Genomic DNA, 64,219 nt, shown 5'->3' with positions numbered 1-64,219 from the left:
CTTTTGAAACGTGTAAGGGCCGCACTCATTGGTATAGCCCTAGAACAAGAAGATGAAAGAAGAAGTAAAAGTTTTGGGAAGAGTTTCAGATGAAGGTGAAAAGAAAGTGATATAGGAAAGTAAAAAGGGAAGGTAGGTTCGTGGGATCCAACGGGCGCCCGCATTGCATTTATTAAAAGACAAAACATTTACAAATACAAAAGAATACAAAATAAATACATCGATTACTAAGCTACAGTGGATGAGGTAAGATACAATGCGTGAATATATACAGTACAAAATTAATTTAGACATAGCAATAATACAATGAATTACAAAACATGAATAAAACAAAATGGTGAGATTACAGTCAAAAATTTTTAGGATTACAAAAATAAAATTTTTAAGAATACAAAATTAAAATATAGGAATACAGACCCAAATAATTATTATTGATAATATGATACAATGCATCAGAGAATAAATGATACAGTACATTACAAGAGAAAGGGACATACAATCGGAAAACCTTTGTAGATAACGACGGCTGTAGGCTGAGCCCGACACAACACTGGAGAACCCTAGTCCAACACCTTGATGGTTAAGGCGAAGTTACAGAAGGCTTTGTATAACTTTTTATTTTTTACAAAGGTCTTTAGGTGGCACGGCCAAAGTTCGTTGGCTTCGCGTACAGAGTCAATTAACTTTTTTCTTTGTGGAGCGAAGTTCGGGCAGCGAAAAATCACATGTTCGGGGTCCTCAGCTTCGTTTGGGTTGCATGTACATTTCCCGTCCGATTTTTGAAGAAACCGGTTGAGATAGCTTCTAAAGTTTCCATGCCCGGTCAGAAGTTGGGTCGTCTGGAATGTTGGAGTCAAGAAGCTGTTAGCACTGCGAAGCTGTACGTCGGGAAAGAAGTGGTAGGTGAGTCTACCCGTGGTACTTTTATCCCACCTCTCCTGCCAAAATCTCCAGGTGTATGACCTAATTTCCTTTTTGAGCCAGGTGAGCGGGGTGTTCTCGAAAGAGCAGTTCGAGGCTCTAGCACAAGCAGTCTGGGCTAGCTGGTCGGCCTTCTCGTTCCCCATTATGTTTGAGTGGCCTTTCACCCAAATAAATCTGAAGAAAATGTTGTCTTTATGGGTCATGATAAGACTTGTGCTGTCGAGTATGATTCTGAGCTTGATGTTTAAATTTTTTAGTTGAAGTAGGGCCACCCTACTGTCACTATAAATGTTTACCTTGGTGATGCTGTGAACTTCTTTATTGTCAACCACCCATTTGATGGCTCTAAAGATGGCGTAGGATTCAGCTTGGTTGACAGTACAGTGGTTAGCCAACCTGTATTGGGCCTGGTAAATTGTTCTATCGTGGTTGTAAACTACCAGAGCGCAGCCCACCCCCTGTTCAGACTTGGAGCCATCAGTAAAAATAGTAAGGCCCGTATTAGCACCAGTCCCATCCAAGGAGAACAGTTCGTCTATGGAGAAGCTTGGGTGAAAGACATAGTGCTGAGGGTTGTGGTCGAGATTATGGTCTGTTAAGTGGTTCGAAATTTGGCTGGCAGGACTTTGAACCTCCAGCTGCTTGATGATGTCAGTAAACTTTTGGTTGGAAATTTTCCGGTGAGATAGTTTAATTTGGTAATATTGCCACACATTTTCTTTAACAATGAGATCTATTGGTATCAGGTTTGCTATAGTAAGGATGGCATCTGTGGAAACAGTCTTGTAAGCTCTGCAGATGTTTATTGCTGAAAGTCTTTGGGCTGAGAGGAGTTTCCTCTTAATGTGCACTTTGGTTATCGCCGTACCCCAGATCTCTGATCCATATGTCAGGATCGGGCTTATAACAGTAGTATATAGGAGCCGGCGAGTCTTGCTATTGTATCCCCAGTTGTTTTTGGCTATAGAGGTGAGAGCGTGCAGAGTTTTGACGGCTTTTCCGTAGGCATAGAAGACGTGACTTTTCCAGGTTAGCCTATTATCTAAAATCACCCCGAGATATTTAATTTCACTGTGGTTTTTAATCCTTTTTCCATCCAGCCTAACGGTTGGCCCTTTTTGTAGAGGAGTAGTTTTTGGGAATACTATACACATACATTTTTCGTGGTTGATGTTTAATTTCATTCTTTTACTCCAACGGGAGATATTTAGGAGGATGTCATTCATTCTTTTTTGGAGCACCTCTTGGTTTTTGTGAGTAATGGCGACGATAGTATCGTCTGCGTACCCCTGTATTAAACAATTATAATCGTCCGGAATAGAAGCGTTGATTTCTAAAAGGCTGTTGTAAATCACATTCCAGAGGAAGGGCCCTGCCCTCGAGCCCTGTGGGCAACCTCTGTTTATGGCTCTATTGAGGTAGGTATTATTGTTGCTTTTGACTGTGATTGTCCTGCTGCTTAAGTAGCTTTTAAGCAGATTGAACAGATTTGAGGGACAACCTGTGTCGTTAATGGCCGTGAGGATGGCGGGCCACCATGCGTGGTCAAAGGCTCCCCTGAAGTCGATGGTGACCACCATGGTGTGTTCTCCCCTACTTTTTGCCTCGCGGATGTGCGTCACTATTTTGTCGAGTGCCGTAATAGTGCTTCTACCCTTCCGGAAACCGTATTGGTTATTGTTGATCCTCTGATTGGCCTCGCAGTGAAATTGGAGTCTGTTAGCCATCAGGCCGTCCAAAATTTTCCCAATCACGGGGAGAAGCGAGATGGGTCTGTAGTCCGTAGGGTTGTTAGGGATGCGGCACTTAGGGATGAGTTTTATAGAGGCTACTTTCCACATGCTGGGAAAGAACCCCAGGTGGAGGCACCTATTCATGATGATGTGGAAAGTGGTAGGAATTGCTTCGTAGGCGAGCTTGGCCATTTTCGGGGTGATGCAATCTGGTCCGGGGGCTTTTCTGAGTTTCAGGCTGGTGAATTCTTTATGGATCTCCTGAGTGGTGAAGGGGACGTCCTCTGTTGTGTTTTGGCTGTTAGTGCAGTTCTGCCTGATGGCAGAATGTGTGTGGTCGTCCGTGTTAGGGTCGTCCATTGGAAAAAGTACGCTGATAATCCTGTTATAGGTATCATGGATCGAAGTATCAATGTTGACGTTGTTTTGGTTATTATTAGGGATACGGGTGTTCTTTATTTTACCCCTGGCTATATAATACGGGGTGGTCCATGGCTTATTACCGATTTCCGTACAAAATTTTCGCCAGGACTCAGTGCGGGCTTTGTTGATTTGACTTTTATAGTCCCTGAAGAGGACCAAGTAGCTCTGACGCAGATTTTCCCTTCTCCCTGGGTCCTGCGCGTTCCGGAACTTTCTCCTAGCTTTCCTGAGTGTTTTCCTTTGACGGGAGATTTCCCTCGTCCACCAGGGAGCCGACTGCCTCTCAGCCCTGACCGTAGTTGCCGATTGATAGGCTGCATGGATAATATTATGTAGTTTGTTTATTGTCTGGTCTAGATCGGTGGTATTATTCATTTCCATGAGGGGCCCGCTGTTCCAATGAGCCTTTATATAGTTTTGGTAGAGAGTCCAGTTTGTTTTATGTCTGATATGAATATCTTTGTTCGCACTGTGATTGTTTAATACAATCTTAATGTAGCTGTGGTCACTTGCGGAATGTTCGTCAAGTGTGCTACAAAAGACGTTGTTCTTTAAGAGGGTCTTGTTCGCAATGGTTATGTCTATCCAGCTTTCACCGGTAGAAGAAGAGTAGGTAGGAAGGGTGCTGGAATTTAACGATTGAAGGCTTAAGCTGTTAAGGAGTTCAACCACCTTGTAGCCCCTTGGGTCTTGTGTGGGGCTATGCCACAGTTGCGATTTTGCGTTGAAGTCCCCGGCGATGATGATCGGATAACTGTTTAGCAGGTTTATGGTGTGATGGAGGTCTTCTAGGGGGGAGGAAATGTCCTCTGAAGGAGAACAATAAAAAGAAATAATGATAATCGTTGTGTCTTGATGCTTGATAAGAATGGTCGTATAATAGCTATTTGAGTGCTGTCCTAACATCTGTGCGTCCAACTTTTTGTTAATAATGACGAACCCAGTATGTGGAATTTCCAGTGGGTCAGTATAATAAAGTGTGTTAAGATTACCAAAGAGGGCGATTTTTCTGTTGAAACAATATGGCTCCTGGATTATAAGAATGTCTGCCTGGTGGTTGTTGGCGACTTGCATGGCTTCTGTTGTGGCTGCTTTTGCACGCTGAAGGTTGATTTGTATCAGTGTCAATTTATCAGTAGGAGGACTAGAACCCATAATTCGTTTGCTTTATGGTTTGTTCCTTTACTTTCATAGTGTTGGGACACTGCTGGTCGAATGCATTATGATTAGTTGGATGCTTGCTGTCAGGAGGAAGATCTTTATTATAACTCTTGCAATTTATACAGCAGGCTGGTTGTTCTCTTCTAGTGCAATCAGTAAATTTGTGACCTTTTGAACAATGGCTACATCTCTGTCTAGAGGTGCAGTTATTTGCAATATGATTGTAGCCGCAACATTTATAGCACCTGGTAATGTGCACATAGTCGTCAATTTGTATGTTTGCCCAAGAGATGCTAATGTATTTTTCTTTTATTAATTGGTTTCTGATCAGCGGGGAGGTAGACAGCACTATGTGCCGACAGTTTTCGCGTAGGTTACCTCTTGTAATCACTGTGCTAAGTCTGGTCTGAGCCATGAATTCCTCTTCACTTATGCCCTTTAATTGCTCATTTTGAGCGTATATTGTGGTAATGACATTGTCATCCTTTACTGATTTCGGCACATTTTTGAGTATTATTCTTGGCCTCCGGCCTTCCGAAATTTTTGTTTTGATTTCCTCCTTTAGTTCGGAAAGCTCAGTTACAGCTTTTTCCAGTGTTATAGCATCTTTACTGTTAGCGGTGCGAAAGCAGATGCCGTCGCCTTTAACTTGTTTAATTGAAGTCACTTTAATTTTTAACTGGTCGGGTTTTACATTATTTGTAATCTTCTTGTAGATTTTCTCCATGTTTATTGTTTTCTTCTCAGGACCTTCGGCTTCCTTCGGGTAAACTATTAAAGCGTAACTACTCGAGCTCCCTTCGTGCTTTATTTTGTTGTTGAGCGATCTATTTATCGCTTTGGTAGTGGAGCTTTGTATTATATTCGATTTAACTATGTCCGAGTAGGTGGGTGGCTTTAATATTTCAGGTTCGTTGTAGGAAAGAGTAGTGGCCGGGGCCGCCTGTGACTCCCGGAGTTGCGTTAGCATGCCGTACATTTGATTTATTGCAGCAAACATACGGGCTGCTCTTTCTTTTATTTCTTTTTTGTCTCTGACAGTGGTTCCAGATCTGTAATGGGCCGGGAGAAGATCCAAAATTCTCCTTAGATGACGGCCCGCTGATTGGAGCAAAGCTCCTTCCGCCGTTGCAGTCGAGGGTCCGTCCGTACAGCTCGCCGCAGGAGTGCTAGGGGTGCTAGAGGTAGGAGAACTTGGTGCGGTTGCTTGTGGGGCCTCTTCATCCAGTGGCCCGATGACCACGCGTAAATTAGGTTGTGTGGCGTTGTCCATAGTGCTTATTAACAAGGACACAAGGTAATTGACAAAGGTTGAGTCTCTTAAAATGATAGTAGCGAGAGTTGATCTTCACAGAAGCCGTTCGGCTCTAAGCCGCCGTACGGCTAAAGACGTATAAAAGTACGCTGGGTGAAGAAAAAGTCTTGATAGTGCACAGAGCGCTTGTACTACAGAGTGCCAAAGACCGTACAAATGATATAAAGTCGCGAGACAGCTATAATCCGGGACGAACTCCGATGCGCCGAACGGCTACAATGGCGCCGATCGGTTACCGAACCGGCCGAAAAACCGCTCGCCCGAAACGAAGATAAAAACCGTAGACAGAAAGTGGGAGCTATAATAATGCTGCCCCGAAAACCAGGTGCCAGCAGCGCGAATAATGAGAGCACCAGAAGAACGACGCCGAACGGCGAACCCCGCGCCAGCCGGCTAAAGCGACCGTTAGACAAAGGAGAGCCGAACGTTGGGCCAGGTCAATGACCTAATACCTCTTTGTTACGAGCGAAAAAGAAAATCGCCCGTAAAAAAGAAAACTAAGAGAGACAACAGGAGAAAAATCCGGACACAGGAAGACAATACCACGCTCTACGTGGAGCCCAAAGACAAACCGTCGCGGTGGCCCGATAGGCCCGCAAAACGGCCCGATGTGCGAAAAGTTACGGTCGAAATAACATGAAAACGGATAGGCGCAGTAAAGCGTGAAATATACCGATCGATAGAGAGTACAATCCCGGATAAAAGCGTAAAAAATAAGCCTCTTACCGGTAAAAAACACCTAGTAGCAACCGCCAAAAGTCCGGAATGTTCCGAAGCTCGTAACTTTTTTTGGAATAATCCGATTACGATAAAAAAGACTCCATTCGAGAGCTCACGATGAGACGATTCCGATGATATATAATGATCCACGGATTGACGGAAAAGCACAACGATGCTGCGATGAAAAGCAAAAGCCCACACACATACAACATATAGCTTTTTACACACCGACCTCCCTGGTATGATAGTGTTTCGTACAGGAAGACACTACTAATCTCAAGTAAAGAACATATTTTAAGCTAAATAAATTCAAAATATGATTAAAAATGGAGATACTATAGATTACCAGCATGGAATTTCGGAAGTTTAAGTATATATCTGAACTGAAGAGACCAAGTCGAGTTCAACGATACCGTACTTTTGGACCGGAGACGAAAAATAAAAAAGTTATCCTACTTTTCGCGGCGATCGTGCGATGATCAGGAGAAACGTCGCTCTCTCCGCTAAGCCTATCGCGTGTTTAAGAGGCAGTCTGGCAAGTCAGCCATATATATTTTCAACAGGGGCAGATGTCGATCCATGAGCACACCGATCGTTTGCAGTTAGAGTTAAATCTTTTTCGCACACCCTCGCGCTCCTCAACCTCGGGGCCGAAAGCACCTCAGCCGCCGACACGCTCGCTATCGCTCTAGGTCGCCTAGTACTACGCGCTGCTATCGCGGCTTGTCCAACAAAATTAGTTCGAGGTCATGGCTTCCAGACTTTACTGCAAGATGACGGTACTAGCAACTACGGTGCCGTCTGTATGATAGCATTAAAAAAGTATCACTTAAAAACCTTCATGACTTTTTATTTCTTGTCTCTGTCCAAAAGTACTGTACCGATGAACTTGTCTCGGTCCCCCTGATTTCAAATATATACTTAAAGTCTCGAAATTCCATAAGCGGTAATCTACAGTACAGCCTTAAAAATTGCAACTCTGAGTGTGATGATGCCACAATATAATAATTACTCGTATTTACTCTTTAATTTAATAAGTTACTGCAATTGTTAATCTGTGTAAAAATGAACAACCGGTGTTACGTTTGTGTTGCAGATGTGTGTTACTACTGCTTGACTTCTGTTATAAAACTGGAGTAGTAGCTCACAACGTGTGAATGCGCCAAGTTCACAAACAATACTATAATACAGAATCAAGTGTAAAAATGACATTTAATCGGGATGAAATTTTTTATAAATTTCAAGTTTTTAAAAATTCTGATCTTAGGTAAGGTGTAAAATTTTATACCATTAAATCCAAAATCAAAATTGGTGAAAAGCATTTCGACTGCTCTGTGTAAGGTAAATTGACACACTAAACGCTTTTAATTATAATTTTAAAGAATTTATTACTGAAATTTAATATACTACACTCGGCACATTGACTTTAATCGGTCTGTAGGAAAAGGAACTATGCCATATACCAAAGATGGGAGACGACAGTGAGAATTCACAGTAATAGAATTTACATAAAAAAGAAATAAATTATTCATGAGAAATGGTGCGTAAAAGCATTTTAACAAGGTAAAAAACATGAAAGCTAAAAGAGATTAGAAATACATGTCAACGTTTACAGACTGTCTTCCATTTCTTTTATCTAACATAGACCCTTTCAGGCTGATTACGTCTATCTTTTTCCTGCGCGGACTATCATATTGATAATAATCTGGAATACAAGAAACACTGTAATATGAACGTTTGTTTTGCAATTCATGAATTTTATATTTTCTGAAACAATATATTTTTTTTATCGTTTCTCGATAGTCATTCTTATACCGAACTTCGGGCGAAGAATGACGTCACCGGATTCGAAAATTTTATCTCTATGGTCCAAAGACTTCACTCGAAATTGTCGAATAACATTGGCTAAGACTGTCTTCATCTTCGCCATGGCGAATCTTTGACCTGAAAAAAGGTAAATATGTCACAAACACAGAAAGGCCTTTGTCTCGAGTTGCGATTACTCACCTATGCAATTGCGTGGACCGGCAGAAAACGGTAGAAAGGCAAAGGGGTGACGTTTCTGGCAGTTTTCAGGTAAAAATCGATCCGGATCGAACATTTCAGGATTTTCGAACACTGTTGGATTATGATGAATCCCATAAATGTTGATTACAAGGGATGATTTTGCCGGCAAGACATAATCACCTGAAAGAAATGTAATTGTTTTTAATAAAATTTACGCCGTTGCTGTAAAGTGTATTTAATCTCAAAATGCGGTACATACCCACTTTCAAATCGGATGGATTCTTTCTTAATATGACGAAAACCGGAGGATAGATCCTGAGTGTCTCCTGAAATGAATCCAATATTTCAAAATGATTGTCAAATATTTTAGATATTAATTAAATTTCCCCTTCTAGGCTTGCATGCCAGAAACGAAAATCCTGATAGTTAAAGGGCAACATAACCTTCTTCAACACACTGGATTGGCCCATGCTTCGGATAATCAAATCATTTGAGTCAATCGGCTGATTGCTGAGTCATTCTTGACGTCGATCTGCACTCAACCTTTTGTATTTTTAAACAGAATTCACAAAATATAAAAATATGTTTGATGTTCTTATATACTTTTTGTTAAGGTACAAGAAGTTCGTATTAATAGAAAAAAAAATAAATTTTATTCATATATAGGTATGTGGAGATAAACTTATACAATATTTTGATACATTTTTGTTTTAGTCCTGTACCGAATATATTGGGGGGTTAAACAAACAAACAAAAAACATTAACTTCTGCTTTGTAGCGCTGGTGTTAAGTACAGTTGAATGTAAAAGTCTGTAAAATTAGCCTAAGTGTACAGTACGTGATGAAATCGAAAACATATAGTATATATACTGCATATTGTTACGACTGACTAAGCTGAGGGGGTAACGCCTATATATAGCCTATCGAATGTAAAGGTTTTATTTGTTTACACTTAAAAGTCAGTGTTGAATAGTTGCCATTCTTCACATGCAAAAAGAGTTTAATGGGGAAAAATTTTAAGAAATTGTTGACTTCCAATCAGTAAACAGCCGAAAAAAACTGAAATTATCGGTCATCTGTTGATTGCAGAGAAGTATCCGAATTGCAAATCGACCCGGTGCAACATATAGATTTAACTACATAAGTATTTTTGTCTAGAAATGCATGGAAACACTTGCTACAGAATAAACTCATTCGCTGTCTTCATCAAGTTGAATTATCGTGCCTCATAATAATGATTTTTCTAGTAATACTCTCATTGTCACCTCTTCAATGTTCTATATTATTTATAAATATTATACAATTTGCTTGCACTCCAGTATTTCATGTTCGCTATTAGTGCTAATTTACTTTTATATGTATTAACTTTAATGTTCATTATTATTGTAAATACACTTCCTGATTCTAATCTTATTGAACTGTATCAATTTACTTTGTTTTCTGAATACTTAATAACAACAATCTACAATAATACCTCGAACTTTAAACGTTTTCGAGTTAAAACGCTGGAATTGAAAGATATCAGATCTATAGATCGAACTAGCTTCTACTTTCGAACTGCAGGAGCAGTGAAAATACGCGCTTGCAGCTGCAACGCCCACTGCTCAGTGCCCGAGTTCGTATTTCTCTCGGTATAAAAAGTACATATTATGTAACGTTCGTGTGTTTTCGGTGCTTCTATTATCTTTAGTGTATTTGGTTATACCACAATATTTATATAACTATTACCTATTGAACCATGGCATAAAATAAAAGTTAGAAAACCTTAATGTCTTAAACAAAACTTGTAATATCGATCATTTAAGTGAAAAAGGAACTTATCGAGAAGCATGAAAGTTATACACATGCCACAGATCAATGGCAATATTGAAGATGTCGACGTCTACAGCGTACGTCTTTCTCAAGAGGAAGGAAGCAATAAAAGCAACAAACGCGATCAATGTTCTGGCAACATTCAACTCCAGGAGATCACATATTATGAAAGAGATAGAAAAATTTCTCCTGGTGTAAATAAATAATAAGCAATTGGCTGGAGATATTATGTCTAGGATGAATATTTGTAAGCCAAGCAGCTGTCTAACGACCTAAAGAAACGAGACGTAACTACGTTTCACTAAGGCAAAGAAAATTCAATTTTCATTTTATTATACAAAACTTACTTATTCTATATATGAATCCCGTGTTTGAAATTATGATTTCAAACATTTAATTCTGTTCCTTTTACTTTATAATTTGTGCATTTTCATTTTATTTTTACAGAAAAATGTATCTAAGTGGACTGACTTACTGGTAAACAGTGGACTTACCAGACGAAAAAGGAAGAGAACAATGACATTATGTAAAGAGAAAAAAAAAGAAAGAAAAGAAGAAATCTCTTTTACTGATATGTATGTTGTGAGTCACGCAGTTTCGATACCTCCGTTAGGTACTGTACCCCCTCGTTTTATAGATAGAAGTAGGCCAATTTCCTGATTCGGATTTATACTTTTGTTCAGAACTTTCTTTCTGTTCACAAATTCGGTATTCGTTCGCATAAGAGGCTCATTCTTGGACTTCGGAGTGCTCTTACCCTCCTCGCTCCTTAACTATTTGTTTTTTGGGGGTCTGAATCGAAGGTGTGTCCGACAAAACACACCTGGTGGCAGGCCCTATCCTAAACTTGATTAACTTAATTTTTACGGCCCCTGCTCCCACATTACCTTGATAATACATTCCAGATACTTCATTCTTTTAAGCTCTTCGGACGAAATAGATTTATTCATGTCTTCACAAAAAATTTCCTGCAGCTCCTGGTACACTTTCTCTTGTATATCGGGATGCAATCCGAGCAGATAAAGAGACCAACTAATTCCCATAGCAGTTGTGTCGTGTCCCTAAAAATAAAATTCTTTAAACAAACTTTTTTATTTCTGAATTCGTAGATGAAATTCATTTTACTTCGAACAAAAAAGTGTCAACTTCTTCTCTGATATCCTCTTCGTCGAGACTTCCATCCGTTAAATGATGATAAAGTAGTAAATCCAGAAATGCTCTTCTCTTCTTCACCACTACGACTTTTTTCTCTTCTTGAAAGTTGTCGATTGTTCGATTGTCTTCCAGTTCTTCGATCAGTTTCTGTTTCTTTTCTCTAATTACCTAAATTGTTTTCATTCTTTAATTACTTTAATGGTTTAACAACAAAAGCAAATAAACTTGCCTTTCTGTCGAATTCGTGAACAGTTTCGATGTCTTTGTGAAATTTTTTTCCTAGTGGACTCAAGTTGAAAATAGGACTGAACCAATACCACGGCTTTGTGAACCATTGAATAACTGCCGATGTTATTCTGAATTATAAAACACAATGTGGTATATTATAAATACTCCAAGTAACTGAATTATTTTTCATATTTTTAAAATATTTTAAAATTTTAGCTTTAATCAAAACTTTTTTTTAAACTTCGTAAAACATTTTTGTCATTAGACTAAGAAATAAAAATGATTTTAGAAGTTGAACTTAGTTTTGTTACTTATTGTTACAATGCATAGATAAACAAGTTATTTCAGCAATTATTTTTTATTCGTCTAACGTTTTTAGCTGTCTTTGAAGCCATCGTTAAGATCAAACGTTTTTTAAACAGTATTCTTTAAAGTTTAAAAAAGTATGTTTTAAACAAGTACAGTACATTGTTATAATTTTTATTTGTATAACAATATGTTAACGACAGTTGTTGGCAGCACCTGTCAGCACTGCTGTCCAAAATTTCAGCAACTTCCGGTTGCTTCCAGGGTGCTGCAAACGTGATTTTCAGGGCTCGATATACCAGCAAACAAGATGGCATCCACAATAACACTCGTAAAATCTCTATTTAGTGTTGACAATTTCGACTTTAATTTGATGAATGTACCTCAATAAATTAAGACTAGATTTGTTAGTATATTAATAGAATACTTTAATATACTGTACTAGTATAGTTATGTAAAATATCACATAATTAGTTCTAGTTGTTAAAGTGTAATCGTAAGATTGATTTATTTATTTATAACTTTAACGAAAATTTATAAAATTTATAACTTTATCCCTTCTTGCCATTTTTTCATACCATACCCAAGCAGACAGCATTTGTCTTCTTTTTTGAACGGCAGCAGTTGCGTCACTTCCGGTAACGTATGAGTGAGATTTTAAATACGCCCATTGATTTGAGAGTTATGCAGAGCCATTAAGAAGAAGGCAAAGCTTGAAATATTAACTCTACTTGGAAAAAAATTAAGCAGTTCTATTAGTCCAATCCCTGTAAAATTAATGTTGTTTTTTACGCTAAGATTTCCTTATAGTGTAGTCAAAAGATTTTACCATTCGGAACTAGTATCATTGCTTGTGTGTTTGGACGAATAGAAGGTTCTTAATAAATACTTAATAATGAAAGTGTGACAATAAATAATAACAAATTATTTTCTACTTATTGCAAAACTACCTTATAGTCAGATAGTTTGATACTGTTACACTCATATGCTTAATTCCGTCGTTGAATGTAAACTTGTATTTAGAAGATAATTAGTGTATTTTTATCTTATGGAAGAAGCAGCAAGGATTAGATTGTATGCGTAAATGGAAACTTTTCATTTGTTTCATAGATCTACAGGACACATAAACTAATTTGTATTTTATGCGAAAGTGTGTAATAGCACGAAACTACCAGTGGTCTGGAGGAAAATTTTATCCATGCTGTGAGATTCTTTCACAGTCAGTTAAAATTACAAGGTTTTTTGTCATCTTTGATCCATTGTCACCTATTGCAATTTTAACTACTCCTAATAAAAAAGCTGAGATTATTGTACAATAATCGATAGACAGAGAGATCAACGAAAATAGTCATTACACAGGCATTAAAAAAATAGCTAGAACATCGTTAGTGTTATTTAAAAGCATGTTATAAATAGTTTTGAACAGATAAGTTTTATACAGATTTTTCATTAAATATTTCTTTTCAACTTACTTGTGAATGGCAACGACATAATTAGTACCAACTCTGTTTTGACTGTTGAATTGAACTCCCATTGCTGAATCTGTAAATAATTATAGTATATTTATGAAATAACATATTAAATTTGAATAATTTTCTTAGTGAAGTTGCGCGTGTTAACAGTAAACAAATTCGAAAATAAAGTTCAAAATGTACTGAGAAAAAGAAACCGTTTAAACAAATTAGAAACATTTTCCTTCTTTTCATGATTATGAATATGACACATTCCAATTCATCAGCATGTCGCTACGAAATTTCGCATTTGAACTTGCAATCAGAAGTTATCTTTAGCTCTAATTTAGAATCTGTCGGCTCTGTGCCTAATTATTTTTGCTTCTGCTATTGACAGAGTGGTTGACAATACGCTGTGTATGATTAAATCAGATGGTGTTATTCGCAAAATAAAAAGGAAAACCAAACATTTCGAAATGAAAAAAAAAATTTAATTTAAAATAACATTTCCAAATTGACGTAATAAAGAGTCAAGTTTAAAAAAAAAAAGTTTTAACTGCTTTTTCATTTTTCAGCACATTTTCTAACCGTATTTTTAAACGTCTTTTAAAAAAATTGTTAAGAACATTTTTTCTGCTTATAAAAAGGCAATTTTTCCTGCAAGTAAACATTGCTAAATTAATTCTTACCTCCAATAATATCTAAAGTGCACAGATTTATTAGATTGTCCATAAGAAATTCTTCGCACTGCTTTTTGTTCTTCAACTTTTCAATTAAGATGTTTGAGTGGTTGTTGAAAATTTCTTGAAAGTCTTCGAGAATTCGAAAGTGAAATGCTGGAGTTAACAATTTCCTTCGATGTCTCCACTTATCGTTCGAACTGTTTTCATTGTAAACGAATAAATTAATACTCTTATCAATGTGAAATATGCAATGATAGTTTTACCTTGTTAGAAGACCTGTCCCCAGCCAGGGATGAAAAATGTTATACATCCAATCTTTGTTGATCACAGCGTAACTCTTCAGTACTTCCTGTATTAAAAAGTCAATTGTTAACGTTACAAAACATTTAAACAGTATGTGATAAAGCAATAATACCTGTGCCACGTCGGGGTGAGATAATATAATATAATTATAGCCACCCCAAGAACATTTCACTAGTTTTTCTTCAGCGAATATCATAGATAGACCACTCAATAGTTGAATTACATCTAGAAAAATTTAATAAACAAGGCATTAACTTTCGTTGATCGTTATTCGAAAACAAATTCGTAAATAATAACTTTATATCGTAACATACGATTTAATACTATGAAATCATACTTACAGGTGCCACAAAGTTTTCGATAATCTTGCGCTTTTACTGGACAGAAAATCAGATTCCAGAGAGCAGGCAAAGTGGAAATTTTCGGTATTTTATTTTTCCATTTGATTTCGCTGATTTTCTTCCATATATAAAGACCTGAAAAAATACCTCAAATCCTTTAGAAACTTTACATTCATCGACACTTTCTATTTTTAATACGGCCATTTTCACCGTCTTAAGTTTACGATAACAAATTCGCCTTAATTTAACAAATTTATGTTTTTCGGTTGAGATTGAAGCAAAAAATAGAAAGATGGAAAACAGGAGACTAAAAATATCGTTGAATGAAAATATAAAATCATGAACAGGTGTTATTATTGAAGAGCCGATAAGAAGTTTGGAACAGAAAATCGTTTGCCGAGGTGATCGTTATATGCTAAATTGAAACAACATTATAAGAGGAAGTTATTATTTTATGTTTCTTAATTATTTTTTTCACATAAATGTAGTTTTAAATTAAACATGTACTACTTTTATTCTTCTTGATGTACATACATAATGCATTATTCAAATTCGACTATAAATAAATGTTATTTTCGTTTTGCAATTTTGCTCTAGAACTTATTAATAAATTAAAAGATCTGTTTAATGTTTGTAACAGAAATTATACAAGTCTAAGTGAGCGGAACAATCTGAAATGTTTTATAATCTTGAAACATTACTTGTTAACAATGAATATGCTGCGACTCCTCACTTAGCGCTATGCAAATTCAATTAGTCGCTATATTAGAACTGGAAGATACGGATCGGTACATTCATAAAACGGTTTACGAAAGTGGAACAGAAAATGAATACACATTGATGGAGCTGTCGTGATATTTGTGAAGAACAAAGGAAACGTAAAAGCGGATAACATTAAAGAGATTCTTCTAAAAAAATTCATTTGTGACATCTACTTCACATGTACTGTATTATTATTTCTTTTCGAACTTCTTCTTTACTCGCTCCCTCTGAAAGTTCCTGATAACTTTATTAAGAACTTCGATAAATGACTATTGGTTTAAATAATTTAATGAGTAAAATATTCATTTGAATGACTTTATTAAAATGTAATATAGCAGATGAGCCCGACGTTGCTCGGCCAAAATAACGATAGCTAAGATTAAGATGATCAGATTATAGCCGATCTTACCTGTTTTTACCGAGTGCAAGAATTAGGTTTACCCTCTTCTGACACTAATTTGAGAATTTTTAAATAGATCTAAAAATATGTTCGATTTCCTGCAAAAAAAATCACATCGAAAATAGTACAGTAAAATTCGAATTTAGGGTAATCCTTAACTTTCTCCCTGTCCTTCGAGGAGGGATTTCGAAAAATCCCTTCTTTGTGTATATTCTCATGACATACCTTGTGTACTAAATTTCAATTTTCAACTTTTAACCGTAATATTACTATTATTATTACTATCAACCCAGCGCCGGATTAAGTCTCTAGCGTGCCCTAGACAAAATTTAAATTGGGGCCCCATATAAATAAGTTGCTTGTAAACAAATCTTGAAAAATGTCGCTTAAAATTTTTATTAATAATAGAGAATACAAACATTACTACTCAGACACCTTATACCTCTGAGAAATTATTAATTTAATATTGCAAACGTTTTCCACCTTTTCCACAGGTCATCTTCAAGCAATTTTTCTTTTGGAATATTATCTCGTGCAGGATCGAATGTATATGCGAAGATATTTCAAATTTTTAAAAACCGTTGGAACATTCCATGTAAAATATAAAATGTAAACAATAATAAAAACATTAATAAAATTAATTAAATAAACGTATTGATCCACTAAATAATAAGTTAAGGGACGTAAGCTGACATAATATATATCTATATATTATATGGGATGGGGATATGCTGTATGTTTGATTAAATGGGGTGTTTGTCAATAATGAATTTTCACGCAGTTGGCAAATTCGTTGCGTCTTTATAGTTCAAACATCTACCTGTTGTCCCTGATCTCTATATTTCAAATTTTTCCATGCTTAATGCTAACGATGGTGAGCGTACTTGTTTGATAACTTTGGCTTCATTCCAATTAATTACTGATTCCTCCGTTTGTGCCATTCTTGATAAGGTAGTACTGCACTGTTTTTTACTTATGTCATACATATGTTTTTTTAGTCTTTTGTTTAAGCCTCTGTTAGTGACTCCAATGTATTCTTTATTCAGGTCCAATTGATCATTTTGTATGGTATTTTATAGACCCCAGAGCATTCATCCGCTTTTGTGCTATCTTTGTCGTTCCTGAGGGCACTGTAGATGGTGGGTGCCCGCTTATAGATCAGCTTTGCATTCTTACATTTGGCTATTTCCTTCATTATCGTGGACAATCCTTCTATGTACGTGAATTTAGTTAATTCTTCGTTTGAATCCCCTTTCAGTTTCTTTTTATTAGGTGTTATGTAAGATTTTATTAGGTTTTCGACTATTGACTTTTAAATCCTAGGGTTGTTGCAATGGTTCTAATTCTATTTAACTCTTGTATCTGTCATAAACGTTGGAGCAATAGGCAAATGCTCTTATAATAATGGCCCTAAATGCCGATAGTTCGTAAGTGAGCGGATCGTTTGATGTGGAGGGAATGTACAGTGAGTCATGCGTGGGTTTGATATACACTTTCGTGCATAAGGAACCTTCTTTAAATGTAACACTGATATCCAAAAAATGTACCTCTGTTGTGCTGAGCTGTTCCAGTTTTAGCATTAGGCCATGGTTATTCAAATTCATCGCATTCAATAAATGTTGTATTTTTTCGTCTTTCTCCCATACAATCAGTATGTCGTCCACATATCGTTTGTATAAAACGATATCATCCTTAAGTGTTGTAATAGTAGTTTGCTCCAACTTACGTATCACCAATTTAAAAAATAGCCCAGACATTGGGTTGCCCATGGGCACACCTTTCTTTTGCTTATAAATCTTGCCATCAAAAACGAAAACTGAATGGTAACATATTAGGTCAGCCAGTAGTTTCTTGTCTTCAGGATAGGCTGTTATCCTTGGGTCCAACGTGCTGAGGGTGTTTATCAAAGCTTTAAAACATGCGTTCAGTTTAATTGATGGATATTGATTTTTGAAATCCATAAGTGAAGCAATTTCTTCTTCCACTAAAGATATGTTTTGGAGCTCGTTAACCACGTTCATCGGGTTCTTTGTGACCTATTAGTTATTCTCAATGTGCTCCGACAGATATATATGCAGGTTCTTTTCTAGTTTGTGAAGTTGGTCCTTTGTGCTTTTCAACCACTGGTCGAATCTGCTTTTTATCTTTATGCGTTTTAGCGAATCCGAACAGTCTCGGCATACTTGGGCCTGTTATACTTGTTCCTTTGAGAAATGGAAGTATTGTGGTGATTGGTGATTTCTGTAATTTTTTGACCTTCCTGTCTAGGTTATCAATTATATTTTGATTCACCCTTTCGCATTCTGTATTTGGCACCCAAGGCAGAAATTGAAAGAAAAATCAGAGGCATGGAAGAAGTGAACAAAGACTATTTTCGTTGGAAAACAACCCTTAAAAGCATAAACCAAAAACCAAGGCAAACAGAGGTGAAACAAATTAAGCGCACGAAACGGTGGTTGGCCGACAACAAGTTAATATTGACACGAGCGGACAGAAGCAAACATTTAGTATTAATGGATAAGCAACATTATATCAACGCACTGGAATATTATATAAGAAATACGGAATGCGAAAGGGTGAATCAAAATATAATTGATAACCTAGACAGGAAGGTCAAAAAATTACAGAAATCACCAATCACCACAATACTTTCATTTCTCAAAGGAACAAGTATAACAGGCCGAAGTATCAAAAGTAATAATGAATGCAGTTACTGCCCTGACCAGATCTTTTATTTTTATAAATAAACCAATAAGAATTCGTTTTATTTCTAGGAAAACAAAGCTAGTAATACTTCAAAAATAATAATACAAAATATTTTTCATTTAGATATGTCTCGGATGCGTTGCAATCATTAAAAAAGAATTGTCAACTGTGCATTTCAAATTATAATTTTAAGCCGAAAAGGTTTGGAGTTAAATTCATTTTCCTCGTTTTAATATTAGTTAACGTTGCATAAAAAACCAAGAAAATGTAGTTAATCGAAGATTCGGCAGACTGACTGCCGACACTGAGAATTTATAGGCCTACAATTATTTCAAATTGCAGGTCAATAACTATGTATCGTATGTCATAAAAGTATTTTGTTTTCATTTTGTTATTTCTATTTATTCATACAAGCAATATATATATATTATAGCATTCGTACAAATAAGTTTCGTTCTCCATGTTAGAATATGCAAAAAGTATATTTTGAAATATTTATTGGATGTTATTGCTAAATTTTGTTTGTTTGTATTGCAGACATTTCACTAAACTAGGGGCACTATGTTTTTGATCGAAGCGCAGCAACGACTATCCAACCCGTTTTACATCATAACGGATGGGCAAAATTTCAGCGACTTCTCACTCGGCATATGTAGTATCTTTTTACTTTTAAAACGTCCTTAAATTACATAATTAATGTTGCGCGAAGGATACTACGTCAAGGTGTTATAGCTTACTTAATGTATACATGATTAACTTTTCGAGAAAAAAAAATGGATGACTTCATTTCAGTCAGTGGCGGAAATGAACTTCCTTCCACTAAATTTGATGTGGGCAAGGTACAATTCCTTCTGGTGGCGCAAGACGACGGATTTTATAAAATAAAAAGCAGTTGAAACTGTCAAATTTTTATTCATAAAAATGCAAATTAAGAGATGGTATAAATACTAGTTATAAGAGACTGGTTCAATACCTCGTTGAGAACTTCTTTTGCAAGAACCTCTTATACAAGATCATCCTCTTCAGAAGGTAAGTATTTTTATTTAAAAGTTTGCCTTTGACTTAGACCTAACTCTAGATAAAAGTAAATCTTTCAAAAATTCACAAGTTTAACATCAATTTATGAAGGTGGTAGAATTTTAAACTATATTGATGAGTTTATAAAATATGAAACTCAGATGAACCATGTTATTCCACAAACAATTTTATTAGCTTCATTCTATAACTATTGTAGTAAAAAAAACCTGTCAATATCTAATGAATTTAAGTATAAATAGAGCTGTAATTTTTTGTTACAATCAACAAAACTTTAATGTTATATTATTTTAAATTGCTGTTTTAAAAATTATTATTATTATTGCAAATCAGCACAATTTAATTTCATAATTAAACTAAATATATTAAACTTTGCCTTAATTAAAATAATTTTATTTTAACAATAAGATTTATGATTAGTATAGCTAAAGAAATTTCGGTGTTATATTATTTGAAATTGTCGTGTTTTAATTTACTCTGACATTAGGATAAATTTGATAGCTAAACACAATATATTAAACTTATTGTTAAAATAAAATTTATTATAAACTGTTCAAATGACTTATAATTTCTTTTTTTTCATCTGTAGATTATTTGCACGGTTTATATGTATCATATGAGAAACAAAATTTTAGGGAGTAGGCGCTAAGTGATAGAGTTTAAAAGTACTATATAACTTATTTCTGAAATATGAAAAATTTTTGCCGACTTTATGTAAATTAATTACTTCACTTACTTGCAGAAATATGTCATGTTGTAGATAAACTGAAGGGAAAAGTTCAGCAAAATTCATTTTTATAACGAATCCATTATTTTTAAAAAGTTAACAGTTAGACATAAGAATTCAGCAATTATTTGTAGGGTTTATATCTATCATGTAAAAAACAAATTTTTAGGAATTACAATCAGAGGTTCATTTTCTTGGAGTTTAATATTCTTTAAACTGTTTCTTAATTATATTTAAATAAATACTCAGTAATATAAATTTAAATGTATAGAAATTAATTAAAATGATAATGTTATTGATAATAAGTTAATATTAAATAAATAAATGTAATCATATTATATATGAATTTTTTACATATATTTAAAACTAATCTAATTGTACATACTATAATATATAACTAATACAGATAGTGTTACAATTTTATTATGTTTTTAGTTAGCTTAATTAAATAAGTTGTTTTTAAAATAAACCACCTTACTGTTGTAAAATTTATTCTTAAAGTTCGTTGATATGTAATAATTTTCATTGAGATGAAATGAGTTTATAAAAAAATGTATATAATCACAGTTTCATTTTATAAATTTAATAACTTTAATTAGAGTTTATCAGTTAAATAAATATTATTTCAAAGAAATTCAAAGTTTAATAAGTTGGATCACACAGTATAAATTTGGTTTGAAGAAAGACCATTTTGTAATATTATTATTATCATTATTGCTACTGTACAATTTGAGTAAAATTCTTGTAATATATCTTTTAATTCTACTTTCATTTCATTATAGTAACTAAATTTTGTAAATTTTAAAAACAAGTTTCATTTCAATTCAATTACAATATAAATTTTTTAAAATTATATTTTTATAGATTTCACATTAACAATTTGATAAAATGGATGAAATAATTGAATATAATAGTGATATAATATCAAAAATAGGAAGACGAGACAACATTTGGTACTGTACATCAATGAACATTCTATATGGTCGGTAAGAAATGTTTATGTATGAAATCTTTTCGTTATTTTCTTATTAAATATAAAATAATATTAATCCTATTTTTTATTTATATAAAATTACAGAATGATATGCCGATAGTTTCCCCTCAGGAACAGGGAATTTTCCTACTGCTAATGAATTCATCACTTTTGATAATTTATCACCACGAGATAAAAAATTTTGTTAAATTTGGAAAATTTTTTACATGAACTGCATTTATCATATAAAAAACATAATTTTGGAAGTTGGGAATGTCATATAGAATTTTATTTAATTTATATAAAAAGTACGATATAATTTATTACAACGGAAAACAAATTGAATTTAATTGTTTAAACTTAACCGAAGCAATATATAACATAAAAAATTCCATCATTTGACATTAAAGTTGGGAGTACCTAAATCCTCAAAAATTGGACATCGAACTTCTTTGGTGTCTAAGATTGGACAATATTAAAAAAATTGTTATTACCACAAATATTTTAAAAAGAAATGTTCTTTTTGCGATATTCTATTTTACGGACAATTCTTAATTATACAAGTAAGAAATATAATTTAGATAATTATTATATTGAACTATTTCTGTATTTTACTTTGTCTTATTGCTAAATGTTATTTTAAGTTGTCGCGTTATAATTTATTCTTTATATTAGAACAAATTGTAAAAATTATTAATGCAAATTCATTTTATAATAATAAATTTAATAATTAGAAAGAATATATTAAACTTTGCCTAACTGTTACACTGGTACAAGATTTTACATGAAAACTAAAGAAATGAAGTGAAAAGTTTTCTAAATATGAAAACTAAAAAAACAGGTTGAGTAGTTTTTTGAGAATAGAATTATTTATAATTGTAATTTACCCGAGAAATTTCTGAACTGAAAATAATTTATAACCTGAAAAAAAAATTAAACACCACAAATTATTTGTAATCTTAATTTAATGGACATCTAAAGTTAATTTTGTGATCAAGATTTCTCTTGAAAAATTAATTTACTTAAAATTTAATTGGAATAAAGTTGCCAAATTCCAACCTCTTTCAGATAATTTTATTATCCTCTTCATACATAAGTTAGATATAAAATACCAAGTTAGGTTTTAAAATACCAAAAATTAAAAACCACAACTTTAAGCAAATTACAAGATTACTTAAACTGGAATTTTGTTTCTGGTTACCAAAAACCTGACCAACAATTTATTGACGAGTTCCAAAATATCAAAAATTAAATCGAGAATTATCATCAGCCGTCGCGAAACTTTATTCCTGCACTTACATGCAGAAATATGTCTTACTTTAGATAAACTGAAGAAAACAGTGGAAACACTTAAATAAACTGTAACCTAAAAACCTTTTCAAAATAATTTCAATGTTATATTATTTTGTGTACCTGAATATCAATCAAGAAAATTAATTTCAGTATTGACAATAAAACTATTACACGACAAATTATTTATATCCTGAAAAATTATTTGTGATCTTAATTTACTCGAAATGTACTTAAATTATAAAAATGTATTAATTAAATTAAATAATAATTTGTAATCTTACTCGAAAAATTAATTTTGTGAATTTCATGAGCTGTATTTATCATACAAAAAATATAATTTTGGATGTTGGAAATTTTCATAGTAAGGTATATGAAATTTTATTTAATTTATATAAAAAGTACGATATAATACAAGAGAGGGCAAATTTAATTTTTTAAACTTAACCGAAACAATATATAACATAAAAAGTTCCATCATTTGACATTGAAAAGTTGGGAGTACCTAAATCCTCAAATATTGGCAAAAAATGGACAGATAGAAATTTTTATTCTCTTAATGCAAATACAATTATTTAGACATCGAACTTCTTTGGATGTCTAAGATTGGATAATATTTTAAAAAATTGTTATTACCACAAATATTTTAAAAAGAAATGTTCTTTTTGCAATATTCTATCTTACGAACAATTCTTAAACAAAAAATAGCTATTTTCAAAATGAATACATTGTATAGGTATTTAATAAATAAGTAAGAAATATAATTTAAATAATTATTATATTGAACTATTTCTGTATTAGAACAAATTGTAAAAATTATTAATGCAAATTAATTTAATAATTAGAAAGAATATATTAAACTTTGCCTTACTGTTATATTATTATTTCAAGTTGTCCCGTTTTAATTTACTTTCTATATTAGAACAAATTGTAAAATTTATTATTGCAAATTAATAATTAGAAAGAATATATTAAACTTTGTCTTTTTGTTATAACATTATTTCAAATTGTTGTGTTTTAATTTACTCGACAAATTTTTATTTTAAAAATTACCAATGCAACTTATTTTCTAATAATAAAATATTATTTCAAATTGTCATGTTTTAAATTTACTGAAATATTCTCAACCGCGATATTTTTAAATTTAAGTAAAAATAAAAAGTAATTTTTCATTAGAAGTTTCAACACGATGAATTGCAAGTATATATCTAGTTGATATATTTTAAAAAGAAATTTAGTTACCAGCCTGCAAAAATTGAATCATTTTAACTTACTCAATAAATTTTTATCCATTTAATAATTAATACAGAAACTTTACCTTATTGTCAAAATAAAATGAATTTAATTCAAATTTGTAATTAGAAAATTAATTTTGTGATCAAATATTGTTAAAATAAAATTAATTTAATTCAAATTTATAAAAACATTTAATAATTAATTTAAATTTGTGATCAGTATGTCTCATGAAATTAATTTTGTGATCAGTGCTACTCAAACCACTACTACTATTGTTAACAATGAATATGCTGCGAGTTTTCACTTAACACTATGCAAATTCAATTATATTAGAACGAAAAGATTCGGATCGGTATATTCGTAAAACGGTTTACGAAAGTGGAACAGAAAATGAATACACTTTGATGAAGCTGTCATGATATTTGTGAAGAACAAAGGAAACGTAAAAGCTGATGGCATTAAAGAGATTCTTCTGGAAAAATTCACCTATGACATCTACTCCACAAGTACTGTATTATTACTTCTTTTCAAACATTTTTTTTACTCGCTCCTTCTTAAAGTTCCTGATAACTTTATTAAAAACTCCGAAAAAAGACTACTGGTTTAAATAATTTAATGAGTAAAATATTCATTTGAATGACTTTATTAAAATGTAATATAGCAGATGAGCCCGACGTTGCTCGGCCAAAATAACGATAGCTAAGATTGAGATGATCAGATTATAGCCGATCTTGCCTGTTTTTACCGAGTGCAAAAATTAGGTTTATTCTCTTCTGACACTAATTTGAAAATTTTTAAATAGTTCTAAAAATATGTTCGATTTCCCGCAAAAAATAACATCGAATATAGTACAGTAAAATTCGAATTCAAGGTAATATTTAACTTTCTCCCTGACCCCGAGGAGAAATCTCGAAAAATTTCTTTGACACACCCTGTGTACTAAATTTTAATTTTCAACTTTCAACTGTAATATTACTATCATTATTACTATCAACCCAGCCCCGGATTAAGCCTCTAGCAGGCCCTAGACAAAATTTAAATTGGGGCCTTATATAAATAAGTTACTTGTAAACAAATCTTAAATAAAGTCACTTAAAATTTTTTTTAATAATAAAGAATACAAACACTAATAGAATAATAATTGTACAACAAAAGAGTTTCTGGTACAATGAGAAATGCAGAGGAAGACCCCGCTTAACGCGGGGGTATGCGTTCCTAGACGACAAAGGGTTAAGAGAAACAGCGTTAAACGAGATCATTTTAATATAGACTAAATAGGGATAGGGGAACACGCGACCAAAAAATAAGCAATTTTAATATAATTTTAAGTTATTTTTATATAAATTTTCGCATAATAATATACGTTAGATATCACATAAACTTGTTTTTTGCGATGAAGTCCTGTAGTTTCATTGGTCGCTTTCTTTTTCTTTCCTTAAGCCAATATCGGGAGCAGAAGATCGCATCAAAAATGCCTCGTTTTGCTTTGGCACTCCTGTCAAAATCTGGATCATTCGCTACAATTTGATCAACGAATTCGATTATCGTTTCCAAACTTCTCCTAAGGAAATCTGTAGCAAGTTTTTCGGCTCTTCGTCTTCAGAATTTCTATTTTCCAGTTCCACACGAATTCCTTGTTCTGCCAGTTCTTGAAGACGTCGTTGGTAAGGCTCTTACCAGAAACCTGTAGTAACTCCCGAATATCCTGCTCGTCTACATATGTATCGATTAAGTTGACAATTTTGTCAACCTAACGATACAGCGATAGACTCTTCTCGATGAAAATTCTTGGATACCTGCAGCCATAACTTCTTCCACACTCCGTTCATGCATTTATCAGTTAATTCTTGCCAAGAGAAGTCGGTATTTCCTATGGCATCTATGATGTTATTTTTTTTCCAAAATTGAAAAAAACAAACATAGGTTTAAGGGAAGTACAGCGCTACGACGAATTGCCACCTTTTGCTGATTGATTCGTGTTTCGGAATTATTGTATTATATATGAATCAATGAAATACCGCGTTAATTTGAATCAGCATAAATTCTGAGTGTTTTTTAGACGTCAAGCAGACCGCGTTATTTCGAATCAGCGATAAGCGAAGTCTTACTGTATATAATTATAGCCATTAATCAGCCTTTCAAATATTTAAATTTTTCGTTTTCGGATTTTCATTTCAGAAAATTGATCAATCTAGCCGTTTGCGAGTGTCTGTTTCTTTAGTAAGCATTGTTAAGGACCTTTACTGTTTTATTGAATTTCTTAAATAATTTTTAACTCGTTTTAAAACAGATAAAGATTCTTCAATGAAGCCGGGCCCTTCCGAATTACGGGCCCTAGACATTTGTCTAATTTGTCTATTAGATAATCCGGCCCTGTATCAACCCATCTCGATTACACTAATATTAAAGACAAATTTATGATAAATTTCGTTTTCGCTATTCTATTCGTTATCTAATGAAAAAAAGAGATTAAAATCATTACTGAATTTTATCTGAATGAATTCTTAGTATGTAAAAAAGTATTTTATTTAAGTAACCTAAAAAATAAAAAATAAAATAACCTATAAAATAAATAAAATAAGAAATAATTTCATTATAATGAAAAATTAATTACTTGATGACAACGTTTCTTTAATAAAATAATTAATTTTAAAATCTAAAACTAAAAATCTTGTGTGGAACATTATATTTCAAATTCAATATTTCGAATTTCTAAAATTTGAAACGAATTCAAATACCTCCTCACTTTTATAATTGAACTTTTTGCCATTTTATAATAGCTAAAAATATATAATTTTTAAAATGAGATATGATAACAGGTGGTGCCTCCAAATGTTGCCAGAAATGTTAAGCAACTAGTTGCTGGATTCCATCATCTTCACCGCCGAGGACTATGCCATCTCGCAGGCCATCACATATGTTACCGACAGAGGTACCAGTGCTGTTCTTTGCACCGATTCCAAATTTATCATCTCCTCCATAAACAATTACAATGACATATCCTCTATAATCATCAGCAGCATCCATAACAAAAAAACATCCACTATAGCCGCAACAAGCAAATACACTTTGTCTGGACTTTTGCCCACCTTTTTATCGACATCAACGACAAAAGCCCTCGCTAAAAGTAATTCTCTGAACACAGTTAACACCAATTTTATAAATCCCGAAGATCTGCTATCATTACTTCCGATCACTAGCACAACATAAAAAACATCTGCAGCCACTACCCAAACCACAATAACTAATATTGGTTTAACGTCAGCCCATTGCTACCATTTCCGATCGTTATATTAACGTTTTAATCAACCAGGCCACGATCAATTCTTTACTTATTAATCACTTTTTCCACATCCGAAAAATCAAAAGTAATAATGAATGCAGTTACTGCCCTGACCAGATCTTTATTTTTATAAATAAACCAATAAGAATTCGTTTTATTTCTAGGAAAACAGAGCAAGTAATACTTCAAAAATAATAATACAAAATATTTTTCATTTAGATATGTCTCGGATGCGTTGCAATCATTAAAAGAGAATTGTCAACTGTGCATTTCAAATTATAATTTTAAGCCGAAAAGGTTTGGAGTTAAATTCATTTTCCTCGTTTTAATATTAGTTAATGTTGCATAAAAAACCAAGCAAAATTTAGTTAATCGAAGATTGTTATGAAGTCCTTTTTGTGTTAAATTAACGATACTTTCAAACAATTACTTACCTCCAGATGCAGACGAAGACGAATGATTTTCCTGTTGTTTTCTTCCGTTTCTCCATTTTTTCCCCAATGAATATATCACTAGAAGAAATATAATAATTAAACTTAACAGAATTTGGAAAGTCGACAGAAACATGGTCAATAATCTTTTTGCTCTGCACTTTCTCATGTGTACGTAATAACTTTTCGCGTATATATATCTGTAAAATAATAAACTTGTAAAAATGCCAATTAAAATCAGAGTTTTTATGACACGTGATCTACAAACACCAATCTTTGACGCTTAAACTCGCCATACAGCAAACCAGAAGAGCAGCCATGACTTCCTTCTCGCTGGTCTATAATTTAACTTTAAATTTGAATAATTTACAAAATATTTCGATTAAAAGATAATCATAGTCTAAGAATATTTTTCTGTGAGTTATATAATTAGATAAATATTTTATTTTAATACAGTTAAGTTTATTGTTATTTAACATGAAAACGATACTTACTACCCATTCATGACACACCAGGCACGGCGATTTCGGGGGGCATGTTGTTCCATCAGCGGTCAAACCCGATACACATTTTCGTTGCTCTGACGGAAAACCAGTACAGGCCACTAATTGTGAGGGCAGTGATGCAAGCTACACCCGACACGGTGTTTCGGCGACACATTTCTTGACCGCAGGTGCACCGCGAACTCTCACCAGCGCAAATGGATGGTAATCTGTCGTTGTGACGGTCAAACAAATAACATTGCCCTGTCTCCTGCCAAATTGAGAAGAATAAGAAGATACATTAGGTGTTTTTGTGCTTTATTCATATAAAAAATGATATGATACATGTGCTGAGCAAAAATAAGATATGGAATACATGTTTCGAGTACTGAATCCAGTTACGCAAAAAGCAAACCAAAAGTAATACAAATCGTTTTATTCGAGCCACCCATAACATACATTTTAGAAATTCGGTGTCAGAGTATTTTCAACTTAATTAATATAATTAACACAATTTGTAGGTTGTATAAAAGACGAGTATTGCTGGCAAGACAGATTCGTTAAGGATAATAATGTTTCTAACCGAAATACCAGAAGAACTTGCGGTTACTCTCTCCTGTAACTAAGCTTACGGTGGAAAAATCACCATCGATATTTCTGACGAGTATTTCCTAAACTATAGATTGCGATCCTAAATGGGGTGGCAAAGCGAAATGCTGTGGTCACAAAAATTAAATTTAAACTGTTGAATTTCAAACAAAATTAATCGATTTTTTCATTATCGCTAATTAAAACTTTTATATCTTTTGTACAATTGAGTTATTAAATCATAATACTAGCCATGTCACCTAGTAAATTGTATTCAGATATTTAAAAATACACCCAAGCGCATGGAAATTGCAAGTTCGCATTGTAATTAGAAGTATAATTTATTTAACAAAGGCAAATGCGTAACTTGAAGCTTTCTGGAAATAAATTCACATGTACGCACAGCTCTAATTGACATTTATGATATTAATCATTTGTCACATAAAGTCCAAGACGAATTTCGCTGAGCTGTCAACTGACTTTATCTTAAACTACAATTTCGATCAAAATCCTTTACTCAATTCTGGATCAGTGGTAGAGTTGAATTTCCTACAATTTCCGAAATGGCGTTAAATGTTCTTTTTTTGATTCAGTGCCAAATAGCTATGTGAAACGACATTTTTACCATTAACTCTTACTAAATCCGAATATCGTTCAACGTTGAAAAATGTTGTAGTTGCCTAAGTTTCAGCAGTGTCAAATATTGCAGCTACGCTTAAATTGTTATGCTGCAAATAAAACAAGCACATCCGTCTCATTAAACCGCAATTTACTATCATAAATATTTAATAAGTATAATAAAATACTAGTATTAAAACTTTCTTTATGTATGTATATTGTTGTTCTTGCAAATAAATAAAGTAGTTATGAGCAATTTTTCTGTCTTCATTTTAAATGTAACACCCGGCCCGATGTCGGGTAAGAATCCCTATAATAAAATAGGGTCATGAATGAAAAATGTTCGAGATAATACACTGAAAGAACTTGAGTAACGAATTTAAGGTGATATCGGGTTACAGAGTTTTTACAAATAATGTAAAAAATTTTGTCTTGTCGAGACTTTGTTGATTCTCTTTCAGTTTAAAAGTTGTTGAATTTTTTCTAATTTCTTTTATTATTATGTTGGGTTAAGTTAGATATACTCGGTTAACACCGGTGGCTAAGTACTATGCCGGACCAAAGTCAAGGCATAGTAACCAAAACAGAAATTAAAAAAGTGTATCAGTGTGTGTGTCTGTATTCAGGAATTTTCTCACAATATGACATGTATTCAATATAGTGGCCTTCTGTAGAGTGATGTATGTGTTTCTATTCAATTCTAATGTGCCCAGGCTTTTGTGTAGTGTGTGTGGTATGACACCTGTAGAGGAGAGAACTACAGGTACAATAAGTACCCTATCCATCCTCCACAGATGCCTTATTTCCTGGGCGAGTTCTGTGTACTTGCTAATTTTTTCAGTGCATGCGTTTTGTATATTGTGAGTGTTTGGAATGGATATGTCTATAATGTATGTGATTTTATTGTGTTTGTCAATGAGTGTGATGTCTGGTCTGTTCTGGTAAATTGTTTTATCTGTGATTATGGCTCTGTCGTAGTACATTTTGTGCGTGTCGTTTTCCAATACTGTCTGTGGAATGTATTTGTAGTATGGTTCGTGGATGTCTGCTAATTTGTGTTTCTTTGCAAGCTCTTGGTGTATTATATTTGCTACTTGGTTATGTCTGTGTAAATAATCTGTCTGTGCCAAGAGCTTGCAACCAGAGGTGATGTGTTGTATAGTTTCTGGCATGATGTGACATTTTCTGCATGTGTCATTTGTGAGTGTTGCATCTTTGAGTATGTGTTTTCTGTAGTTTTTAGTATTTATGACCTGATCCTGTATGGCAATCATGAATCCTTCCGTCTCCCCAAAGAGGCATCCCCGAGCTAACCAGCTGTTTGACGCAGTTTTGTCAACAAAATCCTGGGCCAGATCGTAAGGATGCCTGCCGTGGAGTGCCTTTCGAGCCCACGATTGCTTAATGGTGTCTATGCTTTTTATATGTTGTGTTGTGTCCATATGATGTGAGTGTAAGTTTAATGGTGTGTTATTTGAGTCTGCTAGAGTTACTGCTTTATGTAATTGTGATGTTTCTTGTTTTTTGTAGAAAAACTCTCGCAGTGACTGTATTTGTTTGTAGTGAAGGTTAACTATGTCAATCAGGCCACGTCCGCCATCTTTACGTGGAAGGGTTAATCTTTCTGTGGCGGATTTAGGATGATGTTGTTTATGCTTAGTAAGTGTTGTTCTTGTTTTCCTTTGGAGTTGCTCAAGATCTGTGTGAGTCCAATGTATAACTCCAAAAGAATATGTGAGTACTGGGATGACATATGTGTTTATTGCTTTAACTGTATGTTTTGAATTTAACTGTGTTCTGAGAATAGCATTTAACCTACTTTGGTATTCTTTAATTAATCTTTGCTTTATTTGTGTATGTTCTGTTAGTTTGGCCTGTTGGAATCCTAAATAGTTGTAGAACTCGCCCTCTTCCATGGATTCAATAATGTCTCCTTTTCCAAGTGCAAAATCTTCTTTCTTCAGGATTCCTTTTTCTATGTGAACTGTTTTGCATTTATCTAGGCCAAATTCCATTTGTATGTCCTTGGTGTATGAATGTGTGATTTGTAGGAGTTGATGAAGTTGTTTTTGTGTGGATGCATAAAGTTTTATGTCATCCATGTACATGAGATGTGACAGTGTAAACTGTGTTGTTTTTTGTGTCTAATATTGTAACCATATTGCGTGTTGTTTAACATGTTGGATAATGGGTTCAGGGCTAAGCAGAACGAGAGAGGACTCAAGGAATCTCCTTGAAAAATTCCTCGCCTAATAAAAATTTGGTTTGTTTGTATGGAAGTGTTACTAACCCTGAGATGTAGTGTTGTTCTCCAGTGCTGCATAGTGTTTTGAAAGAATGCAATGAGTGATGGATGTATTTTGTACATGTGTAGGATATGTAGCAGCCAACTGTGTGGAACACTGTCGAATGCTTTTCTGTAGTCTATATATGCCATGTGTATGTTTCTGTGTTGTCTGTGTGCTTGCCGTAGAATGACTGAATCTATGAGTAACTGTTCTTTGCATCCCCTGTGGTTTCTACGACAACCTTTTTGTTGTTCTGTTAGAATGTCGTGTTCTTCAACATGTTTGTATATTTTGTTTGCAATACAGGATGTCAATAATTTGTAGAGTGTCGGAAGACATGTAATTGGTCTGTATTGTGTGGGGTCTGTGGTATTGTTGTTTTTAGGTTTCATGTAGGTGATGCCCTGAGTAAGAAAATTTGGCATGTCTTGTGGATTGATGATGATGTGTGTTAGATGTTTAGCTAGTTCCTGGTGCAGTAATGTGAACTTTTTGTACCAGAAATTGTGAATGTTGTCTACACCAGGTGTCTTCCAGTTGTGTGTTCTGTTAACAGTGTATTGGAAATCATGTATGTTTATTTCAACACAGGGCATAGTTGGTATGTTGTGCAAGTTTCTGTTCTCCTCCTCGATCCAGCCTGCATCAGCATTGTGCGTGACAGCACTGGACCAAAGAGAAGACCAATATGTTGTAAGTTCTTCTTCTGTTGGTGTGCCACTGTGCTGTGTATCAGTGTTTGCTTTGTTATTGATTTGTCTGTAAAAGAGTTTTTCATTGTTTGTAAATAATTTATTTTGTTGTTTTCGTAGTGTACATGTTTTGTATCGTTTGAGTCTATGTGCTTTGGCAGCAAGTTTTTGTTTTAGTGTATCAATGTATTCTGTAATGTGTGTGTTGTGATGTTCATGTTTTGTGTGTGTTTTTATTTTCTTGAAAATGTTTTTGAGCTGTTTCCTTAATTTGGGTGTTATGTTGTTTTTAGTGTATTGTGTTAGCCTGCCTAATTTCTGTCTAATGTCATTTATTTGTGTTTCTATTCTTCTCTGCCAGGCAGGCTTGTGATAGAATTGTGTTTTCTGTGTATTTGTCTGTGATTGTACTTTCAGTCCATGGTGTGTCACTACTGTGACTGCCCCAGCATAAACTAATGTATGAATGTCTGCGAGTGTAGAAATTGAATGAATGTAGTGTGGTAGTAAGTGAGTGTTTACATAATTTAGTGTTTTTCCTACTTCCTTCGACGTGTCGATTTTTGGTATTCGTGGTCGTTGTGTGGGATCTGTACCTGTATATTTAGTGAGTGTTTCCTGAAATATAAGTGAGAGCGTATTAACTAAATCCAAGTCTATGTTATCAGTGATGGATGAGGAAGTGTCTGTAGTATCATTAGTGGTAATTGTTGTATGTGTGTTATTATCAATGCTTGTTGCTGGATTATCCTGACAGGTTACGTGATCTTCATTAATGTTAGATGTTTCTGTCTGTTGATGTATTTGATCAGCAACCTGTTGTTTGATAAGTTCAAGTGTTGTTTGTGGAATAAGGTTGTTGTGTATAATTGTTCTTTTTTGATCAACAACCCTTTGTTCGGTGACAGTGAGATGAGGATACTGTTGTGTGAATCTATGGTGTAGTTGTTGTCTGTATGCTGTCATGTTTGTTTCGAGTTTTGTGATGGTGTAATAAGTACGGATGATAAACTCGTTCATTTCTACTGTCCATTTCATCCGTTGGCGTGGTTTTCCAGCCTTTGTGGTCTGTGGATGCATTGCCACAGAAACACCAAGGCTGGGTTGGTTCCTCACATCTGTTGAGGGCATTGCAGTAGCCATGCTTGGGCCGGTGCTGCTTTCGCCACCGGTAACCAAGGGAGACTGTGACCTATTTTTCGAACGTGAGCTTCTGCCTAACCCACGAACGCGAACCTTGTTAACCCGGGCGACGTCCGAGCCGGTATCACACTTTGATCTAGTTATTACCATGATGAATATCTCCACAGAATGTGGGCGTGGTCACTCTTAGCTTCATTTCTCCCCATAGACCTTACTGGCATGGGTGTCCCTACCAGGAGCTTATGCTCCAGCCTGCATTGCCCTATGGATCAGTAAAATTACTGGGCTCTCCCACCACGACCAGGTGGTGACCACGGGAGAGTTATTATTATTATTATTATTATTATTATTATTATTGGCTTGTTTGTAAATAAAGGCCTGATGAATACAGTGTCTTTTCTTTATAAATAAAATTAAAAATATAAGATAACTGAGCGAAGCTTTTTATTAATTAATTGCAGTGAAATAGAGTAAAATAAAATGCATAAAGCAAATAATTTATTGTATTTCAATTTCGTTCTAAGAGTTCTAATCTTCGATTTTCATATATTTGACAAATGTCGAATATGACGTCGAAATTATTATCTGTTATTAATAAAACAATTATAAGCAAACTTACAAGGACAATTACAAGGAAAGTTATGAAAATAATGTGATTTTTAAAGTAAAGCTGAAGTCACGGTTGTGATTTCAATAGCAATTTCTTTGTCGCGTACAAATCTTATCTGTAAGATCTTAAAGGTAAACAAAAGAGTCAAAGAAAATTAATGTGCAATTGTCTCGAATTTAATCATTTCAGTTGGCATTTAATTTTGCTTTGTTCAAGTCGAACAATCAATTATTAACACCCATTAGATAATTAGCATTCTCTAAAGAAGGGAATGTGTGTAATCTGTATTTTTGTAAAACACTGATTAAGATTTCTAAATATATATATATATGTATATATATATAAAGTTTGAATACTGAAGTTTATCTCATATATTCAGTTTTGTACTTTCGAACAAATTTTGCTTTAAATGCACGTCATTTTAAATGGTTCAGAATACATAGATAAAACAATAAGAATTTAGAAATTGTAAAGAGTGAGTCATAAATTATTAGTGTTCATGCTCTAAAATTTATTTTAGTCAACTTTCAGAAGAGTCAAGGAGACTATTTCTCGACACGATCGATCGCCCAGCTGTTCAATACACTTTGTCTATCTGTCATCAAACTTCCCTACTCTCATTAATAATGTTTTCAGCTTAGCTGCGAGCCAAGAATGAACTACGTCTTTATCTCGTCGTCAGACGTGAATCTTTTTCCTGGTAGAGATTCATTGAAGGGAATAGACACTTGATAGTCCTGTTGGGCATAAAAGCACTACAAAGAAGTTACTTTAACATCTGAAAGAGGAGTTTCAAGAAGTAATTACAGTGTTGTCGAAAGTGTGCGGATGCTGATTATCATGAAACAACACAACGTTGTTTCAGGTGTTGTTACATATTATTACTTTGAATTTTTGTATAAAATATATAAATTATTAAATCTGAGTAGTTTTCGTTTGGTACAGAAACTTTCATTCCTGCATAAGTCTTGCCCGAACACTTCGTAGAGTCTTACAATGTTTGTTATAAAAGATTTGTCATATTCAAAGAATTTACTTAATCAATTTAAAGTGATTGTACAAAAGTTGAACAAGTTTAAAAAAATTGAAATAATTTGTAAATTAATTATGTACAACCTAACTAATTGATTATGTTTCCATTATTTTCTAAGCCTGTTTATTTTGAATTTGCTCTGTATGGATTATGTACAGAAATGATTGCATTGTTTGTGAGTAAAAGGAGGAAAGTTACGAATCTAACTTTCGTTTTTCTAAAAGTAAAGCTTGAATCAAGGTTAAGAAACTAGTAGGGTTATAAAAACGACCAAGGAAATAATTTATCAAAACGTCAAGGAAAAATCGGAAAACAGAAAGTCATTAAATTGTTTATGAGTTCTAATCCGTCTGTATGCGTGGAAATCATTATTTAAGCGCCAGTAGCCATTCTAACTTCTATTTTAGTTAATACAAACAATATAGAATAGAAAACGAAATTTGCAATCAGTAATACAGTAGAGAGTCGTCATCCGACCCCGGTTATTCGAAACGTCGGTTATCCGAACGCTTTCCAGTCGGACTGTGTCGTAATGAATCGAACTTTTTTGATACTAGATTTACTTCTAAAATATAATTTTTATGTTTGTATATTTTTCAATATATTTATTTTGTTTGTACAAAATAAAGAAATAATTTTTAACGATACAATAGCTTCGATTATTATTATAAAAATTTTCGTTAGGCTTAAAATCGACGAAAATTCAACACGAAGCGACACGCAACGGAGAAAAATTTCAACATCGGATAAGTAAAAAAATTTTTTCGTACATAATCGGTTATCCGAACAACCCCAGTCCCCAATTGATACGGATAAACGACTCTACTGTAATCTTTCTTCTAACTTAATGTTTCGAAAATAAATTTAACTTAATATCACTAAATTAAACTAATAAATCTCGAAATTTATTATTATTGTTGTTTTATTCGCTATAAGTTTATTAGAAAACCTGTAAAACCAATCAATTCAATTAAAATATTCATAGAAGACAATAAAAAAAATATTTCTTAAAATGAGTTATTTCAGATGATGTAAAAACATTTCAATGCTTGTGATGATGAACAAATGTAAATTGAGTTTGTTCCTACCTACAGGTCTTATTACTATACTGTTTACACAGGGTGTTTCTTTTAACTTGAACTATAAAATAAGTCGAAAAATATGTATCCTACGAAAAATGTTTGAAAGTTGAACCCTCGTAAAATTTATCCCATTTTTTCTGGGGTAGGGAAGGAGGCAAATTTGTAAAATTCAAAAGGGAACGCTCATTTTTCAAAATAAATCGTATTCTACGTCCGAAATTATGCAGAATTTATCTGAAACATTTTTTCGAATCGTGGTTGATGGCGCCGCAATCAGTGAAATCTAGTTGTTTTTTGCATGTTTTATTGCATAATGATTCTGGACTGGAGGGAAAAAACTTTGATGGCTGAACGTGGTTTTTGAATCAATGTAAATGACAGTGCAATTGGCCACTTCGTTGGTGAGCGGCAAAGGAAAACTTTCCTGCAACGGAAAATCATTATGCTGGAAAAAAGGTGTTCCCATGAAAGAAACAAAGTTCATGTAACTTATTGCTGATTGCAGTGCCATCTAGCATGCTACTGTGAGATCCCGGAGAGGTAAGAGGGAGTCGTACCTCCCTTTTCGGCGACTCACCTGTCAAGGATGGCTGTTACGTCGACGGCGCGTTACGCGTTACACGAGTGGAGGAGGAGGAAGAAGGATGGGGTCGACGATAAGGCGAAGCCGACAGTCAAGAAAAACACCATTTTATAACAAAACAAGATTTATTAAAATCGAAACGAACAAAACTACACTTCTACCCTCATATACAAAAAGGGGGTCCGAAGAGACAGAGTTTACAAATATTTGTTCATACTTCTATAAATTCCGTAATAGACGGAGTCCGGTGAATGGAGTCGTAGACTTGCACTTAAAACTTACTAACTTTTTGGGTCCGGTCGATGGCACAGTGCACGTCGTACTGGAGAGACGATCGGAGAGCCCTTTAGGGGGAAAGGAAGCGTCTTTTATAGGTTTTTGATGAGAAAACCAGTCACGTGATTGACAACGGATTACGATTAGGGCCATAGGTGTTCCCGGGATTCAAAACAAACGACGAGCTCGGACGCTAACTGTAAATTATCGTGCAAGTTGTTCTACCGGCTGCGAGGGAATAATGTCTTATTGACAGATAGGGAACGATAGTTGCCAGTCAAGGGTCAACATTTTGTTTGGTTATAAAATTTTGTTGATTAAGCAGTTGTATATCAGGAGTGAAATAATTCAGAAATTTAGGTTTTTAACTTCCAGATTTCACACTATCAACCATGCCATCTATTTCAAAATGATTTCAAATACATCCTACATAATTTTGGATGACGAATCCAAATCTGCTATGAAAAATGGGGGTATTCATTTCAGTTTATTAATTTGCCCCCGCTGTATTCCCAGGGAGTAAAAATGGGCAAAATTGTGCGGTGTTGAATTGTTCCCTCCAAATACTGAGAGTTTGTTTAAAACATTTTTATGTGCAATGCGTATTTGTCGAGATATTCAAAGTCTTAAATTAAACGAAACACCCTGAATATATAAATAAATAAATATATATATAAGTTATATTTATTGATTTATCTATATCCATCCTAACTATGAATGTAGAAAATATACAAATTAGTTATAAATTGTACAGTAACTTGTGGAGAAATATGTGTATATGTATGTGTGATTCAATTACATTGGAGTTATTACGTCTTTTTCTGCTCAGGGAGCACTAAAAGTCTAAAGAATGTTATATTTATAAGAGTATATGTATTGATTAGTATACGGTATTCAAGTTGAGCTCATAATTGGCCCTAAAAGGGCTCATAAGACGTAAACTATTTCCTTGTGTGGGCTTATAAATTTACGTGTATGTGTTATGTAACCACTTTTATTCTGCATGTTATATTTATGTTTATGCTATTTAACTTATCATAGTCATTTATCACGAGAAGAAATATAGATTGATAGAAAAGTTTGCAGATTGCAAGGACTAACCAACTAAACCTAACCAATGTTTTTGGGTTACTGAAAACTACCGAGGGAAAGTAGGCACTAGTGAGCAATCCATTGATAATGGTGTCCAGCAAATTTGGAATAAGAATTTTGAGAAAATACCACAATACACCACAGGAGGACTTAAGAGGGAGCAGGCCATAATTCGGGCATAAAGAGACTTAAGAAATTCTGAAAACTCCACATAGCCAGCCAGGAGACCATAAATGAAAAACCAGATAAATATTCACTGGGACAGAGAATACTTAATAAACAATTAGGACGAAACAAGCAAGCTGAATGCTGGAAACCACTACCAAGTAAAAAAATAGATATATAGATAAGTTTAAACTATAGAAGAAAAGGTACTATCATCACACAGTGACCAACAGATGTGAGATTGAGAGTGAGTAATGAGCTGTAAATTGTTGGTTCAAAAAATTATAAATAGTACTCTAGCAGAGGGCTGCAGGAAGGGAGCCCTGCAGGGATAGGTAGAGAGGAAGAAAAACAATCAATAAAAGGATAGACAAAAGCAGCCGTAGGTAGGTGCATCAACTCATTAATGCCATGCCAATGTGGTCTTCTACACACGAAAAAAATTTTTTTCCATGTATAAAATAAACGAAGAAAAACTGATTTTTAGAACTGATAACTAAACAAAAGGTAGAAATTTCACATACATAAAAAGCTATGTTTGATGAAATTATAAGAACAGAGAGTACTCCTCATATTTTAACAATAGAATAATAGAATAATGTATCAACCATCTTCTATTGGGATCGAATTGACAGACAATGTTGACTCATTCCGCGATTTGGGTTTAAATCTTATTACACTTGGTGACAAGGGTGGATCAATTAGTAAGCAAAGATGTGTAGGATCGACCAATTGGAATGGTCAATCTGAAACCAAAAACAGTTATAAAAATGACATTTCCAAGGGAACACGAGCTTCTCGACCTGCATTGCAATTGAGTACATTCCTCCTGAAAACAAAAGAAGAGATAGTCGACGTCATTGATTTTACCTCGCAACTCGTCATTTCTTGCTCCAGCTACAGATCGCCATCTGACGTCTGACAACGCCTCAAAGTCGTCAACCTCAACAAAAACCAGAACATCTGAATCTGCTCACCAACAGAAGACTTTGCAGTTGTAAGCATCTTTAGTACAATAAGCAGAAAAAATTGTATGTAACCGGAGAGTTGTCTGTGTCTAACGTTCTCACATACGAACCGGTACTCTTGTATCTTGCTGTTCAATGCAGATCGGCGACCTCACAATTATATAATTAATGGTATTATTTTATTCTCTTTATTTAATTATTATTATTATTATTATTTAAATTGTTGACTGTGCTTTTGGTTTTATTACTGATTTAGAATGCGAGCCACAGTTGCAAAATATCATGCCATTAGGCAGAGGTAGTGCAGCAAGCGAAAAGAAAATAGCAGGAGTTGGTCCATGGGTCACGGTGTTGGTGTTTGCAAAGTGTTAGCAGAAAGAGATGAATGTAAATGAAATGATAACTATTCTATACTAAACTATTCTGAAATAAGTATTCTAATTTAATTTTTTTTATTATTATTTTTGAAAAGACTATGACTTGTTTATAAAATCGTACTGCCTGCCGTGTTACCAGCTTAGATGTATGAAGAGTACATGTCAGGAGTTGAAATTTGGCAGAGTATTAGGTGGCGAAATCATGCGCGCATAAAAAAAATCAGACTTGTATGTAGTCAGGGGACCGAGAACCGAGTGAAAATAAAATACAAAATGGGGACACTCTCTACAAACAGGCGGTAGTGCGAGATTTGCACATGCGTTACTGGTTGGGAAGTTCGAAAAGCGAATATTTCTAAATTGAATTTTGACAACAAATCTTTGAAAAAACCGATTTACCTGTCCCGTGTTATTCCCCACATATCTCTGCTAGCCGCGTGCTAACCTTGGCTGATTGATTGGATATCTATATCCGAGATATCCGAGATATCTCGTTTCATCGGAACGTTTTTGAAACTAGATGGCACGTCGTTATAATTTTATAGTTTTATATTAAAACTAACTTCTAAAATATAATTTTTCTTCTTTATATATATATATATATATATAAAGAAGAAATATATATATATATATATGTTCATATATACATATATGAACGTGGGAAAGCACGTTCTAACCTAACCTAACCTATTCAAATAAATTACCCCTATTCTAATAATTTGGTTGGCAATAATTATGGTAATTTATTAGAATAGGTTAGGTTAGGTTAGGTTAGGTTAGGTTAGAACGTGCGTCCCCGCTGTTTCAGAGACGAGCCGCCATGTTCGCTACCATAGGTAACATTAACCAATAGTTAAAAACAAGCTGAACTTTTATAATGAGAAGTAAGAAAATGTGACCGATAACACCAAAAAATATAAATGAATTTGCGTTTGAAAATAATAGTGTAATAACGTAAGGCGCCTCTGGTGGCAAACATGCGAAACTTAATAAGTGAATGGAAAAATTGTATTTAATGTTCCGAGCTTACTGTGAATGTAAACTACTTGAAATTATTTTTGCAGTTTTAAAGCTTTAAACAAATTAGTATTCGATTAATTTATTTCTACTGACTTTTAGTGGATTTCTCGTGTTAGAATAAGAAATCCTTTTTTTGTTCTGTTTCTTGTCTTTGCTGTTTATCCTTGTTTAAAATTTATTACCAAGACCTTTAATTATTCATCAAAGAAGGAAAATAAATTTTAATTTTCAGCAGGAAAAATTTCTAATTAAAATTCGTTTTCCTCGTTTTAATTTTGGCCAATGTTATATAAAACACAAATAAGTATTTAAAGTTAATCGATTCTGTCATAAAATCATGCATTTTCGTGTTAAATTAATTATAATTTAATTAGTAAAATGTCTTCAAAATACGTCTACTTACATTCAGGTAGAGAGGAATTCTTATGTGTGCGCGAAGACGAATGATTTTCCTGTTGTGTATTTCTCTGTCTCCATTTCTTTCTTAACAAATAATTTAATAGAACAGAAATAATAACTAAACTTAATAAAATTTAGAATGAACCAGACAGAAACATGGTTAATATTTATCAAGTTCTGTATTCATAAATAATTCTGTAATTATTCTCATCTGAAAAATAATAAGCGTGGCAAAATTCCAATCAGAATTAGAATTTCACGACACATGATTAACACTTTACCAATATCACTGTAACGTCACATTATATCAAATCGAAAAGCTACTATTAGTACTTACAGCTCGGTTTAATTTAAGAATTTATCACATTAATTACACTCGACATACATTTCGATAGTACATAATAATCTATTAAATATTATTTTAATTACATTTAAAATAATTTTATTAAGTTTAATAATTAATTGATTTTATCAAATACTTGTTTATTTACATACAAGATTACATATAAGCTTAGGAGTCTTTAAGCCCGAGAGAGAGATTTTACAAACGATCGCGCGTTGGTATTTTCCTGAAGTAATAGGGTCTTTGAAATGTTCTCTTTCTTGCATAGGCTATTTATCCCGGAGGAGACGCTATTGCCTTTGATAGGTAGGCTTTTGTCACTGACTATCGGCGGCAAAGTGTATACTAGAAGAGAATGCACACACGACAACTTTCGAGGACGAATGAACACCGCGTAATCATCAATCCTTTTTCTTATATTCGGGTGTTTTCTCCTTTCTTTCGATGCCCTTTTAGTAAATATTGATTGGTTATAACAATAACGATTTTTGTGTATTGTTGCCGATCGTCAATCAAAAGATGTGTCATCTCTGGACAAGGTTGCAATTCCACAAGAAAAAGGGATCAATTCCTACTCTCGTGAGAGAAGTAATTTTAGCAGAATATTTTTTCTGTAAAATAACCAAAAAATTATCTATTCAGCCCGGGTTTTCAGAGATGTATGGAAAAATTCTATAAAATTTGATTGACGAATTGTCGTAATTTTTTTTTCATTCCCGACTGTACGTTTTAGATCAATCTCTCCGATTTACCCAATGCCAGATTTTGGTTACTCAATTGTCAATGACTAGTTATATACTCTGTAGATATACGACGTAGTCCGTACAAAAAATATATTAATATTTAATGTGTTAAAATTTGTTGGAACTAAACTAAACTAAAACGTTTATATAGCAGCTAATTACTTTCGAAAATAGTCACATGCGAAATATATACAGTAATAATTGTAAACTCGTATAAAATATACATTATCGTACGACTTTAATATCAGCTGTACGTATCCAAATTGTGTTGGATCCAAGTATCGTCATCGTCATTTGAGGAAAAAGAATCGCCTGCGTACAAATTTGGCCCTTGTAAACATTACAATAAGAGATTCTATTTATTTAAAACATAAATCACAATGCTTTAATAAATTAAATTAACACTTTAAAATACTTCCACCTCGTCTTCCAGAGATTCACATGGTTAATAGACATTATTTTCTATTTTATAAATATAAATAATCTTATGCTTTGTATGCTCAATTAAAAACAAAATATTTTAGAAATTTGTGCATTTTAAATTAAAAGTACGTAAATATAATATAATGTATAACGAAATTTTACGGTTCGAATATAAATTGAAAAAAAGTTGTTTAATGAGTATAAAAATAAAGACAGAGCAGTAAGAAGAATTTGACAACAGGATAAACTTTGTTCGTTTTTTCTCTACTTTATTTTTGTAAAAATATTTTTAAATCATTCATTTTATTCTTTATCGGCTACTTTATTATAAGGTTATCAAGAAAGATAACTGAAAGTCTTTCCAGTTGTTATCTATTCGTTGTATAAAGACAACGTTAATATGTCCTTTGCCATCGAAATCAATTGTAATTAGTTTAGCTCGTAGCGAATATTCGTTGATATTTTTTAGAGCCTGGATGAATGTCGACCCACTTTCTGACTTTAGTTGATCAGATCACAGTCACGCACCTCACTTAAATGAGCGAAGAATATTTTATAAATCAGAATAGTATTATTTACATTTTGGTTTTACACTAAAATAATAAGAAAGATCACGCTTAACAACGTTTCATTATTTCCAGTTATTAAAAAATATTCAAAAATTTTTAAATAACTCTAATCTTTTATCTACAGTTAAATACATATAGTGATGTAAAAGTTAACGCGAAATTCTAATATTGGTTGTATGTCGACGAATTTCAACCCTAAACACGTTCAAATTTTAGAGAAATATTTATAGCCAGAGATTGTAAAGTAAACGTAAGTACACGTATTTATGAATATATTTTAATGAAAATTTTTAGTTTCTGCCAATAAATTACACAAATTTATAAAAAGAATAGTATCACGACCTTCGTCTGGCTTTCGCTTCTTCCTTTATACGTGGCACTCCAGTGACCGAGTGGATAAAACCCTCAAACTGTAGACTTTTGCGGATCCTCTCCACGTGAAAAACACCTAAATAGGGCCGATTTCACATAGAAAGGTCTTCGGGAGACACGATCCCCTGGCACGTTGTTTATATGTCGCGTTAACGTATTCATGAAGCTAAAAAAAGTACTTTTACGCGTTATTCTGATAAAATGATCCCCACTCCGAAAAATATTTACAATTTTTGTTTTCAAGACTTCAATATATTTGTATTGGTTTTCTTATATATATATATATATTGTAATATAAATACATTTTCACAAATTAATTACAACACACTTGTAGATGGTTTTTTTTAAAATTATATAAATTATTGTTTCCTCCCATGAAATATCATCTGTTTCTATTTTTACCAAATTTTATTTTCACGTAGAAAAACAAAATAAGACAGAAGAAACAGACAATCACACGATATGACTATCGAGGGCATTCTATAATTCATTTCAAATTTCCAATATCGACATACATGAATATTTTTGTTTGTGTGAATATTATATTTCGATACTTTTATCTTACTTCAGTAAGGACATCTTAAAATATTAACTTTTTAGCAACATAAAACAGTCGAAGTAGGAACATGCTGAAAATGACAACGAATTATAAGCTCTGTTCTGGGGATGTAAGCTTGTTTGTCCCATCTTTGATATAATTCGTTTTTTTCTGTATTTACACTCAATTTACGTAAAAATTATCGTATTGTGCTGTTTATATTTAATAGCCTATCTTTGTTTCTGTTTAATAAATTTAATTTCTCAGTAAAATACTCGGAAACTCTAAATTATAAAAGCCACACAGATTAAATGGCTTAATTTTTACAATATCAACTTAAAATGGATAAAAGCATTATTAAATAATTATTATTTATTCGTGTATATCGACTTCTTTCGAAGAAATAATCATTTATTGTACGGTTTATGTAAGCTGAAAAATTAAATTTTAAACATATTTCTTCATTTTTCTTGGTGAACACGTGACCGAAAGATATTTTTATCTTGGCAGGAGATTTCCTAGTGATCTATTTCATATCTAATTTGCATATTTGTAATAATATTTGTGATAATCTTTATTAAACAGATTTAGTTATCGTGTATTAATTAAAAGTAGTATAGGTTTGGGCCATACTGATCACAAAATTTTCTAATTACATATTTGAATTAAATTAATTTTATTTTAACAATATTTGGAAGCTGTGATCATAAAATTAATTTTTAATATTTCTTTTAATATAAAATTAAGTTGCAGCGATAATTTAATTAAAATTCGTCAATTAAATTAAGATTACAAATAATTTTTAAAATCTAATGAAATAATTTTTTGAAATTATGTTTTTAAATTAATTATTTTCTCATTTCATATTTATTATAAATATTTATTGAGTATATTAAATTTATTTATTTATTTATTTATTTAGCATACTGGATTTTATTCCATGATGCGAGGAGCCAAACCATCTCCCAAAACAAAACACTTAAATACAATAAACATAATCAAACAAAATTATACAATGATAGATAACAATTTAGTTGTAAAATAAATTATATAAAATTTACAAAATCAAATACAGTAATGAAATAAAGTTTAAAGTTAAAGTTCGGGAGCATCTGTCAATATAATACAAAATACCAAAAAATAGAAACCAAAAAGGCAAATTGCTTACCTATAAATAGAAAAAAATTAGTATCGAAGACACAGCACTGACAGATGCTCCCAAACAGCACCAACAACAAGGCTAGATTTATAGTAGAGGAATCACGCCCCCTAAAACAAAATTTTAACAGATTTTCTTAGAAAACAAAATACATTAAATTTATAACAAGGTTTCGATAAAATTTTAAGAAAAAAAGACCTGGTAAGAACTTCGCAACCAAAGATTTCTTTACGTAACACTTTAAGACGCCCACATTTAGCCAGAATATGCCAGGCATCCACAATTTCTTTCTCAACACAAAAGTTACACAATTCTCTCGAGTAATTATTTAAAAAGTTTAACGAATTACACCTAGCCTGTATAAATAAACACAAAATATTAAGGGAAACATCTTGATTATATAAAGAATTATCAAAAAACGTAACATTCAAATTCTTATACCAACAATTATATACGCTTTTATTTATTTTTTCATTTATATTATATAAAAAATTATCAAAAATGTTTACAAGGAGAAGAGACCAGTCCATTAGATTCAAATCATCATTAATAAAATTAATACCATGATTATTGCATGTATCAATAAGATAACGTGTCCAATCTATAGACTTTTTGTTAAGTATAAATTTCAGACAAACCTTACTTAGACGATAATCATCGAGCTTAGAAATTCTATTAATCCAATTTCTTATCCTACTAAATATTATAAGTTTTATAGGGGTCAAAGCACATTCCATCATAATTAAATAACCTGGTGTACAACGAGGTAAATAAAATAAGTTTTTAATAAATTCAGTCTGTATACCATCACCATTAGTCAGATTAAAACCCCAAATCTCTGAAGCATATAACAAAGAGGGCAAAACCACAGTTTTCAATAAACGTAAATAATCCCTCAGATTACGTAATTTGGCAGATCTCCCCAACTGAATGATTTTATTCATCAATAATCTGGCATGAGTTCTCTTATTAATGTAATGCGTATGAAATAAACCATTAAACGAAAATGTAACACCCAAATATTTGTAATTGGAGACAACTTGAATTGGAGAACCCTTAAACCACCATTTATCTGCTTTCGCACTCTTACCTCCTCTTCGAAAAACAACAATCTTGGACTTATTCAAATTCAGTTTCAAACCATTTTCATCTAAATAAATTGCGAATTTATCAATCAATCTTTGAAGTCCAACCACAGAGTCAGATAAAATTACAATATCATCTGCATAAGCTAGTATTTTAATTTGGAAACCATCTATTTCTATACCATCACCGGAAGAATTAATAAAACCAAAGAGATCGTTCAAAAAAATACCAAACAAGATTGGACTCAAAATACAGCCCTGCTTAACACCAGTCTTAGAAAACATTAATGGCGAACAGTTCCCACCATCTCTTACCATAAACGAGGAATTTTCATACAAAGCAACAAGTAAAGATATAAATTTATAACTGAAACCATAACGCAACATCTTAGACCACAACAAGTTCCTACAGACTCTGTCAAACGCAGAAGATAAATCAACAAAAAAAGCATACACCTTCCTCCGTTTCCGTAAAAAAGTTTTCTGAATAACCGTGTACAAAACAAAAATATTATCCAATGTGGAATAACTAGCTCGGAATCCCGCCTGATTCTCATGCAATATATTATTAACTTCTAACCACCGAATCAGTCTTCTATACAAAATAATACAAAACAATTTCGAAACACAAGATGATAGCCATATACCTCTATAATTACCAGGAACATCCTTCCTACCATTCTTAAAAATCGGAATTAGAATACTCGTCTTCCAAGACTCTGGTATTATCCCAGTATCAAAAATCTTTGAGAAAAGACACAGAAGATGTGGTCTCAGCATCTCAAAATTCCAAAATTCCATTGGGATCCCGTCAAAACCTGGCGCTTTATTTGGCTTATACCTCCTCAGAGCATCATTAAGCTCACCTGCAAAAAGTTCATGGTCCAAAATTTCATCATACCAATTTCTACAATAATTAAAAGTAGAAAAATCAACAAAATAAGGGTCCAAGGAACCAAATAAATTAAAAAAGTGATGAAACCAATCATCAATAGATATAAAGCAGAAATTACAAGACTTAGTCCGCTTAACATGTCGAAAATAATTCCAAAAAAGCCTATTATCTTTCCCAAAACAATTTTGAATTTTTCCAGCAAATAATTTTTTTTTTCGCAATGCAAAATCGCTTCACCAGACTTCGTAACATAACAAAACGCAAACGATCATTAGAATCATTACTCTTTCTAAAAGATCTCCAGGCTCTATTCCTGGCGCAAATTAACATCCTACAGTCCGAATCGAACCACGAAAAAGAATTCTTATGTCTCCTAATATTAAATCCACACTTACAAGCCAAATTAAAAAGAAGATTACTCAGGTCTTCCATTGAATCAAACCTATTCAAGATACACATTTCCTCCAAAGCCAACCTTAATTCATCCTTTCTAGATTCATCCCAGAACAATCTGTTAATCCTCTGCCTCTTCTCTAAAGAAACCGATCTATCATTGCCACAAGCCAGTCGTAAAATCAAAGGGTTATGGTCGGAATCCAAAAACTGACCCATCGTTAGAGAGAGAATATCTTTCCAAATTAACGGAGAAACTATAACCAAATCAATAACTGAACAACCACGACTAGAGATATAAGAATATTCACCCGCTTCATCACCTAAACATCTTCCATTACCAATAATCAAATCCAAATCATCACATAGATGAAGCAACTTTCTACCAAAAGAATCAATCACCAAGTCTTTCGAATTCCTATGCAAAGGACAAACAATACCAAAAGAGTTGCAAAAAGCGTCAGAGATTATATTCCCCAATCCAATCCTAGCATTAAAATCACCAGCAATCATTACATTCCTATCATGTAATATCAAACCAGTTAAAGTTTCAAAAATAGACTGCCAGTCATTTTCCCTAAAATAAACAAAACATACCAAAATATTACCAAGTTCGGCACCAAATTTAACAAGTATTAGATAGTTATCTTGATAAATAACAACGCAGGGAAAAGAGGATCTTATTGCCAATAACCAGCCTGCACAATAACGACCTCTCGTATGTAACTTAAAAGCCTTACCAAAATAGAGATTATAACCTTGCAAACAATCAGTTACGTCCGAATTTCTATTAGTAGAACCATACCAAGTTTCAGAAAGAAATATAATATCGTACTGCAATAGATACTTCCAAAAAAACTCAGGTTTATTAAACAAACCAGCACAATTCCAAATTAAAAAAGAAGTACCCCTATCCGGCAATTGCTAGGATGAGACAGGCTTAACCTGGTTACAGTCAACATCGTAAAAGTACTTCGTTCCATCAATAATAATTTTATCATAAACTATTTTTACCATTCGCGCTCCAGAAAGTTTTGACTGTCTACCGAAATCACGAAGCTTAAATCTAATATTTCTCAATCTAGGAGAAAAGTCATCATTTACATAGACACCATCCGGTTTTAATTCCAGAATTCGTTTCTTAAAGTTCATTTTTTCATAATAATCAACAAAAGTACAAATAATTAATCTAGGGGAATTAGCCTTTTTCTTTCCCACTCTCATTGCCCTACCAATCTTAATGTCGGGCATCTGTAAGACTCGCATAGCAAATTCAACTACTTTCTCTTTCGTTTCTAGAAATGATTCGTCCCGTACCTCTTCCAGACCGGAAATGACAACATTATTTATACGACGTTGGTTATCCAAAAAATCAAGTTCCCGAGTAATATCATTAAACTTTCTCGTAACATTACTTTGATCGCTTAAACCACAATTTTTGTCAGCCAATTTTTCTAATATCTCTAATCTGGTATCTAAGTCACCCAAACCTTCATCCAAATTTTTTAACCATTCCGATACGTAATTTAATCTTGAAATAAGTTCGTCAACCTTAGAATTCATAGAAAAATGTAAACGCAACAGAACACGTATACCCTCTTCGAGGTTAAAATTTTCTCCTTCCAGAAGATATGCAAATTCTTCTTCCTCGCAACTCTTCAAAGATTTCTTTTTACTGCTGGTCTCTCCTTCCGTTAAACTCGGTGAAAACGACTTTCTTTTCGGATTAACTGCCATAATTGTAAAGACTTACCTATAAATAGAAAAAAATTAGTATCGAAGACACAGCACTGACAGATGCTCCCAAACAGCACCAACAACAAGGCTAGATTTATAGTAGAGGAATCACGCCCCCTGGTAAGAACTTCGCAACCAAAGATTTCTTTACGTAACACTTTAAGACGCCCACATTTAGCCAGAATATGCCAGGCATCCACAATTTCTTTCTCAACACAAAAGTTACACAATTCTCTCGAGTAATTATTTAAAAAGTTTAACGAATTACACCTAGCCTATAAATAGAAAAAAATTAGTATCGAAGACACAGCACTGACAGATGCTCCCCGTATATTAAATTAAGGTTACAAATAAAAATCTGTCGAATAGATCAATTCAATTCATTGCTTCAGTTTTCATATTTAGTAAACTTTAATTCAGTTCAGTTTTCATATTTAGAAAACTTTTCAGTTCATTTCTTTAGTTTTTATAAAACATCTTGTAACAGTAAAGCAAAATTTAATTAATATATTCTTTCTAATTATGAAATTTATTATTATAAAATTAATTTGCATTAATATGACGATTTTAGTCTCTGTAATCCAAATTCTTGGTAGACAAATCTCACAGCAATTTAAAACTTATTGGCAGATTAAATTTATTTTGTAAAGACAACATCAAATGCATTTCGGGCTGGTGTAATATCTTCCAGTCCCTCTTCAGTGCTAAAACAATAACAAGAACGTAAAATGTTTAACTAAAACACGACATGGATGTATAGCTACACCATAACTATAAACTTTGGAGAAAAACTTACAATAACCGTTGGTGGTAGTTACAATCATATTTCCATAGGTAAGGTGGTAAACTTTGCACACATTTATAGGAATTTTAACAATTACAATTATCTTTTTCTGTACAAAAAAATATAAGACTAATACAAGTAATATCTTAAACAATACTTATACTTACAAGTTTAAGAAACTTTTCACACACGTGTATAATAAACTACTAAAACCTCCCATCATTAAAACAATTTTTTGAGAAACAATTGTATAGATAATTTCTAAAGCACTACAAATTTTTGACATCATTAACATCAGTATACCACAATCAACACTTCACAACAGTAATCAAGTGATATCCATTTATTTTATATCAGCGCCATCTATTAAATTATACCAGTTATAGTTTATTTCTATTCCTTTCGACTGATTTATTAAATTATTATTACAGTCAAATCTGTTTTTATGCGCTCTTTTTATGTGCGATTTTTATTTGTGCGATTTTTTTAATCGAATTTTTAATTTGTGCGGTATAGTTGGCGACTAGTCTCGTGCGATTCGTCATGTCTCACGTTGACTTATTATAGCTAAATAAACTTATTATAGCATAAATGCACTTATTATAGTAATATTATTGCATGAATATGCGAAAAATGAAATAATTTACTTTTTAAGTCAACAAAACACCACCTGGACAAAAATATGTAAAACAGACGATAGACCAGACGATGCAGTCAAGTGCTGACATCTGTTGTCAATAAATTCTATTTCGTACGGTTTTGAGTTATTTTCTATGTGAGACTTTTTTTATGCGGTCCCTGTTGACCGCATAAAAAAATATTTTTTAATTGTGTTGCGAAAACTATTATTTACAGCCATTCGTGAAGTTTCGTGAGATTTTTTTTAATGCGTTTTTTTTAATGCGGTCCCTATCCCCCGCATAAAAACAGGTTTGACCGTATTTTGTTTTAATTTCTATGTGTTCTTTAAATTTTCTTTTATATATGTCTTTTTCAATATGTAAAATTTTTACATTGTTTCTATTGATATTACAATTATTACTATTGATGTGGTTAAACCACGGAGAATTCTGATACTTAAGTCGAAATTACTTAAGTTGGTTTAACCACATCAATCACGGTACTGATTGTAGATATCAATAGAAACAATAGAAAGAAGTTTTACATATTTGAAAAAGACATATATAAAAGAAAATTTAAAGAACACATAGAAATTAGAAAACAAAATAATAATAATTTAATAAATCAGTCGAAAGGAATAGAAATAAACTATAGCTGGTATAATCTAATAGATGGCGCTGATATAAAATAAATGGATATCACTTGATTACTGTTGTGAAGTGTTGATTGTGGTATACTGATGTTAATGATGTCAAAAATTTGTAGTGCTTTAGAATTATCTATACAATTGTTTGTCAAAAAATTGTTTTAATGATGGGAGGTTTTAGTATGTTTATTATACACGTGTGTGAAAAGTTTCTTAAACTTGTAAGTATAAGTATTGTTTAAGATATTACTTGTATTAGTCTTATATTGTTTTGTACAAAAAAGATAATTGTAATTTTAGGATTCCTATAAATGTGTGCAAAGTTTACCACCCTTACCTATGGAAATATGATTGTAACTACCACCAACGGTTATTGTAAGTTTTTCTCCAAAGTTTATAGTTATGGTGTAGCTATACATCCATGTCGTGTTTTAGTTAAACATTTTACGTTCTTTGTTATTGTTTTAGCACTGAAGAGGGACTGGAAGATATTACACCAGCCCGAAATGCATTTGATGTAGTCTTTACAAAATAAATTTAATTTGCCAATTTTAATTTGCCAGTTTTAAATTGCTGTGAGATTTGTCTACCAAGAATTTGGATTACAGAGACTAAAATCGTCATATTAGCTAATACACAGCAAACCAATTTATATTATATTTTAATTTGCATTAATAATTTTTACAATTTGTTCTAATATAAAGAGTAAATTAAAACACGACAACTTTAAATAACATTTTAACAATAAGACAAAGTAAAATACAGAAATAGTTCAATATAATAATTATCTAAATTATATTTCTTACTTATTTCTTAAATACCTATACATTGTATTCATTTTGGAAATATCTGTTTTTGTTTAATCAAGAATTGTTCGTAAGATAGAATATCACAAAAAGAATATTCCTTTAAAAAAATATTTGTGGTAATAACAATTTTTTCAAATATTATCCAATCTTAGAAATCCAAGAAGTTCGATGTCTAAATAATTGTAGTTCCATTAAAAAATTAAAAATTTCTATCTGTCCATTTTTTTGTCAATTTTTGAGGATTTAGGTACTGTACGTTTAACTTTTCAATGTCAAAATGATGGAATTTTTATGTACATTATTGCTTCGGTTTTAAGTTTAAAAAATTAAATTAAATATTTTTATCTTTTTAATAAATTATATTGTACTTTTTATATAAGTTAAATAAAATTTCATATACCTTAGTATGACATTTCAGAATTATGAGTTTTTATATGAAAAAATACATCTTTTTGTAAGAAATTTCCAAATTTAACAGATTTTTTATCTCGTGGTGATAAATTATCAAAAGTAATGAATTGATTAACAGTAGTAAAATTTTCTGATTGCGAGGGAAGTACATTTATACATTAGTAGAATACAAATTATTAAAAAATTTAACAGAACAATGGTCGTAATGGTTGTTTTATAATCAATTACACTTTAGTTTTACTTTGATGTATTTAACAAAAGTTAAATTACAATTCACTTTTTACACTTTTTATATTAAAATAATAGTAATACAACGGCGGTATATATATATAATATATTTAATAAGCACTATTTGTTTTGATTTAATTGATAAAGAAATGTAAAGAATTTTATTACAAAAATCGGTTAATGTTACCCTAAGATCCAAAAATGGCGGCCGGGGAAATTTTTCCCTACTTCGGAGACTGCGACAGGAGAAAAATTTTCCCCTGCATTCAAGAATGGCTGCGGTTCCGGCCGCCATCTTGAATTTCTTTGCAGACTCCGCAAATTTTTTAACCGAAATAAACAATAAAAAACAACAAAAAGGAGATTTTTACTCGCTTTTCGATTGTTCGATATTCTAAGTATGATCTCCTGTTTGGGGGTCGACGAAATTTTTTCGAATGGTTGACTGTTCTATGTTCGACCGCTACTTCTTCTATGTCGTCAATGTGCATATATTTTTTCCATTCGTCCGTTATTATCGTACTGCCGGAATTCACGTATTTACAAACGATCCAATTCACAGTGTTTTCTGATCTATCGTTCACCTGACATATGAAGCATTTCTTATCTTCATCGCAATGAATGCAAATGGACTCGGTCGGCTGTATGCTTAATTTTACAGCAAAATTCGATGCGTTATCGATACGGGGAGGCAAACCTAACTCCGAAAAGTCGTCTTCCATTAACTTGTAGAAATCCACGGGAAGTTGCATCACGACCAAAATTCGTCGTTGCAACTCAAATCGGCAAAACTTAGTCATTATCGAACAATTGGCAATAAACTAAACGCGGGGAGGTAAGGAGAGGAAAAAAACACGGTCTTTCCTTAATTTCTGATTACTTGGTTTTCTAACTTTTAGGATTAAATTGTAATAAAAGAAATAACAATACTTACTAATACTGGAGAATGATATTAATAATAATAATATATTCACCGATAGCAATTTGGTGTGCAAATGAAATATCGTTACGAAAAAAAAAACACAGCAATTAATCCAATACGCAATTCGTCCGCAACACAGCAGTAAACGATTCCAACAGGAAACTAGTCAATTTGCATAAAATTGCCCAGATAAGGAACAGAAATTCAACGTCGCAGCCAGTCAATGCATTTTCGCATTTTTCGCGTTCGTTAACATCCGCCTACGAATATTTCCGGCCGGATTTTAACTCCTCGCACGATACGCCACCGTAACACAGGCTCCCTGCTACGCTGTCGCAAAAATTATATACAATTACCGTTTCCGTTTCGAGGTTACAGTCATACTCGGCACGTCGAACGCAAAGTAGAAATCGAACGGGAAAAAAATCCCCACGTCGTCGAATGTCCTCAACTGTAGGGAAAATTTTTTCCTGTCGCAGTTTCGAAGTAGGGAAAAATTTCCCCGGCCGCCATTTTGGATCCTAAGGTAACATTAATCTATTAACGCGTTAAGTCCCTAGCCCGAGTATACTCGGGCAAGACGCGCGCTTACGTAGTTCTTCGCCCGAGTATACTCGGGCAACAATTAAAAATCTCTCGTTAACGTTCTATGCGCTATATTACTCGGGAAAAGATCATTTCGTATTCTATTGGATGATTTTTATGACCTCAGCAAATTTTAAAATTAAACATCCAATAGAAGTGGGTTTTTTTTACCATTTTCTTGGTCCCCTCCTATAGAAACATCACAAATGACCGAAAATTTCGTCACCTATTTGAGTATTCACGGTAACTGAAGCACATCTGGCTAGAAACCGGTCTTCCCCTGAAACTTACTTGAGAATAACCCGCCAACATCAACAACCAGCTGTTTTCAAGGACGATAAGCTTATTACACCGAACTGTGGCGCGCGTCACGTGATCCGCTGCGATTTTTTGTTATGTGACAGATAATTTGTTTCTAAATAATACGTAACCAAGGAAATAAAATTTTATATTAAAATTTTTTAGAAATGTATTTCATAATTTGGTGTATTATTAATTTTTTTAATATTTTTGGGTGTTTTTCCTGTAAAACACAAAAAAACAAAATGTGAGGTTATACTTAGCATATAATATAAGTAATAAGAAGAAACTAGTATAAAAACTATTAGAAAATCACGAAATACATTCGAGTAGTTACAGTAACTCGTTCAGACTCGTGTAGAAAAACCTACTCCCCTTCAGGCAATCTTGGGAACATCCCGCGAAAGTTTACAATCAGCTGTTCTCAAGGTCATCCAGCTGTGTATCTATATGTGAAGCTAGCTAGAAGCCTGTGTCAAGTGTCTTCTTGCCAGTTTTGTTTTATAAGAAAAATAACAAGTTTCTAAATAATACATAATAAAATAAATAAAGTTTTAAACTAAAATTTTTTAGAAAATCATTTCGTAAAATGGTGTATTATAAATTATTCTGATTTTTTGAGAGATATTTTTGTAAAGCTTGTATGTCAGCATATAAAGCTAGAAACGAATAATTATAGAATAAATATTACTGTGATATAAGAAATTGTTTGTATTTGTGTAAAAATACACATAATAAAGCTTTTATAATAAAAGTTCTTTGGAACACCTGCCAGCAATTATGGAGGAAATCAAAATAACACACTTGTCTAGCCTAATTTTTTCTTATCTTCCTATATCGATTGTTCTGTACAGATTGTTGAATATTTTCTTGCAGTTAGTATTTTTATACTTTATTTTCATCTAAACACATTTGATGTAATTTTATTCATATAACACAAATTTACAATAATATTTACATGTTTCATTTTCGAAAAAATCATAAAATAAAAATAAATCAATAGATTTTATTTGCAAATTTTATAATGTAAAGTAATATGTTCTCTTCTGTAATAAACGAACTGCGCCCTTGTATAGCCTCATGGTGTGAAATATCATTGTTTACAATATACTATTTCTCTCTTCATGACAAACTCCAGGAGGTAGTGCGGCTCAAGCAATGTAGGACAGAAAAAAACCTTTCTCTGGTAATAAGCTAATGAAAAATATTCATATACAGAGTTTTTATAAAAACTCTGTGTTCTTCTATCAAAAATACAATGTTTTGCAGGAAAAGCACTTTTACGGGTGCAAGTATTGTTTCAAATGTGCTATCTCGTTTCAAATTCGCGCTACATTCAGTCTCTTTTTCTTTTCCAGCAAAATCATATTACAGTTTACTGTAGTTTTGTAGTTTGTTTATCACGAATTTAAAATTATAATAATAAAATTTTAAAGTTCCAAAAAAAATGTATTTATTTATAGAAAATCGCTATAATATCGTAAATTCATTACTCACACACGTGTTCTTTGAAAACCACAGCTTTCTAGCTTCAGCAAGTGAGAAGTTATTGTCATTTTTCACACTACTTCTCTAATTACTCTCCTAGGAGGGGAGTGGATGAGTCATCGGAGGGTCGAAGTCAACACAAGTTTTCTTAGTGATAATGTATAAGAAGCATTATTTTTATAATATTTCGACGATTTTTAAATAATCGACTATACTATGCAATTTTGCATGCGATTGTTTACATATTTTCTCATATTATGTAATAGCAAGGAAAAATGTTCACTTTCCCAAATAATTTATAACTTCACAGTTCTAAAATAATTCTTACTCACCTAAATACTCCCTAAGAACAATAAATTAGGTACATAGAGCTAAAAAAACGATAGAAACAAGCAATTTTATAGCGATTGTTTAGATATTTCAGACTAGCCTGAGAGGGATGGCACTTAGTGGAAATTTGAGCTCTACTGTTTCCAGAGGTGTCTCATTCGTTGATCTAATATCCACATAGACAGAAAGTAATCAACTACAGTGTAAAAGAAGTTGACTATCAATTTTATCAGCCAATAATCTGCCTCCTCACCTCTAATTGCTTTATAATGGGAGAGGACGGTATTACGCGAAATATTTATGGTCCGGAGATGGTGAAAAAACATTTCTTGATTGAGACAGTGAAAAGACACATACAAGAAAGCAGATGAAAGCTTAGATCGCTACAGACTTGATTACAGTTTGTACAAAACTCCTCCTTCCCGTGTTATAGCTATAGAACAACCTTCTTTTGTTTATTGGATGAAACAAACCTTCATTCACCATGCTTTTTGAGCTGTAATTGATAGATTATAGCTAATTGACAATCCTTCAACGAATAAGCATCGATTCGAGTTTGTGGGTTGGGAATTTTCATGCTAAAAGCCATGCCTTCTTGGAGATACTTTGTCAGCTACAAACATATACAAACAATCATAAATCATTACTCTCATTTATTTTTATTCGAGTTTAATAAATTTATATGTATATTCATACTGTTTTACGTATGTAAACGTTTTTTTCAGAATCATCCAGCCACAGGTCTTTCTAAAAAACAAAGTAATTCCGGTTTATTGTGGTACTTCCGTAATACATAAAAAATAATACATGTATAGTCGTTCATATAATAAGGTAATAATCGCTTATTATAGTGCTCTGTTATTATAATAGTATAAATAACATGAACAAAATCAAATATACACCACGATGCACAAATGTGTGTTGACCTACTTTTACAAATTCAACCGCCCCCCCAAACTAATCGCGTTGTAAACTATAGGCCATATTCTATCTCTACGTCGGTTTAGAAAGCTGCAGGTTTTTTTTTTGAGAAAATATACCTGTCTATGTAACATATAACAGATTGATCGAATGTTTATACAAAAAAGTTTTTTGATTTTTTCAAGTCTTGAATTTTATAAATTTTTGTAAACATACATAGTTAACAATCATAAACGGTGATATGTTATTCCTATTTCTGTAAAATTATTTATGTATAAAAGCATTTAGAAAGAACTTCCAAACACCTGCATGTAATTATCAATTCTCAGGTGGAGAACGTGTAATAAAAATTTGCTAAATGGAAATGTATATTGTACTGTAAGTACAAAAGTTTCCGATACCGGGGTTCTCGAATGTTATAATTTATGACTGCAATAAATAATGTCTAAGAATTTCTAGGAACAAACATGTCTCTTTGTTCTTCTTTCGAATGCTTCGAGAAATTCTCACTCGTTGTCTTACTTTCTAGTAGACAGTTATCTTTTGGTTCTTGTGGGCTCTTAGAAGCTAGATAAAATTTATCCAGAAATTCTCAAGTAAGTTTATAAGAAATATAATATTTCCGGAGAATAATAATAATTGTTTTATTTCACGTTAGATGAATATAACGGGTTTTTAGATAATTTTTTTCTTTTTGCTAGATATTTAGAAAATCGATATTATCTGATCTGTTCTGACTAATTATATTTCGCTATTTTATCAAGTAAGTTTATAAGAAATATAATATTTCCAGAGAATAATAATAATTGTTTTATTACGCGTTAGATAAATATAACGAGCTTTTAGAGGATTTTTATTCTTGGCAGAATGTCATCGGAATCTGATTTCAATTATTCCCAGCTATCTGATAGCATGTCAGATAGCTATGGCAGCGAAAGCGAGGTGTCCGAGAATGATGACAGTGGAGACAACACCTCCAGAACTTGGTGTGATGTCAGCATCGATAACCCTCCTCCAGCTCCTCCGCGATTTCCCTTTCAGGGAACTCCAGGATGCCATTTCACTGTGAATAATTTCTTCGACCCTCTCGCGTATTTTTTGTTGTTTTTTGATTTGGATATTATGACTTCAATAGTAACGGAAACAAACCGCTTCTCAATGCAACAGGCACGGGCATCAACAGATACGTGGGAGTTAGTATCCATGGAAGAAATGTTTATATTTCTAACAATATGCATAATGGAAGGCATTTTGCACAAACCGGATGAAAAAATGAATTGGTCCAGGAATGAACTGTTTATAACTCCTTCATTTGGCAAACTAATGACAAAAAAAAGATTTCTAAGCATAAAAAAGTATTTACATTTCTCTAACACAGACACATTCGACCCGGAAACTCACCCAAACCCAAAACTAAACAAAATTTGGCCAATAATTGAAAAGTTACATTTTAAATTCTCTTCTCTCTACACACCAGAAGAAAACATAACTGTTGACGAGAGCCTGCTCTTGTACAAAGGCCGTCTTTCATGGAAGCAGTACATTCCTAGCAAACGAGCACGTTTCGGTATAAAATTTTACAACTTGTGCGAATCTTCCTCGGGGTACTTATGGAATTTTATAATTTATACAGGCAAAGGCACGATACTAAATGAAAAATACAAAGATATGCCGCTAACGACCCAAATCGTGCTTACTTTGATAGACCCGTTGTTAGGCAAAGGATACTGCCTAACAACAGATAACTACTATACCTCGCCACAGTTAGCGGATCATCTAGTAAGTTGCCAGACTGATTTTTGTGGAACGCTCCGCGTAACAAGAAGAGACGTTCCAAACGAAATTCAAAGCAAAAAATTGAAAAAAGGGGAGACTGTGGCAATGAAGAGGGGAAAAGTATTAATCCAAAAATGGCAGGATAAAAGAACTGTTACAATGCTCTCTACATTCCACAGTCCAAAAATGATTAATACAAAAACTCGGAGCGGAATAGAAATAATAAAACCGGAATGTGTCCTTGATTATAATCAGAGAATGGGAGGTGTTGATCTTTTAGATCAACATCTCCATGATTATCCTGTGACGAGGAAAGAGGCAAAAAATACTATAAAAAAATATTTTTTCAAATGTTGGACCTTTCGATATACAACGCACACGTTTTATATAAAAAAAATGGTGGGGAAAAAAATCCTTTATTATTTCGAATGAATTTAGTAGAGCGCCTTGTAATGACTTATCACACCCAAAGGATGATCAGCCAACATAGTCGGTCGAGGACTCCAGGTCCTCTTAGACTAGTTGAAAGGCATTTCCCGGCGTTTATTCCGCCAACAGAGAAAAAAGCCAACCCCACAAGATGCTGTGCTGTATGTTGCAACAGACGCGACCACCGGGGGAAAAAAATACGTAAAGAAACACGGTATTGGTGCCCAAAATGTGAGGTTGCACTATGTCCTGCACCGTGTTTTGAGATCTATCATACGAAATTACATTTTTAATTTATGTATAAGTCAAATTTTCAATTTTTTATATTCTTTTCATCTTTTTTCTATTGTATTTTCTTTTTTATATTATATTATTGTATTTTTATGATTCAATTTTTGTATTTTTATCATTGTATCTTTTATATATTATTTTAAAATATCTTTTATGTCATCAAATTTATTTTTATTTTATGTTTTGTCATGTTTTATTTTTTAAATTATTTTTAACCTACTTTACCCACGAACGGCAGCTTCCCAGCAAATCACGAAACCTATACGGTGAAGCCGACATTGCAGGATGGGATGCCCCTGTAAAGTTGGCTATCGCCAGGGAAAGACACCGTTTAGGAACCATCCGAGGCGCGAACACAAAAACTGGTTAAAACTTTTTTTTAAATTAAAATGAACTTTTTGGCTTTAATATTTAATAACAAGTTAAATTTTCAAGCGTTTTTTTCCCGAAACAGGACACTAAATCGGTTAATAGAATTTCTAAGCTCGATGATTATCGTCTAAGTAAGGTTTGTCTGAAATTTATACTTAACGTGTCCAATCTATAGACTTTTTGTTATCTTATTCATACATGCAATAATGATGGTATTAATTTTATTAATGATGATTTGAATCTAATGGACTGGTCTCTTTTCCTTGTAAACATTTTTGATAATTTTTTATATAATATAAATGAAAAAATAAATAAAAGCGTATATAATTGTTGGTATAAGAATTTGAATGTTACGTTTTTTGATAATTCTTTATATAATCAAGATGTTTCCCTTAATATTTTGTGTTTATTTATACTGGCTAGGTGTAATTCGTTAAACTTTTTAAATAATTACTCGAGAGAATTGTGTAACTTTTGTGTTGAGAAAGAAATTGTGGATGCCTGGCATATTCTGGCTAAATGTAGGCGTCTTAAAGTGTTACGTAAAGAAATCTTTGGTGGCGAAGTTCTTACCAGGTCTTTTTTTCTTAAAATTTTATCGAAACCTTGTTATAAATTTAATGTATTTTGTTTTCTAAGAAAATCTGTTAAAATTTTGTTTTAGGGGGCGTGATTCCTCTACTATAAATCTAGCCTTGTTGTTGGTGCTGTTTGGGAGCATCTGTCAGTGCTGTGTCTTCGATACTAATTTTTTTCTATTTATAGGTAAGCAATTTGCCTTTTTGGTTTCTATTTTTTGGTATTTTGTATTATATTGACAGATGCTCCCGAACTTTAACTTTAAACTTTATTTCATTACTGTATTTGATTTTGTAAATTTTATATAATTTATTTTACAACTAAATTGTTATCTATTATTGTATAATTTTGTTTGATTATGTTTATTGTATTTAAGTGTTTTGTTTTGGGAGATGGTTTGGCTCCTCGCATCATGGAATAAAATCCAGTATGCTAAATAAATAAATAAATAAATAAATTTAATATACTCAATAAATATTTATAATAAATATGAAATGAGAAAATAATTAATTTAAAAACATAATTTCAAAAAATTATTTCATTAGATTTTAAAAATTATTTGTAATCTTAATTTAATTGACGAATTTTAATTAAATTATCGCTGCAACTTAATTTTATATTAAAAGAAATATTAAAAATTAATTTTATGATCACAGCTTCCAAATATTGTTAAAATAAAATTAATTTAATTCAAATATGTAATTAGAAAATTTTGTGATCAGTATGGCCCAAACCTATACTACTTTTAATTAATACACGATAACTAAATCTGTTTAATAAAGATTATCACAAATATTATTACAAATATGCAAATTAGATATGAAATAGATCACTAGGAAATCTCCTGCCAAGATAAAAATATCTTTCGGTCACGTGTTCACCAAGAAAAATGAAGAAATATGTTTAAAATTTAATTTTTCAGCTTACATAAACCGTACAATAAATGATTATTTCTTCGAAAGAAGTCGATATACACGAATAAATAATAATTATTTAATAATGCTTTTATCCATTTTAAGTTGATATTGTAAAAATTAAGCCATTTAATCTGTGTGGCTTTTATAATTTAGAGTTTCCGAGTATTTTACTGAGAAATTAAATTTATTAAACAGAAACAAAGATAGGCTATTAAATATAAACAGCACAATACGATAATTTTTACGTAAATTGAGTGTAAATACAGAAAAAAACGAATTATATCAAAGATGGGACAAACAAGCTTACATCCCCAGAACAGAGCTTATAATTCGTTGTCATTTTCAGCATGTTCCTACTTCGACTGTTTTATGTTGCTAAAAAGTTAATATTTTAAGATGTCCTTACTGAAGTAAGATAAAAGTATCGAAATATAATATTCACACAAACAAAAATATTCATGTATGTCGATATTGGAAATTTGAAATGAATTATAGAATGCCCTCGATAGTCATATCGTGTGATTGTCTGTTTCTTCTGTCTTATTTTGTTTTTCTACGTGAAAATAAAATTTGGTAAAAATAGAAACAGATGATATTTCATGGGAGGAAACAATAATTTATATAATTTTAAAAAAAACCATCTACAAGTGTGTTGTAATTAATTTGTGAAAATGTATTTATATTACAATATATATATATATATAAGAAAACCAATACAAATATATTGAAGTCTTGAAAACAAAAATTGTAAATATTTTTCGGAGTGGGGATCATTTTATCAGAATAACGCGTAAAAGTACTTTTTTTAGCTTCATGAATACGTTAACGCGACATATAAACAACGTGCCAGGGGATCGTGTCTCCCGAAGACCTTTCTATGTGAAATCGGCCCTATTTAGGTGTTTTTCACGTGGAGAGGATCCGCAAAAGTCTACAGTTTGAGGGTTTTATCCACTCGGTCACTGGAGTGCCACGTATAAAGGAAGAAGCGAAAGCCAGACGAAGGTCGTGATACTATTCTTTTTATAAATTTGTGTAATTTATTGGCAGAAACTAAAAATTTTCATTAAAATATATTCATAAATACGTGTACTTACGTTTACTTTACAAATCTCTGGCTATAAATATTTCTCTAAAATTTGAACGTGTTTAGGGTTGAAATTCGTCGACATACAACCAATATTAGAATTTCGCGTTAACTTTTACATCACTATATGTATTTAACTGTAGATAAAAGATTAGAGTTATTTAAAAATTTTTGAATATTTTTTAATAACTGGAAATAATGAAACGTTGTTAAGCGTGATCTTTCTTATTATTTTAGTGTAAAACCAAAATGTAAATAATACTATTCTGATTTATAAAATATTCTTCGCTCATTTAAGTGAGGTGCGTGACTGTGATCTGATCAACTAAAGTCAGAAAGTGGGTCGACATTCATCCAGGCTCTAAAAAATATCAACGAATATTCGCTACGAGCTAAACTAATTACAATTGATTTCGATGGCAAAGGACATATTAACGTTGTCTTTATACAACGAATAGATAACAACTGGAAAGACTTTCAGTTATCTTTCTTGATAACCTTATAATAAAGTAGCCGATAAAGAATAAAATGAATGATTTAAAAATATTTTTACAAAAATAAAGTAGAGAAAAAACGAACAAAGTTTATCCTGTTGTCAAATTCTTCTTACTGCTCTGTCTTTATTTTTATACTCATTAAACAACTTTTTTTCAATTTATATTCGAACCGTAAAATTTCGTTATACATTATATTATATTTACGTACTTTTAATTTAAAATGCACAAATTTCTAAAATATTTTGTTTTTAATTGAGCATACAAAGCATAAGATTATTTATATTTATAAAATAGAAAATAATGTCTATTAACCATGTGAATCTCTGGAAGACGAGGTGGAAGTATTTTAAAGTGTTAATTTAATTTATTAAAGCATTGTGATTTATGTTTTAAATAAATAGAATCTCTTATTGTAATGTTTACAAGGGCCAAATTTGTACGCAGGCGATTCTTTTTCCTCAAATGACGATGACGATACTTGGATCCAACACAATTTGGATACGTACAGCTGATATTAAAGTCGTACGATAATGTATATTTTATACGAGTTTACAATTATTACTGTATATATTTCGCATGTGACTATTTTCGAAAGTAATTAGCTGCTATATAAACGTTTTAGTTTAGTTTAGTTCCAACAAATTTTAACACATTAAATATTAATATATTTTTTGTACGGACTACGTCGTATATCTACAGAGTATATAACTAGTCATTGACAATTGAGTAACCAAAATCTGGCATTGGGTAAATCGGAGAGATTGATCTAAAACGTACAGTCGGGAATGAAAAAAAAATTACGACAATTCGTCAATCAAATTTTATAGAATTTTTCCATACATCTCTGAAAACCCGGGCTGAATAGATAATTTTTTGGTTATTTTACAGAAAAAATATTCTGCTAAAATTACTTCTCTCACGAGAGTAGGAATTGATCCCTTTTTCTTGTGGAATTGCAACCTTGTCCAGAGATGACACATCTTTTGATTGACGATCGGCAACAATACACAAAAATCGTTATTGTTATAACCAATCAATATTTACTAAAAGGGCATCGAAAGAAAGGAGAAAACACCCGAATATAAGAAAAAGGATTGATGATTACGCGGTGTTCATTCGTCCTCGAAAGTTGTCGTGTGTGCATTCTC

The 64,219-nt window shown here is 32.6% G+C and overlaps 2 protein-coding genes across 2 annotated transcripts; both read right to left on the bottom strand.

Annotated features, from left to right (window-relative positions):
• Window positions 1-4,224: 4,224 nt before the first annotated feature.
• LOC136969991 (uncharacterized) lies at window positions 4,225-5,514 on the bottom strand. The gene has a single exon (XM_067264348.1). The coding sequence runs from the start codon at window positions 5,512-5,514 to the stop codon at window positions 4,225-4,227; it is 1,290 nt and encodes a 429-aa protein (XP_067120449.1).
• A 2,351-nt stretch (window positions 5,515-7,865) lies between these two features.
• On the bottom strand, window positions 7,866-17,745 carry LOC136969990 (cytochrome P450 4C1-like). The gene is made up of 13 exons (XM_067264345.1): window positions 17,451-17,745; window positions 14,563-14,697; window positions 14,334-14,446; window positions 14,182-14,267; window positions 13,925-14,115; window positions 13,257-13,326; window positions 11,480-11,606; window positions 11,221-11,418; window positions 10,983-11,156; window positions 8,543-8,609; window positions 8,284-8,463; window positions 8,092-8,220; window positions 7,866-7,981 (listed from the first exon to the last, which is right to left on the bottom strand). The coding sequence occupies exons 1-13, from the start codon at window positions 17,743-17,745 to the stop codon at window positions 7,866-7,868; spliced, it is 1,881 nt and encodes a 626-aa protein (XP_067120446.1).
• Between the last annotated feature and the right edge of the window lie 46,474 nt (window positions 17,746-64,219).

Source organism: Centruroides vittatus, unplaced genomic scaffold, assembly GCF_030686945.1.
Source record: "Centruroides vittatus isolate TY-2023 unplaced genomic scaffold, ASM3068694v2 contig_186, whole genome shotgun sequence".
NCBI classification, from domain to species: domain Eukaryota; kingdom Metazoa; phylum Arthropoda; class Arachnida; order Scorpiones; family Buthidae; genus Centruroides; species Centruroides vittatus.
Note: the sequence above shows the minus strand (reverse complement) of the source record. Positions and strands in the feature narration are given on the sequence as shown.

What these genes read in the sequence shown, in the direction of transcription:
- LOC136969991 (XM_067264348.1), bottom strand. Translation starts at nt 5,514, where the DNA reads ATGGACAACGCCACACAACCTAATTTACGCGTGGTCATCGGGCCACTG.
- LOC136969990 (XM_067264345.1), bottom strand. Translation starts at nt 17,745, where the DNA reads ATGAACGTGGTTAACGAGCTCCAAAACATATCTTTAGTGGAAGAAGAA. An exon ending in ATTTTTTAAATTGGTGATAC is followed by an intron (nt 14,698 to 17,450) that starts GTAAGTTGGAGC and finishes GTATTTTTTCAG; the next exon opens with GTCTTTATATATGGAAGAAA. An exon ending in TTCACGAATTCGACAGAAAG is followed by an intron (nt 11,419 to 11,479) that starts GCAAGTTTATTT and finishes AAAACAATTTAG; the next exon opens with GTAATTAGAGAAAAGAAACA.